Raw genomic sequence first — 72,089 nt, 5'->3', positions numbered from 1 at the left:
GTCCCACGCCAGGGGGAGGGGGGACTGACTGCGTGCCACGCCAGGGGGAGAGGGACTGACTGCGTGCCACGCCAGGGGGAGGGGGGGACTGACTGCGTCCCACGCCAGGGGGACTGACTGCGTCCCACGCCAGGGGGACTGACTGCGTCCCACGCCAGGGGGACTGACTGCGTCCCACGCCAGGGGGACTGACTGCGTCCCACGCCAGGGGGACTGACTGCGTCCCACGCCAGGGGGAGGGGGAACTGATTGACCGCGTCCCACGCCAGGGGGGGGGAACTGACTGAATGCGTCCCACGCCAGGGGGAGGGGGGACTGACTGCGTCCCACACCAAGGGGCGGGGGGACTGACTGACCGCGTCCCACGCCAGGGGGAGGGGGGACTGACTGCGTCCCACACTAAGGGGCGGGGGGACTGACTGCGTCCCACACCAGTGGGGGGGGGGACTGACTGCGTCCCACACCAGTGGGGGGGGGGACTGACTGCGTCCCACACCAGTGGGGGGGGACTGACTGCGTCCCACGCCAGGGGAAGGGGGGGACTGACTGCGTCCCACGCCAGGGGGACTGACTGCGTCCCACGCCAGAGGGAGGGGGGACTGACTGCGTCCCACGCCAGGGGGAGGGGGGACTGACTGCGTCCCACGCCAGGGGGAGGGGGGGACTGACTGTGTCCCATGCCAGGGGGAGGGGGGGACTGACTGCGTCCCACGCCAGGGGGAGGGGGGACTGACTGCGTGCCACGCCAGGGGGAGAGGGACTGACTGCGTGCCACGCCAGGGGGAGGGGGGGACTGACTGCGTCCCACGCCAGGGGGACTGACTGCGTCCCACGCCAGGGGGACTGACTGCGTCCCACGCCAGGGGGACTGACTGCGTCCCACGCCAGGGGGACTGACTGCGTCCCACGCCAGGGGGACTGACTGCGTCCCACGCCAGGGGGAGGGGGAACTGATTGACCGCGTCCCACGCCAGGGGGGGGGAACTGACTGAATGCGTCCCACGCCAGGGGGAGGGGGGACTGACTGCGTCCCACACCAAGGGGCGGGGGGACTGACTGACCGCGTCCCACGCCAGGGGGAGGGGGGACTGACTGCGTCCCACACTAAGGGGCGGGGGGACTGACTGCGTCCCACACCAGTGGGGGGGGGACTGACTGCGTCCCACACCAGTGGGGGGGGGGACTGACTGCGTCCCACACCAGTGGGGGGGGACTGACTGCGTCCCACACCAGTGGGGGGGGGGGACTGACTGCGTCCCACACCAGTGGGGGGGGACTGACTGCGTCCCACACCAGGGGGGGGGGACTGACTGCGTCCCACACCAGGGGGGGGACTGACTGCGTCCCACACCAGGGGGGGGGACTGACTGCGTCTTACACCAGGGGGGGGGGACTGACTGCGTCCCACACCAGGGGGGGGACTGACTGCGTCTTGCACCAGGGGGGGGGGACTGACTGCGTCCCACACCAGGGGGATGGGGGACTGACTGCGTCCGTAGCCAGGGGGGGGGACTGACTGCGTCTCACGCCAGGGGGGGGGACTGACTGCGTCTCACGCCAGGGGGGGGACTGACTGGGTTCCACACAAAGGGGGGGGACTGACTGGGTTCCACACAAAGGGGGGGGGGGACTGACTGCGTCCCACACAAAGGGGGGGGACTGACTGCGTCCCACACCAAGGGGGGGACTGACTGCGTCTCACACCAAGGGGGGGACTGACTGCGTCCCACACCAAGGCGGGGAATGACTGCGTCCCACACCAAGAGGGGGGGGGACTGACTGCGTCCCACACCAAGGGGGGGGGACTGACTGCGTCCCACACCAAGGGGGGGGGGGCTGACTGCGTCCCACACCAAGGGGGGGGGCTGACTGCGTCCCACACCAAGGGGGGGGACTGACTGCGTCCCACACCAAGGGGGGGGACTGACTGCGTCCCACACCAAGGGGGGGGACTGACTGCGTCCCACACCAAGGGGGGGGACTGACTGCGTCCCACACCAAGGGGGGGGACTGACTGCGTCCCACACCAGGGGGGGGACTGACTGCGTCCCACACCAGTGGGGGAGGGACTGACTGCGTCCCATACCAAGGGGGAGGGACTGCATCCCACACCAGGGGGGGGGACTGACTGCGTCCCACACCAAGGGGGGGGGGGGACTGACTGCGTCCCACACCAAGGGGGGGGGACTGACTGCGTCCCACGCCAAGGGGGGGACTGACTGCGTCCCACACCAGTGGGTGGGGGGGGGGGACTGACTGCGTTCCTTGCCAATTACTCTTGCTCCTGAATTAGTCTGAAGATCTAGAAATTTATCTATACTATAAGAACATGTGAAAATAAGAACAAAGGTAACTGCAGAGGGCCTATTGGCCCATTTGAGGCAGCTCCTATTTATAACCACCCAATCCCACTCATATACATGTCCAACCCACGTTTGAAACAATCGAGGGACCCCACCTCCACCACGTTACAAGGTAATTGATAACACAAATCAACAATCCTGTTACCGAAAAAGTATTTACCCAAGTATTTCCTAAATCTAACCCCCCCCTCCCCATCCGGCCCGTTGGCGTCGTGAGGGGGGCTTACTGGACAGCTGCTGGAGTGTGATGCTCCGTGGGACAGTCCTCTGTCCTTTGGTGGCCTTGCACTCCGGCTGCTGTCTTCTCTAATTGTGCCGGATCGCTTTTCCTTTTCCTTTTGTTTCGTTTTTCTCCCCCCCCTCTTCTCCTATCTGCTTGTCTTTTCCTGTCGACCTTTTGCTTGTTTTGGTTATTCCTTTGGACTTCTTCTATTTTGACGCCCGGGTGCTTGAGGAGGCATACTCTTGCACCCGTAGAACTGTAGTACCCTACGTCTCGAGCGAGGGGAACCTTTTATTGTTAATCCCCCTTTCGTTACTGAACCTGATCTTAACGGACTGACGGTTCTTAAGGTGGCGTTTGTGGGGCGTATACTCACGACGCACCCCTAGGGGGCCCCGGCATGGTTGGAAATGGCTTCCTGTTGGGTGTCCTGCCTCTAATTGTGGCTCCATGGTGGGTATGGGGGCACATTCGTTGATGAATTTCTTTTTCTACGTCTATATGTCGTTGAATGTTTCTGTTGTACCCTCTCAGGCTCGTGGGGTGGGCGACCAAGCCCCCGAGTCGGCCTGTATTGGAAGACTGGGCTCTGTAGCCCCCGCTGCAGTGGGCCCCAACCTTGCTCCTCCTTTGACCATCCTGGATTCTTCCCCCAGCTCCCCTCCCTCCTCTGTTGTTGGGTCGAGCCTCACGCCCCCAGTGGTGACCGCTTCGTCCCCTGGTGCGGCTAAGTCTCTCGTTGTGACTACTGCGCCTTTTGACCCCTCTCTCTCTGGGGATTCTCAACGCCATCTGCGCCATGGCCGCACTCGCTCGTTTCCTTCCTGTACTGATGCGTATCAGGCCTCATTGGGTCCTGCTTCGTGGGCCAAATACTTTGATCTCCTCCCTCTTGATTTTGCGCCGCCTGACGATTTCTCCCTCCATCGGCATCTCGTTGATTCCGTGGATGCGTCTGTTACTTTCCACCCCACTCGTCTCGGTACACGTGTCGTTGCTGCTCCTTCTCAGGTTGCAGCTTCCCGCTTGGCTGCCTTATCCTGCCTTGGCGAGATCCCTGTTCGGGTCTCAAAGAACATTCAGTTGAACGCCAGTGTTGGCACTATTCTCCTCCCGCCCCATGTTGCGACGGGTGTTCGAAATCTGCGAGACTGCCACGACGATATTCGACATATCCTTGATGCCCAACGCCATTCTGTCCTCCAGATAGACTCGTTTACTCGTCCCCCTCGTGGTCGTCGCCGTCAACCCCTTCGAGTTGTGAAGGTCACCATTGATGGTAGGACCCTTCCATCCTCTGTCATTCTTGCTGGTGCCAGGTGCTCTGTCCAGGAGTATATTCCTTCTCCTCGACTTTGTAACAAGTGCTGGAGGTTTGGGCATGGTGCCCTCTGCTGCTCTGGGACTGTCTCTCTCTGCCCTTTGTGTGGGGGTGAAGGTTACTCTAAGTCGGAGTGCACTTCTCCCCAAGCTCGCTGCCTCAACTGCGGTGAGGCCCATCCAACCTTCTCCCATGCCTGTATCCATTACAAGCTTGAGGGAGCCGTCCTCAACTTGAAGCACCAGGAGCGTTTATCTTTTCCCGAGGTGAGGCGCCAGGTTCGCCGGCTCCCGCCTTATGCTAACGTCTCTTATGCTCGTGTATTGCGCTCTTCTTCTCCCCATCCTTCCCACCTTCCTCAGACTCTCAACCGTTTCCGGGCCTTGGACCCTGATGCGCCCACTGCCCCCTCCTCTGTTCCTTTGAGTTCTGTCTTGAAGGGTCCCCCTGCTGGTCCTCTGTCTGGGGTTCCCCTTCTTTCTACCCGGTCTGTCATGTCTCCAGTGTCTTCTTCCTCGTCTCCCTCCGATCCTCCTTCCCATCCTTCTCCTCCATCTATCGGCTCTCCCCGCCGCCTGTCGGTGCAGGTGGATGTCCATCGCTCTCCTAACGGCCGTCGTGTGTGCTCTCGTTCAGCTTCTCCTGTTGAGACACTGGAATCCATTGCCCGGTACGTAATTGCTGGGACACCGGTCTCTTTAAGTCAGAAGTGTAAGCCTGGCTCCTCTCCTTCCTCCTCTCCGGCGGGTAAGAAGGCTTCGCTTTTTTCCTCAGCCCTTACTTCTGGCTCTGTTGCTCCTTCCCCTCCCATTTTAGTGATTGCGCCCCCTGTTCCAGCTATGGAGGTTCCTTTGGCCCCCGCTTCCCTTTTGGTTGCTGCCCTTGCTGAGGTGCGCTCCCCTCTTTCTACTCCCCCTCTTCCTGCTGCTGTCCTTGACTGCTCCTCTCCGTTGTCTCCTCCTTCGGACCCCGCCCGCCCACCTCTGATCTGTTCTCCCGCATCCTTCCCTCCGTCTTTGCTCAGTTTACCCATGCCCCCTAACCCTGACTTTGCTGACCCTGATCCCGACCCTGATATTCTTTAACGTGCTCTGTTGCTCTTTCGCCTTTGTTTCTTCCTTGTTCTCTGTTTTTGTCCTTTCTCTTCTCGTCGATGTCTCTTCTTCAGTGGAACGTTCGAGGTTATTACGCCAATTTCCTCGAACTCCAACTTCTGATTTCGCGGTTTTCGCCCCTTTGTGTCTGTCTCCAGGAGCCGATGCTTGGTGCTCGTCCTGGTCATTTTCGTGGCTATTTCTTTCTCCCCCCCCCCCCAGCCGTTGCTGGGGCTTCTAATTCTTCTGCTCTCTTGATTCGCGCTGATGTTCCCTTTGTTCCTTTACTTTTTCCTTTGCCTCTCCATTGTTCTGCTGCTCGTATCTTTGTGGGGAAATGGTACACAGTTTGTTCCATTTATCTCCCCCCCCGAGTGTCCCGCTTTCTCTTCCCGATTTGAAACACCTCTTGGACTCCTTGCTGGAGCCTGTGCTCCTGCTGGGTGACTTCAATTGTCGTCATTCTCTTTGGGGTGATGTTCTGACGAATACCCGGGGTCACCTTCTTTAGCCGTTTCTCCTCTCTTCTTCCCTGCCTCTTCTAAATTCTGGTGAGCCCACTCATTTGGACTCTCGGACTCGCACCCTTTCCTGTCTTGATATTTCTCTCTGCTCTTCTTCTCTTTACTGAGATTTCACGTGGCAGGTTCTTGATGACCTCCATGGCAGTGATCATTTCCCTATCCTTGTTTCCTTTTTCTCGTTTCGCTCTTCCCTCTCTTTCTCTAGGTGGCAATTTGCTAAGGTGGACTGGACCCTATTTACCCTCAGTGCTACTCTCTCTGACCTCTCCCTTCTGCCTCTCTCTCGCGCTCTCCTCCTTTTTCATGACACTGTCTTCAACGCTGCCCTCCGCTCTATCCCTCGCTCTTCCTCTCGGGGTCCACGGAAGAGCGTTCCCTGGTGGAATGCGGACTGTGCTCGGGCTGTCCACTGTAAGCGTGCAGCCTGGAAGAGGCACCGCCGTAGGCAGACGACCGATTCTTTTCTTTTCAATCGGAGAGCGAGTGCGGTGGCCCGTAGGGCCATCCGTGCGGCTAAACGTGAATGTTGGGCATCTTATGTCTCAAGAATTTCGTCCGAAACTCCTCTGGCCCAGATCTGGAAGCGTATCCGCAAGAAAGTGGGTAAATTCGTTCCCGATGTTTCACCGGTCCTTCACCTCCATGATACTCTTGGGGCGGACCCGTTGCAGGTCGCTTCCGTACTGGGTTTCCACTTTTCTTCTGTTAGCTCTGGTCTTCATCTTCCCAATCTTTTCTTCTTCGTAAACCTGTCCTTGAGTCTCGTCGTTTAGATTTCTGCACTCGTCTTCAACTTCCCTATAATGATCCCTTCTCTCTCTCTGAACTTCGTTCTGCCCTGGCCCTCTGCGGTTCTACGGCGGCGGGCTCCGATGGTGTTCATTATGAGATGCTTCGCCATCTCCCTCCGTGCACATCTCAGTATTTACGGAGTCTGTATAATTGGATCTGGGAGTCGTCGTCAGTCTCTGAGGACTGGCTCGATGCAGTTGTCCTCCCTGTTTGCAAACCGGGGTCTCTGGGTACTTTCCCTAAGGACTTTTGCCCTATTGCTCTCACAAGTTGTGTCTGCAAACTTTTTGAACGTATGGTTAACGTTCGTCTGATGTGGTTCCTGGAACACCATCACCTCCTCTTCCCTTCTCAATTTGGTTTCCGCAAGTGCCGCAGCACGACAGATGTCCTGGTGAACTTGGAGGTCTATATTCGTACTGCTTTTGCTGCGAAGACCTCCGTTGTTGTCGTCCTTTTTGACCTGGAAAAGGCTTACGACACCACTTGGCGATATCATATTCTATCTCAACTTCATTCTTTTGGCCTTCGTGGTCATCTCCCTCTCTTTCTCCGCAGCTTCCTCTCCTGTCGTTCCTTTCGGGTGCGCCTTGGTACCGCGCTCTCTGCCTCTTTTCAGCAATACGAAGGTGTGCCCCAGGGTAGTGTTCTGAGCACTACTCTTTTTCTGGTTGCCCTCAATGGTCTTCTTTCCTCTCTTCCTTCTGGTGTCTTCTTCGCTCTCTATGTCGATGATCTTACCCTTTGCTGTCAGGGTGATGATTTGCCTCTCCTTCAGCGCCGGCTTCAACTTGCAATTGATGCCGTGTTGTCTTGGGCCACCGATCATGGCTTCAAGTTCTCTACTTCTAAGACTTGTGCCATGACTTTTACGTGGAAACGGGTTGTTCTTCGTCCCTCTTTGTCACTTTATGGTCATCCCCTTGAATACAAAGATTCCGCGAAACTTTTAGGGTTATTCCTTGACACTCGTTTGTCTTGGCCTCCCCATATCTCTTACCTCCGTGTTGAGTGCTCTAAGGCCATTACCCTCCTTCGGGTCTTATCCTATACTTCTTGGGGGCCAGATAGGCGCGCACTCCTTGCTTTTCATTCCTCTCTTGTCCTGTCTAAGCTCGATTATGGTTGCCCTGCTTACTCGTCTGCTTCTCCTACTCTTCGCCGTCTTGATGCTTTGCACCATACTGGGTTGCGCCTCAGTTCTGGTGCCTTTCGTTCGACTCCCGTCCTTAGCTTGTATGTTGACACTGGCTTCCTGTCTCTCCAGGACCGCCGTGATCGCTACTGTCTTCGCTATCTTGCGCGGTCCTTACAACATCCTTCCTCTCGCCTCTGTCGTGCTTTAACTTTTACCCCTCCTGCGGTTCCTGTTCCTCTTCACCACCTCCCTCTTTCTGTCCGGTTATCTCGCCTCCAGGATTCTCTTTGCGTTCATATTTCTAATGTTTCTCCTCGTGTTATTCCTTCTTTGCCCCCGTGGAGAGTCCCTCTTCCGCGGTTTTGTACTTCCTTGACCCGTATCACTAAAGCTTTTACCCCTCCTACGGTTCTAAAACGCCTTTCCCTTGAGCACTTTTCTTCTCACTCCCGCTCCGTTTCTGTCTTCACCGATGGGTCTAAGTCGGCGGACGGTGTTGGCTACTCTGTTGTTTTTCCTGATCGCACTTATATGTGTCGCTTGCCTCCGGAGACTAGCATCTTTACAGCGGAACTTTATGCTATTCTCTATGCTCTTTGTCTCCTGCTTTCTCGTTGTCAGTCTTCCTTTGTAGTTGTTGTTGACTCTCGTAGTGCCCTCCTGGCTCTCGGGTCCTTTAATCCGGTTCATCCAGTAGTTGTCGAGATCCAGCATTGGCTGTTTCTTGTTCACAGTAAATTTAAGTCAGTTGAGTTTTGTTGGGTTCCCAGCCATATTGGTGTGTCTTTAAATGAGCGTGCGGATGCTGCCGCCAAGGAAGCTGTCCGCTCTTGTCCCATCTCTCGTAAAGGCATTCCGTATTCCGACTTTTACCCGGTTATCCATTCCTCAGTCCTTACCCGTTGGCAGGCTTCTTGGTTGTCTGTTACTGGTAACAAGCTACGTCTTGAGGTTATCTTGAGATGATTTCGGGGCTTTTTAGTGTCCCCGCGGCCCGGTCCTCGACCAGGCCTCCACCCCCAGGAAGCAGCCCGTGACAGCTGGGTAACACCCAGGTACCTATTTACTGCTAGGTAACAGGGGCATTCAGGGTGAAAGAAACTTTGCTCATTTGTTTCTGCCTCGTGCGGGAATCGAACCCGCGCCACAGAATTACGAGTCCTGCACCCTATCCACCAGGCTACGAGGCCCCATTACGTACTCTTAAATGTTGTGTTTCCTCGTGGCCGTCCTCCTTCCACCGTAACCGGCGGTGGGAAACAGCTCTGGCGAGGTTGCGTATTGGCCATACTCGCTTAACCCATGGTCACTTGATGGAGCGCCGCCCTGCTCCTTATTGTCCTAGTTGCATTGTCCCTCTTACAGTTGTGCATGTCCTTCTTGAATGTCCTGACTTCCAGGACGAGAGTGTGTCTTGCTTTCTGACCGCCCCTCGCGGTCACCTGTCCCTCAATAGAATTCTTGGTGACTCGGATACTTTTGATATCGTTCGCCTTATGCGTTTTTGTTCTCGTATTGGCATCCTTGGTGATATTTAGCGCCCTCTGATTATTTTGCGCATTTGATGATGCTACATAGCCTTCCCGGTTTGGTGCCTTCTTTTGATAATTACTTACTTACTCTTGTTATCGCATGCATGTAAACTTACCACACGGCGTCGCCACAAGGGGACGCCAGGCCACCTCACAGTCCGAGGCCCCTAGGGCACGCCTACAGGCATGCAACTATTGGGCATGACCACAGCGCCGCCAAACGGTCCAGCACCTGTGCACGATGCGTGAGCCCGCCTGCCCGCCCACTAGGGCGCAGGCAAACGGGTGCCCCTAGGGCACGCCTGGGAGCAAGCAAAACCGGGGCACGGTCTGTTAGGGGCACGGCGCGAGACATACACCTGCCAAGGGGCATTGCGGCAGCAGGGGGTGGCCCCACACACTTAGGGCGCAGCGGGAACTCAGGGCCTTAAGGCCGGCCATAGGGACAGAGGACTCCAAAACCTGGCCACGTGGCACGCCACCAGGCGACGCTGGGCCTCTCAGAGAGGGGCCCCACCGGGCACGGACCTGAAGGGCGCACCGGCAGACCCCAAGACAGGTGTGACGGGGCTGAGGACCCTAGGGAACTTGCTAGGGCGGGATGCACGGACCGCGAGGGGATGGCGCTAGGCACACGCCGGACACTGGGGACAGTCCTGACTAAATTTGTAATGGAAACAGCACTGTACCTTAAAACAAATTGAGTAGGGCAGGGCGCCCCTGGCGGATCAGTCTGGGAAGTATTTATTCATATTTATTCATTACTAACGTATTGCCAGGAAGTTTTCTGAAGCGTGTGTAGCATGTGGTAGTTTTTGGTAATTAGACGGACCGCGCTGGCTTATCGGAGCTCTACTGCCTCCTATTTACGTCAAATTTTCTTATAAAATTAGTATATTTCGAAGTAAAACAATGTTTTTTCAACTTCTACAGCCAGCACCGACATTGTAGTAAACAAATATGTTACATTTGTTGTTTACCTACGTAATTCTAAGAGATAACTGGACAGATGTAATAGGACCCATTATCACCACACCAGAAATAAATATCTCTTCGATATCCCCAGAGTTAAACTTAATTTGTGTAAACACACTATGCAAATAAAGGGACCCAGTTTATGGAACTCACTCCCTACTGAATTGAAAAGCTGTCCAACTTTTACATCATTCAAAATCAATACTAAAAAGTACCTAATTTCATCTTCATAGTTTTTCTCTTTTTGCCTTAAAATTGCACTGTATCTATTGCTACCCAATCTCCCAACCTTTTTGTTCCCAATTTTAACATCTTTACCATTGAGATCATTGCAGTTTTCTTATATGTGCTACCATTCTATTGTATGGTGTTTATAAATCTTGTTTATCTGTATCTTTTGCTACCCAATCTCCCAATCTTTATGTACCCATTCTGAACATCTTTACCATTGTGATCATTGCTGTCTCATATGTGCTGTCAATCTGCTGTATGGTATCTATTAATCTTGTTTAAATTACTAATCAAGCTGTCAATGTAATCAATCAGAGCTTTAATATAACAATGTGCTTTAATATACTTACTTATCTCTCTCACCCCCTCCCCGCTCAGCTCGTTGTCGCCGTGTGGGGTCTTAGTGGGCGGCTGCCGGAGTGTGATGCTCCTTGGGACAGTCCTCTGTCCTTTTCTAGCCTTGTGCTCCTGCTGCCGTCCTCTCCAATTCTTCTGGGCATCTTTTCCTTTTCCTTCTGTTTCGTTTTTCTCCCCCCTCTTCTCCTATCTGCTTGCCGTTTCCTGCCGACCTTTTGCTCGTTCTGGTTCTTCCCTTGGACTTCTTCTATTTTGACGCCCGGGTGCTTGAGGAGGCATACTCTTGCACCCGTAGAACTGCAGTACCCGACGTCGAGAGCGAGGGGAACCTTTTATTGTCAATCCCCACTTCGTCACTGAACCCGATCTCGACGGACTGTCGGTTTCTTAAGGTGGCGTTTGTGGGGCGTATACTCACAACGCACCCCTAGGAGGCCCCGACAAGATCGGCGATAGCTTCTTGTTGGGTGTCCTGCCTCTAATTGTGGCTCCATGGTGGGTGTGGGGGCACATTCGTGAGTGAATTCTTCTTTTCGTCAAGATGATAACCCCTGTTTCGGCTTCTTCTGGTTTACCTTCTCAGGCTCGTGGGGTGGGCGACCAAGCCCCCGAGTCGGTCCGTATTGGAAGACCGGGCTCTGTAGCCTCCGCTGCATTGGGCCCCGACCTTGCTCCTCCTTTGGCCTCTCTGACTCCTTCCTCTGGCTCCCCTCCCTCCTCTGTGGTTGGGTCGAGCCCCAAGCCCCCAGTGGTGACTACCTCGTCCCCTGGCGCGGCTCCTTCTCTAGTTGTAACTACTGCGCCTTTTAACCCCTCTCTCTCTGGGGGTTCTCACCGCCGTCCTCGTCACGGCCGCCCTCGCTCGATTCCTTCCAGTTCTGCTACCTATCAAGCCTTGTTTGGTCCCGCTTCGTGGGCCAAATATTTTGATCATCTCCCTCTTGATTCTGCGCCTCCTGACGATTTCTCCCTCCATCGACATCTCATTGATTCCGTGGATGCCTCCATTACTTTCAACCCCACTCGTCTCGGTACACGTGTCGTTGCTGCTCCTTCTCAGGATGCTGCTTCCCGCTTGACTGCCTTATCCTGCCTTGGCGAGATCCCCGTTTGGGTCTCGAAGAACGCTCAGTTGAATGCCAGTGTTGGCACTATTTTGCTCCCGCCCCATGTTGCGACCGGTGTTCGGGACCTGCGCGACTGCCACGACGATATTCGACATATCCTCGCTGCCCAGGGCCATTCTATTCTCCAGGTGGACACGTTTACTCGTCCCCCTCGTGGTAGTCGCCGTCAACCCCTCCGGGTTGTGAAGATTACCTTTGATGGTAGGACCCTTCCACCCTCTGTCATTCTTGCTGGTGCCAGGTGCTCTGTCCAGGAGTACATTCCTTCTCCTCGGCTCTGCAACAAGTACTGGAGGTTTGGGCATGGTGCCCTCCGCTGCTCCGGGACTGTCTCTCTCTGTCCTTTGTGTGGTGGCGAAGGTCACTCTAAGTCGGAGTGCGCTTCTCCCCAGGCTCGTTGCCTCAACTGCGGTGAGGCCCATCCTACCTTCTCCCGTGCGTGTGTCCATTACAAGCTTGAGGCAGCCGTCCTCAACTTGAAGCACCGGGAGCGTTTATCTTTTCCTGAGGCGAGGCGCCAGGTTCGCCGGCTCCCGCCTTATGCTAATATCTCTTATGCTCGCGTGTTGCGCTCTTCCTCTCCTCGTCCTTCCCGCCTTCCTCAGACTCACAACCGTTTCCGGGCCTTGGACCCTGATGCGCCCACTGCCCCCTCCTCTGTCCCTTTGGGTTCTCTCCCGAAGGATCCTCCTCCTGGTCCTCTGTCTGGGGTTCCCCTTCCTTCTACCCGGTCTGTCGTGTCTTCTGTGTCTTCTTCCTCGTCCCCCTCCGATCCTCCTTCCCATCCTCTTCCTCCATCTATCGGCTCTCCCCACCGCCTGTCGGTGCGGGCGGATGTCCATCGCTCTCCTAACGGCCGTCGTGTGTGCTCTCGTTCGGCTTCTCCTGTTGAGACACTGGAATCCGTTGCCCGGTACGTAGTTGCTGGGACACCGGTCTCTTTAAGTCAGAAGCGTAAGCCTGGCTCCTCTCCTTCCTCTTCCCCGGCGGGTAAGAAGGCTTCGCTTTCTTCCTCAGCTCCTCCTTCTGGCTCTGTTGCTCCTTCCCCTTCCGTTTCAATGCTTGCGCCCCCTGTTCCTGCTATGGGGGTTTCTTTGGCCCCTGCTTCCCTTTCAGTTGCTGCTCTTGCTGGGGTGCGCTCCCCTCTTTCTACTCCCCCTCTTCCTGCTGCTGTCCTTGACTGCTCCTCTCCGTTGTCTCCTCCTCTTCCTCCTCCTCCTCCGGACCCTGCCCGCCCACCTCTGATCTGTTCTCCCGTTTCCTTCCCTCCGTCTTTGCTCAGTTTACCCTTGCCCCCTAACCCTGACTTTGCTGACCCTGATCCCGACCCTGATATTCTTTAACGTGCTCTGTTGCTCTTTCGCCTTTGTTTCTTCCTTGTTCTCTGTTTTTGTCCTTTCTCTTCTCGTCGTTGTCCATTCTTCAATGGAACGTTCGAGGTTATTCCGCCAATTACCTCGAACTCCAACTTCTGATTTTGCGGTTTTCGCCCCTTTGTGTCTGTTTCCAGGAGCCAATGCTTGGTGCTCGTCCTGGTCGTTTTCGTGGCTATTCCTTTCTCTCCCCCCCCCCCCCCAGCCATTGCTGGGGCTTCTAATTCTTCTGCTCTCTTGATTCGGGCTGATGTTCCCTTTGTTCCTTTACTTTTTCCTTCGCCTCTCCATTGTTCTGCTGCTCGTATCTTTGTGGGGAAATGGTACACAGTTTGTTCCATTTACCTCCCCCTGAGTGTCCCGCTCTCTCTTCCTGATTTGAAACACCTCATAGACTCCTTGCCGGAGCCTGTGCTCCTGCTGGGTGACTTCAATTGTCGTCATTCTCTTTGGGGTGATGTTCTGACGAATACCCGGGGTCGCCTCCTTGAGCCGTTTCTCCTCTCTTCTTCCCTGTCTCTTCTGAATTCTGGTGAGCCCACTCATTTGGACTCTCGGACTCGCACCCTTTCTTGTCTTGATCTTTCTCTCTGCTCTTCTTCTCTTTACTTAGATTTCACGTGGCAGGTTCTTGATGACCTCCATGGAAGTGATCATTTCCCCATCCTTGTTTCCTTTTTCTCTTTTCGCCCTTCCCTCTCTTTCCCTAGGTGGCAGTTTGCTAAGGCGGACTGGACCCTATTTTCCCTCAGTGCTACTCTCTCTGACCTCTCCCTTCTGCCCCTCTCTCGCGCTCTCCTTCTTTTTCATGACACTGTCTTCAACGCTGCCCTCCGCTCTATTCCTCGCTCTTCCTCTCGGGGTCCACGGAAGTGCGTTCCCTGGTGGAATGCGGACTGTGCTCGGGCTGTCCGCTGTAAGCGTGCAGCCTGGAAGAGGCACCGCCGTAGGCAGACGACCGATTCTTTTCTTTTCTTTCGGAAAGCGAGTGCAGTGGCCCGTAGGGCCATCCGTACGGCTAAACGTGAATGTTGGGCATCTTATGTCTCAACAATTACGTCCGAAACCCCTCTGGCCCAGATCTGGAAGCGTATCCGCAAGATAGCGGGTAAGTTCGTTCCCGATGTTTCACCGGTCCTTCACCTCCATGATACTCTTGTGGCGGACCCGTTGCAGGTCGCTTCCGAACTGGGTTCCCACTTTTCTTCTGTTAGCTCTGGTCTTCATCTTCCCCAATCTTTCCTTCTTCGTAAACCTGTCCTTGAGTCTCGTCCTTTAGATTTCTGCACTCATCTTCAGCTTCCCTATAATGATCCCTTCTCTCTCTCTGAACTTCGTTCTGCCCTGGCCCTCTGCGGTTCTACGGCGGCGGGCTCCGATGGTATTCATTATGAGATGCTTCGCCATCTCCCTCCGAGCACGTCTCGGTATTTACTGAGTCTGTATAATCGGATCTGGGAGTCGTCGTCAGTCCCTGAGGACTGGCTCGATGCCGTTGTCCTCCCTGTTCGCAAACCGGGGTCTCTGGGTACTTCCCCTAAGGACTTTCGCCCTATTGCTCTCACAAGTTGTGTCTGCAAACTCTTTGAACGTATGGTTAACGTTCGTCTGATGTGGTTCCTGGAACACCATCACCTCCTCTCCCCTTCTCAATTTGGTTTCCGCAAGTGCCGCAGCACGACAGATGTCCTGGTGAACTTGGAGGTCTATATTCGTTCTGCTTTTGCTGCGAAGACCTCCGTTGTTGCCGTCCTTTTTGACCTAGAAAAGGCTTACGACACCACTTGGCGTTATCATATCCTATCTCAACTTCATTCTTTTGGCCTTCGTGGTCATCTCCCTCTCTTTCTCCGCAGCTTCCTCTCTCGTCGTTCCTTTCGGGTGCGCCTTGGTACCGCTCTCTCTCCCTCTTTTCAGCAATACGAAGGTGTGCCCCAGGGTAGTGTTCTGAGCACTACTCTTTTTCTGGTTGCCCTCAATGGTCTTCTTTCCTCTCTTCCTTCTGGTGTCTTCTCCGCTCTCTATGTCGATGATCTTACCCTTTGTTGTCAGGGTGATGATTCGCCTCTCCTTCAACGCCGGCTTCAACTTGCAATTGATGCCGTGTCGTCTTGGGCCACAGGTCATGGCTTCAAGTTCTCTACTTCTAAGACTTGTGCCATGACTTTTACGCGGAAACGGGTTGTTCTTCGTCCCTCTTTGTCACTTTATGGTCATCCCCTTGAATACAAAGATTCCGCGAAGCTTTTGGGGTTATTCCTTGACACTCGTTTGTCTTGGTCTCCCCATATCTCTTACCTCCGTGTTGAGTGCTCTAAGGCCCTTACCCTCCTTCGGGTCTTGTCCCATACTTCTTGGGGGGCAGATAGGCGCACTCTCCTTGCTTTACGTTCCTCTCTCGTCCTGTCTAAGCTCAATTATGGTTGCCCTGCTTACTCGTCTGCTTCTTCTACTCTTCGCCGTCTTGATGCTTTGCACCATACTGGGTTGCGCCTCAGTTCTGGTGCCTTTCGTTCGACTCCCATCCTTAGCTTGTATGTTGACACTGGCTTCCTGTCTCTCCAGGACCGCCGTGATCGCTACCGTCTTCGCTATCTTGCGCGGTCCTTGCAACATCCTTCCTCTCGCCTCTGTCGTGCTTTAACTTTTACCCCTCCTGCGGTTCCTGTTCCTCTTCACCACCTCCCTCTTTCTGTCCGGTTATCTCGCCTACAGGATTCTCTTTCCGTTCGTATTTCTGATGTTTCTCCTCGTGTTGTTCCTTCTTTGCCCCCGTGGAGGGTCCCTCTTCCGCGGTTTTGTACATCCTTGACCCGTATCACTAAAGCTTTTACCCCTCCTACGGTTCTAAAACGCCTTTTCCTCGAGCACTTTTCTTCTCACTCCCGCTCCGTTTCTGTCTTCACCGATGGGTCTAAGTCAGCGGACGGTGTTGGCTACTCTGTTGTTTTTCCTGATCGCACTTATATGTGTCGCTTGCCTCCGGAGACTAGCATCTTTACAGCGGAACTTTATGCTATTCTCTATGCTCTTCGTCTCCTGCTTTCTCGTTGTCAGTCTTCCTTTGTGGTTGTTGTTGACTCTCGTAGTGCCCTCATGGCTCTAGGGTCCTTTAATCCGGTTCATCCAGTAGTTGTCGAGATCCAGCATTGGCTGTTTCTCGTTCACAGTAAATTTAAGTCGGTTGAGTTTTGTTGGGTTCCCAGCCATATTGGTGTGTCTTTAAATGAGCGTGCGGATGCTGCTGCCAAGGAAGCTGTCCGCTCTTGTCCCATCTCTCGCAAAGACATTCCGTATTCCGACTTTTACCCGGTTATCCATTCCTCAGTCCTTACCCGTTGGCAGGCTTCTTGGTTGTCTGTTACTGGTAACAAGCTACGTACTCTTAAATGTTGTGTTTCCTCGTGGCCATCCTCCTTCCACCGTAACCGGCGGTGGGAAACAGCTCTGGCGAGGTTGCGTATTGGCCATACTCGCTTAACCCATGGTCACTTGATGGAGCACCGCCCTGCTCCTTATTGTCCTAGTTGCATTGTCCCTCTTACGGTCGTGCATGTCCTTCTTGAATGTCCTGACTTCCAGGACGAGCGTGTGTCTTGCTTTCCGACCGCCCCTCGCGGTTACCTGTCCCTCGATAGAATTCTTGGTGACTCGGATACTTTTGATATCGTTCGCCTTATGCGTTTTTGTTCTCGTATTGGCATCCTTGGTGATATTTAGCGCCCTCTGATTATTTTGCGTATTTGATGGTGCTACATAGCCTTCCCGGTTTGGTGCCTTCTTTTGATAATTACTTACTTACTTATCTCTCTCATCTCATTTTTCTCTTGTAATGTATCTTTCATTTATCAATTCTGATTGAAATTACCTACTTAAAATTATCTGCAAGATTAAGGACCTGCCCGAAACGCTGCGCGTACTAGTGGCTTTACAAGAATGTAATTACTGTACTATCCAATGTATTCTCACAAACCCAATGTACCTTCTTGTATATATTTATAAATAATAAATAAAATAAAAATAAAATAAATAGATACTGTGTAGCTGTCCTTGTTGCTCGGAAGATGCGCTGACAATTATTGTATATATTTACTGAATTTACCCAAGGGCCACTAACTATCTAGTGACCTCGAAGAGGACAGAAAGCCGGCGGCTTGTTAAAGGGCCCGCCAATTGTCTTAATGATATTTTTTAGCTGGAATTTGGCATTTACGGCTTCAGCGGGTAGGCGGTTCCATGGGTTTATAGCCCTCTTGGTGGAAAAAAAAACATCTGTTTTCAGTCCTACTTGAGAGAACATACTCTCCAACACTATATCTGTGATTGTCCTGTTATCAGTGACTTCATACCAAATGGTATGAGGTATTCTGAGCTCTGTAATTACTTCATACACTCAGGAATATTGGAAGATATTCTTGTGCTGCACCCAGATTTTGCCAGTGGAGGCTAATAGATCAGCATTAAGTATTTTGTTCTCTCCTAATTCCATGTATGACTGGCCATCCTGTGAGGTGAGGATGTTGGGTGAGCTTGTAGCTGGTTTTTGATCTACACTGTGTGGTCCTTTATACAGAATAGGGAAGCAGCACATTGCTGTGTATACCTAAACATGTTTAAAAATACATTGTTTGAGAGGAGTTTTGTAGAAACTGGTAAGAGTAATTATAATACTGTATAATGTTTCCATGATTCAGTGCTTACCTCTTGTGAAAATTGCTTAGAGTTGTTTAGTCAGAGTTGATTTGTTTTTTGTATTGAGGCTGGTATTTTCTAAATTGATTCCATGTACAGTATGTCCAACCATCCTGTGAGATGGGAGTATTAGATAAACTTATAGCTAGTTTTTTATCTACACTGTGTAATATTCCATATAGAATAGAGTAGCAGCACATTGCTGTGTATACCTAATCTTCTTAATAAAAAAAATCGGTAATAAAGATTTTAAATTATAGTTTGTATTATTACAAATACAGTACTGTATTATCCTTATTAAGTCATGTTGACCATGGATCATTAAGATCTCATGTTAATATGTAATACAATTCATATTTCTTTTGAACTGCTAATCCATGCTAATCATTCATTAAATTGTGCATTATGTCTCAATTTTTCACTTCCTTGGATATACTGTACAGTACAAAAAGATAGGATAAAAATAAACCGATCATCCGATCCTATCTTGGTGACAGACACCAATATGTAACCATCAATGATACAACTTCTTCCACTCTACCAATTACCGTTGGAGTGCCACAGGGCAGCATCTTAGGACCTCTTCTATTTCTTATATATATAAACGATCTGCCTAATGTCTCTAATATTCTCAAACCTATATTGTTTGCTGACGATACTACCCTTATCTATTCAAACCTCAACCCACATACACTAAATAATGTTGTGAATAATGAATTAAAAAAGTCCACTTATGGATGTCAACGAACAAACTAACATTAAACATCGAAAAGACTTACTACATCTTATTTGGAAGCAAATCATCAAATGCAATTCAGCTACAGATAGACAACATTAACATCAGTAATAAAAATGATGGCAAGTTTCTTGGCCTATTCCTAGACAAGAGACTCAACTTCAGCACCCACATTCAACACATAACTAAGAAAGTCTCTAAGACAGTTGGTATACTCTCCAAAATCAGATATTATGTTCCTAACTCTGCTCTCCTCTCACTATATTATGCACTAATCTACCCCTATCTTAATTATGGTATCTGTGCATGGGGGTCTACCACTGCAAACCACCTTAAGCCCATCATCACACAGCAAAAATCTGCTATCAGAATAATAACTAACTCTGCTTTCAGACAACACTCAGCTCCCTTGTTTAAATCCCTAAACTTTCTAAATATTAACTCCCTCCACACATTCTCTTGTGTCAACTACATTTACAAAACCCTGTTCTTAAATGCAAACCATGCTCTGAAACTCTCCCTGGACAGATGTAATAGGACCCATTATCACCACACCAGAAATAAATATCTCTTTGATATCCCCAGGGTCAAACTTAATCTGTGTAAACACTCTATGCAAATTAAGGGACCTAGTCTATGGAACTCACTCCCTAGTGAATTGAAAAACTGTAAAACTTTTGCCTTATTTAAAAGCAAAACCAAAAAGTACCTAACTTCATCTTCTTAGTTTCCTACACTGAGCTTTAAATTTGCTCTGTACCTAGTGTTACCCAATCTCCTAATTTTTATGTAATATCAAACAACCTTATCATTGTGTTCATTGCTGTCTTCTTTTATGTGCTAGCCATATGCTGTATTGTGACTACCAATTTTTGTCAACTACCATTCAAGCTGTCATTGCAATCAATCTTATATTGTTTCTGCTGTATTGTGCCTACCAATTTGTTGTCAACTACCATTCAAGCTGTCATTGCAATCAATCTTAGCTACCTATGTGATTTAATATACTGTACCTACAATTTTCTCTCATCTTTTTTTTTCATTTCATGTAATCTGTTATCATTTTTTTGTCTATAAATTTTGCAAGTATTTACCTCCTTAAAATTTTCTTAGATTAAGGACCTGCCCGAAACGCTGCGCGTACTAGTGGCTTTACAAGACTGTAATTACCATATTTGTATCCTCACATTCCTTATGTACATTCTTGTATATGCATAAATAAATAAATAAATAAATAAAACCAGTAATATTTCTTTCATTATATTTCTCATTTAAATAACTGCATCAATATTTTTACAGCTGACAGGATTTGTTTTCCCATACAGGTGCATTATTTGTTTAAAAAAATTTGGTTTATTGTTACACACAATGGTGCTACATAGCCTTCCCAGCTTGGTGCCTTCTTTTAATACTTACTGATTAAAAAATAAATAATAAATACATTTTATTCAGGAAAAGTACATACAGTTGATTTACAAACATAATGTTGAATTTATAGGCAGAGCTAGTACATACAATACCTAAAGCCACTAATACTCATAGCATTTCGGGCAAGGTGTGGGGAAAAAAACCACAGACTAAAATTAATAGTAATCGGGATTAGGTATAAATTGTGTTGAAAGAAGGAATAAAAAATACAAAATGGGGGTTAACATAGCATAAATCAGCAATTGCACATGTTGGTGAACAGCGTTGTTTAAAAAATAGCAATACATGGGTTGACATTTAGGAGGTAAGTTAGGTTACATGGAGTTAATTAGGCAGTACTTGGTTTAACTCTTAAACTGGTTGAGAGAGGTACAGCCTTTGACATGATTCGGGAGGTCATTCCACATTCTGGATCCCTTGATTTGTAGAGCACTTCTAGTTTGGTTACACACAGCCAAACTGTGTAACAGGAAGAGGTCTTGGACACAAATTTGTTCCATGCTAAATGTAGAGGAATCAGCTGAGTATTCCTCAAATAAAATAAGTTGCCTCAGCTTATAAGCAAATAAGTTGCCTCAGCAAGGTCCCTCCTTGAACTCTGTGGCACGCATGGCGCGCGCCACGGAGGCACACCTGTGTACTGGGGCTTTCTCCCGCCGGCGGGCTGGCGACGCTCTGTCTGGAAGTGCCGCTCACGTGGCGCCCCCTCGGGGCCCTCTTGGCGCTTCTTTGGGCAGGGGCCACTTCAGTTCCTTAGGCCCCAGGACGGGGCCACCTCTGTTTCTTATGCTCCAGGCGGGGGCCACTTCGTTTACTGTGGCCCAGGCTGGGGACACTTCTGCTTCTTATGCCCCTGGCCGGGGCCACTCTAGTTTTTGCCCAGGTTGGGGCCTCTTCAGATTATGCCTCAGGCTGGGGGCACTCCAGTTTCTTATGCCCTGGCGAGACCCTTCTGCTTATGCACACGTCTGGGCCATTTCAGTTTCATGTGCCCAGGACGGGGCCACTTCAGTTTATATTTGCCCCAGGGCGGGGCCACTCCCATTTTATGCCCCCCACGCTTCAGTTCTGCCCAGGCCGAGCCCACTTCAGCTTACTTATGCCCAGGTTGGGGACATTTCAGCTTTAATGCCCCAGGTTAGGGCCACTCCTGTTGTTTATGCCCCAGGACGGGGCCACTGCCATTTATGCCCAGCAGGCTTGGGCCTTTTCAGTTTATTATGCCCTAGGCTAGGGCCCCCCTTTAGTTCGATGACTTGGCTGGGCCACTTCAGTTTCTTATGTCCCAGGACGAGGCCACTTCAGTTTCTTATGCCCCAGGACGGGGCCACTTCAGTTTCTTATGCCCCGGGACGGGGCCACTTCAGTTTCTTATGCCCCAGGACAGGGCCACTTCAGTTTCTTATGCCCAAGGACGAGGCCACTTCAGTTTCTTATGCCCCAGGACGGGGTCACTTCAGTTTCTTATGCCCCAGGACGGGGCCACTTCAGTTTCTTATGCCCCAGGACAGGGCCACTTTAGTTTCTTATGCCCCAGGACGTGGCCACTTCAGTTTCTTATGCCCCAGGACAGGGCCACTTCAGTTTCTTATGCCCCAGGACGGGGCCACTTCAGTTTCTTATGCCCAAGGACGAGGCCACTTCAGTTTCTTATGCCCCAGGACGGGGCCACTTCAGTTTCTTATGCCCCAGGACGAGGCCACTTCAGTTTCTTATGCCCAAGGACGAGGCCACTTCAGTTTCTTATGCCAAAAGACGGGGCCACTTCAGTTTCTTATGCCCCAGGACGAAGCCACTTCAGTTTCTTATGCCCAAGGACAAGGCCACTTCAGTTTCTTATGCCCCAGGACGAGGCCACTTCATTTTCTTATGCCCCAGGACGGGGCCACTTCAGTTTCTTATGCCCAAGGACGAGGCCACTTCAGTTTCTTATGCCCCAGGACGGGGCCACTTCAGTTTCTTATGCCCCAGGACGGGACCACTTCAGTTTCTTATGCCCCAGGACAGGGCCACTTCAGTTTCTTATGCCCCAGGACGTGGCCACTTCAGTTTCTTATGCCCCAGGACAGGGCCACTTCAGTTTCTTATGCCCCAGGACAGGGCCACTTCAGTTTCTTATGCCCCAGATTGGGGCCACTTCAGTTTCTTATGCCTCAGGACAGGGCCACTTCAGTTTCTTATGCCCCAGGACATGGCCACTTCAGTTTCTTATGCCCCAGGACAGGGCCACTTTAGTTTTTTATGCCCCAGGACAGGGCCACTTCAGTTTCTTATGCCCCAGGACAGGGCCACTTTAGTTTCTTATGCCCCAGGACGGGGCCACTTCAGTTTCTTAGGCCCCAGATCGGGGCCACTTCAGTTTCTTATGCCCCAGATCGGGGCCACTTCAGTTTCTTATGCCCCAGATCGGGGCCACTTCAGTTTCTTATGCCCCAGATCGGGGCTGTTGGATATTTCCAACACCGAATACAACACTGTTGTATTCTCATTACTTATTACTAACTATATTAATTATTGTAGTAAGTAAAATTAACAACACGTAGAATTCTCATGTACTAATAATTTCATCTGTGCAGTAGGTTAGAATTCTCACGTCACCTGACGCCAGTATTGCGTCAGATTTCATTACAATAAACACATTATATCCAATGTATGTGAGAATTAAATTCGATTCTCCATAACTGAGGCATTCTGTATGATAACTAATTACCGATGATTTAGCCTCCAACTAAAAGCCGAATAGAGCGTCAGAGTCATAGCGATTATCTAGTAATAAAAGTTAACGTCACCAGTGAATGCCATGGGGAGACATTAATTCCTCTCCCTTATACGTTTACCATCTCCAAATTGGCTAATAATAATATTTCCCTCTTCTAAATAATAAACCCGTCCAGTCTTCAACATTTCAAGCGTAAATGCGAGAAATATTATTGTTCGTGAAAATAATTTATTTTATGAACGCGGGACGCGGCTTGGGTAGGGGAAGTTTAGCAGTACACGTGGAGAGCCGCTCAGAGGCAGACCTGCGCATACCGTACTCACAAGGAGACGCCATTGCCCAGCCATTAGGGTAGACGTTATCCATCCTCAGATGAAAGTCGCCACTGTGAGGTGTGAATAACCTTGCAGATAATATCTTCTACTGGTGCTGGTGTCATATAAGGAACCTACTTAACTTGGTTCTGGACTACACGTGACCGGCCAGTGAAGCGCGCCACGATCCAGGATAGGCCTAGCCAGAGCCTGGGGACGCGATTTCGGCAATCTTAAAACTTATACAGTGCCCTTATCAGCTAAGTATATTCCCTTTATTGGATGCATCTTTTAAAGTGTTTTGTAGTAGCTGGGTGATTGTCCGTTACGACGCACGATAACATCTAATAACAGGTGATTAAATTTTGTCACCTGCAACTCTCAATTTCTTGAATATAGAGATTCAGTAGTTAGTTGCTACTGTAAATATTTGTCTTGCAGCACGTGAGAAGAATTCTCCCTGCCGCCTTCTCCCATGTTAATCCATCCCATTCGTCAGCCAGCCGAGTCCAGAGAATTAGAGGAAACGTCGTGGCTTACATAAAGAAATCGTCTTTAAGCTAAGATTCTTTATATTCTTTCATGAATTTATTGTAATTGCTTATATGCAGAATTTCTTAGGATTGATGTGTTTTTATTGTGACTCTCATTACTATACTTATAATCTATGTTTCCATGTATGGTAATGACATTAGTTTCACTATAATTCATAGGATTAGATTATTATTATTTGAATTAGTGAACGAACCACACTAGTTCCTGGACGTACTTACCTCCAGTAATAACCCCCCAATGTAGGTGTTTGAGGGTTTGATTTATTTAATTATACAGCCCATTAATTATTTCTATGATCATATTCTCTAGTATTTTATCCATAGTTACTGGTTCATCTAGAAATTATCTAATGATCAGAAATTCTCAGTTTCCCTCTTTACTATAAAAGCGGGTGGTCCTTCGTAATTTAATTTACTACATTAATATTTAAATAATCAGATTCAAGCCCCAAATATCCCACAGGGGCCACTTCAGTTTCTTATGCCCCAGGAAGGGGCCACTTCAGTTTCTTATGCCCCAGATCGGGGCCACTTCAGTTTCTTATGCCCCAGATCGGGGCCACTTCAGTTTCTTATGCCCCAGATCGGGGCCACTTCAGTTTCTTATGCCCCAGATCGGGGCCACTTCAGTTTCTTATGCCCCAGATCGGGGCCACTTCAGTTTCTTATGCCCCAGATCGGGGCCACTTCAGTTTCTTATGCCCCAGATCGGGGCCACTTTAGTTTCTTATGCCCCAGATCGGGGCCACTTCAGTTTCTTATGCCCCAGATCGGGGCCACTTCAGTTTCTTATGCCCCAGGAAGGGGCCACTTCAGTTTCTTATGCCCCAGGAAGGGGCCACTTCAGTTTCTTATGCCCCAGGACGGGGCCACTTCAGTTTCTTATGCCCCAGGACAGGGCCACTTCAGTTTCTTATGCCCCAGGATGGGGCCACTTCAGTTTCTTATGCCCCAGGAAGGGGCCACTTCAGTTTCTTATGCCCCAGGATGGGGCCACTTCAGTTTCTTATGCCCCAGGAAGGGGCCACTTCAGTTTCTTATGCCCCAGGATGGGGCCACTTCAGTTTCTTATGCCCCAGGAAGGGGCCACTTCAGTTTCTTATGCCCCAGATCGGGGCCACTTCAGTTTCTTATGCCTCAGGACGGGACCACTTCAGTTTCTTATGCCTCAGGACGGGGCCACTTCAGTTTCTTATGCCCCAGGACGGGGCCACTTCAGTTTCTTATGCCCCAGGACGGGGCTACTTCAGTTTCTTATGCCTCAGGACGGGACCACTTCAGTTTCTTATGCCCCAGGATGGGGCCACTTCAGTTTCTTATGCCCCAGGACGGGGCCACTTCAGTTTCTTATGCCCAGGACGGGGCCACTTCTGTTTATTATGCCCTAGAATAGGGCCACTTTAGTTGTTTATGCCCCATGACGGGGCCACTGCCGTTTTGGCCAGCAGGCTGGGCCCATTTCGGTTTATTATGCCCCAGGCTGGGGCCCCCTTCAGTTCTATGCCCTTGCTTAGGCCAACTTCAGTTTCTACGCCCTTGGCTGGGCCACCAGTTCCCGGTGTGTGCGGAAGAAACTGCGGCTTCCCAGGCCGCTGGTTTATCCAGACGTGTTGTCTGCCCGGTGTAGCCCGGAAGGTACTGCGGCTTCCCAGGCCGCTGGTTTATCCAGACGTGTTGTCTGCCCGGTGTAGCCCGGAAGGTTCTCATAGCCGCTGCCGTCTTAGCTGCCTTCGTTCAGGGGTTGATGTCCAGCCGACGTTCTTCCTGTGATGAATTAAGCCGACGTTCTTCCTGTGACGAGTTAAGCCGACGTTCTTCCTGTGATGAGTTAAGCCGACGATGTTATTCAGATGTCCCTGTCTCCTGTGTTCTAGCGGCTGATGCTCGGTTGGGGCTGTTGCAGCCAGTCCAGCTGTCTGCCCTAGTGTCCGAGCCGCCGCTCTCTTACTACGTTGTTGCTCAGTTTTGGTGTCCAGCCGCTGCGGCTGTTGGTGTTCCAGCTGCTGACGTTCCCGGAAGTCGGTGTTCTAGCTGCTGTGGGTACAGCTGTTGCTGTTCCAGCGTGCTGCTGTTCAGGTGGAACACGGTCCAGCCGCCGACGTTTCAGCGGTTGTTGGACCAGCTCCCATGCTCCGGCTGAAGTTGTTCCTGATGTTCCAGTTGATGCTGTCCCATCTGTTCATGTCCATGCTACGGCGTTTCAGCTCTCGAGGTTCCAGATGCTCACGTTCCAGCCCCCGAAGTTCCAGGGGACGGGGTTCCAGCTGAAGCGTCACAGCTGACGTTGTGCATATTATCCATTCCTTTTCAGTTTATTGTATTTGATTGTATATTATTTTCAGCTTCATGTATTAATCCCGTTTTCTCTAGCGAGTTATATTCTAGCATTATTATGAGCATAATTTGTTTTGCAGTCGCACTTTCCTTACTACTGCAGTTTCCCCTTGGCCCACTGCTGCTAATTTCGTATCTTCGGCAGCTGCTGAGGTGCCAGCTGCTGTTGTTATAGCTGTCACTGTCCCAGCCGTCGGCGTTACAGCTGTTGCTGTTTTGTTGTTTCCAGCTGCTGACATCCTAGCCCTTTTGGCAGGGAAAAGCTTCAGCTTTAGCTTTAGTTCGTTCCCGGCGTTCCCCTTAACGTTAGTTCCCAGGTTCTAATGGTCCCTAATTGACTTGAAGTGAGACTTCTACTTATCACTGAAGGTTTCCCTGGTGCCCAGTTGCCACTATTTATTTATCTTCAGCAGATATTGATGCTCCAGTTGTGACGTCCAACTGCAGGTGTTCCAGCTGCAGGTGATCCAGCTGCGGTGTTCCGGCTGCTGATGTTCTGGGGCAGGATTTTGCAGTGTACATTTGGCAACGGTTGTTCATGTTAAGTTCCTTATTTTGCCCCCTTTTTGACCACTGGTGATTGTTATACATGCCACGTTAATGTTGGTTTAATGTTAATGTTAGGGTTTACCTGCTTACTTCCTCCTCCCAGTGTGGGACGTTTACTTATTCATGTATTTATTCATTGATTTCTATGTTGTGCTTGACCTTACTCTTGTCATTTCCAGTTCGCCCCTGTTCGGTGATGGTTTTAAATTTATTATTTAACAATTTAACGTTTCACGTCTTGGATTTATCAATTAATGTCAGTCCCTGGATTTTGTTTTTATCTGGTATTATTAATACTGCTCATATTATTACGGTTAACGCCAGTCATATTATTACGGTTAACGCCAGTCATATTATTACGGTTAACGCCAGTCATATTATTACGGTTAACGCCAGTCATATTATTACGGTTAACGCCAGTCATATTATTACGGTTAACGCCAGTCATATTATTACGGTTAACGCCAGTCATATTATTACGGTTAACGCCAGTCATATTATTACGGTTAACGCCAGTCATATTATTACGGTTAACGCCAGTCATATTATTACGGTTAACGCCAGTCATATTATTACGGTTAACGCCAGTCATATTATTACGGTTAACGCCAGTCATATTATTACGGTTAACGCCAGTCATATTATTACGGTTAACGCCAGTCATATTATTACGGTTAACGCTAGTCATATTATTACGGTTAACGCCAGTCATATTATTACGGTTAACGCCAGTCATATTATTACGGTTAACGCCAGTCATATTATTACGGTTAACGCCAGTCATATTATTACGGTTAACGCCAGTCATATTATTACGGTTAACGCCAGTCATATTATTACGGTTAACGCCAGTCATATTATTACGGTTAACGCCAGTCATATTATTACGGTTAACGCCAGTCATATTATTACCGTTAACGCCAGTCATATTATTACGGTTAACGCCAGTCATATTATTACGGTTAACGCCAGTCATATTATTACGGTTAACGCCAGTCATATTAATACCGGTAACGCCAGTCATATTATTACGGTTAACGCCAGTCATATTATTACGGTTAACGCCAGTCATATTATTACGGTTAACGCCAGTCATATTAATACCGGTAACGCCAGTCATATTATTACGGTTAACGCCAGTCATATTATTTCGGTTAACGCCAGTCATATTAATACCGTTAACGCCAGTCATATTAATACCGTTAACGCCAGTCATATTATTACCGTTAACGCCAGTCATATTATTACGGTTAACGCCAGTCATATTATTACGGTTAACGCCAGTCATATTATTACGGTTAACGCCAGTCATATTATTACCGTTAACGCCAGTCATATTATTACCGTTAACGCCAGTCATATTATTACCGTTAACGCCAGTCATATTATTACCGTTAACGCCAGTCATATTATTACGGTTAACGCCAGTCATATTATTACCGTTAACGCCAGTCATATTATTACGGTTAACGCCAGTCATATTATTACGGTTAACGCCAGTCATATTATTACGGTTAACGCCAGTCATATTATTACCGTTAACGCCAGTCATATTATTACCGTTAACGCCAGTCATATTATTACCGTTAACGCCAGTCATATTATTACCGTTAACGCCAGTCATATTATTACCGTTAACGCCAGTTTTCTTTATTACGAGCACAATTATCTTGCGGCTTTGGCCTTCCCAGCCTAAGCTTTGTGCTGTATTAACTTTGCAATATAATAGTATTGGTTTATTACACTTTTTCTTGTTTAATTTCGGCTATTCTTAATAGACAGTTTAATCCAGTCTTACTTTGAGCACAGTTGCTTACAGTTGGACACACTACTTCTGCTGCGGTTCTCCTTGTGCGCCGTTGATGTTATTTACTATATTCATATAGTTAATTCTAACTCATATTTCTTGTCTTGCCTTGTGAATTGCAGCCTTCGCCTATTTTCTTTACCCTACACTTTCCTGAGTTGAACTTTAGCAGCCTTTTCTAGACCTTTCCTCCAGTTTGTCCAGGTCTTCCTGTAGTAGTGAATGTCTGCGATCACCTGCAAGGTGACTTAGTGTTGTCTACAAGACGACTTCTGGATGTCTGCACGATGCCTCCTTGTTGGTGCCTTCCTGTTCCAGGATGATTACAAGATGATCTCCAGTTGGCGTCAGGACGAACCCCAGACGACTCCTAGCTGCTTTTCATGTTGACTGGTGGCAATATATTATTTATTACATTATCTATATTTATTTAAGTTTTGTTCTATACAGTTCAGGTTTATGGTTACCTCTCTCCCCCCCCCCTCTGCTATTATTTGTAATTATTGAGTTTATTCTGGGTTTTTCTGCTACTATATTATTGTTCCTAAGCCTACTTGGCGTATGGTCTTCGGTTTCATCGGTGGAGTTGGCCGGGTTATTCTCCACTTGTTACTATTTGCTATTGATGTTAGTTATAGTCACTTTTAGTGTTAATGATCTCATGTCAATTCCCCTTTTGGCTTCTGGCCTCGCCTAACGCCATGAATGTTGTTTCTACTGTATCATACTATTACTAATTTAAGTTCTTTATTAGTAGGTTCGGGTTTTAGTTGCCTTACTTCTACCCTTCCTCTGCTTTACTTGTTATCGTTTTCTTTGGATTACGGCTCTGTTATTGTTTATGCTTATTTAGCATAACGGTCTTTGGCCTTTAGGGTAATGAGCGCTATGCTGGCGGCGTTACTTCTCATATTATATTATTACTTTCATTTTCTTTACTGCCTTACCCCCCTTTTGTGGGGCACTTTTTGCAGTCCTGCCTTTTCCTTAGTCAAGGCATCTGTAGTCCCGGGCCTTACCTGGGCACGTCAGTCATGCCCTCGGACGGCCCTGACCTAGGCCCCTTAGCTGGGCCAGTCCGTTACGCCCTTAGCCGGGACCCCTGTGGAGCCCTTAGCTGGGCGGGCCCACCCTACCCTGTTAGCGGGCTAATGGTCGTGCGACCTAGTATTTTGGAAGGAGTATTTGCGCTTATCCTTCTAGTGCTTATGTCTCTCTTTTACACTCTTCTTAGTGGAACCTTCACGTTATATTTGTAATGTACTATTTATTGCTTATAAATAGTAATCCTGCTCTCCAGTTATTATCCAGTCCTATCTTTGCACTTAGACTGTTTCAGTTCAACTTTCTACTTAGTATCCGCACTTTTTCCCTGTGGCTTATTGTCGTTATTTATTATGTACTAAATTGTTGTAAATTTATATCACGGTTACAGTCCAGTATTTTATTTTATTTTTATATAGAGTTGAACTATTATACGGCATTGGCTTCCCAGCTCCCAAGTTTTGCATTATTTGGTAATAACTTTGTGAGTTCATAGTACTGGATTATTGCGTATTTCATGTATTAAATTTGTCTATTTTAAAAACCCTAATCTGTGGCCCATTGTCGTTATCTTTGTTACGTTTTCTCTTAATGTATTCTAAAACCGTTTTGGCCTGCTCACCGCCGCTCATCGTGCCTGCCTCTACGAAGGGCTCGTCCAGTAACGGGTTCTCAGCCCCAGCTCCTAGTATGGGGGGGGGGAGTATTCAAGGAAGACTGAGGACTCTGGCGGCGGCGTCACGGGGTCAACAACGCAGCCGCGCCTGGATGCAGCAGCCCGGGGCCCAAGTTATTTGTGCTATATATATCTATATTAATTATTTCCTATACTAATTTAGAGTATTGCTATTTATTTTATTATTCCCTTCTCGTTCAGCATTAATTTATTATGGGTCTGGGAGTTAGTTTACTATTTTCGACCACTTCTACGTGGCACTTTCGACATTATCTGTTAATTTTACTATATTATTATATTAATTACATAATTATTTTACATATACGGATCCCTATCCTTACTGGTGACCATTTCACCTTGCCTCATATCACCAGATCTTGTTGAAGTTCTTGGGGTACTGCTGCTCTCAGAATGGTCATTGACACTCCAAGACTGAACTCATCGGCGCCTCTTAAGGCAGTTTCTTAGGCTAACTATTCAGCTCTAGCATGCATCCGGAGGCCAACATACGATGGAGATCACTGTAACGGACTCGGTTACCATCCTTATAACTTGTTGTGTTCGTGTCGCTCTGGACGCAAGCATGTTGCAGTAACGCCTTAAGACCTGTTTCTTATATTTGGTTTATTGTTTTATTTATATATGAATTTGATATTATATATATATTGGTCATATAAATATTGATTATGTTGGGCTGTTCTATTGTTTTATATTATTATATTTGATTATATTTGAAATGAGTTATTACTTGCTAGATTACCCCCCCCCCCCCTGGATCATCTTCTGCCTTTGCCTCAGATACGGTAACTGGTTACCCGTCACCCCCCCCCCCCCCCTTTTCTTCACATGTCTGGGTTTTTCCCGCTAAAGTTCTGTCGGTTTGATAGTTACCTTCGCTACAGTCTAGTTTCCTGGAAGATGTTATTCTCTTCCTTTCCCCTGTGAGTTTGCTCTAGAGACTCCTATCCTCTGTGTCAGTGTTCCTTTTCAGAGTTTTCCTCGGGGTATCTTCCTGACTTTATCCATTAATGACACTTGCCCAGTTCGCTTCCGAAAATGTCCCCCCCCCCCCCCTCTTACAAACTAATTCCAGCAGTACCCTTAAGGGGTAGGTTCCTTGCCCGTCACGTTCCTACTGCATGCCCGCTTCAGCACACCCTTACTGCTTTAATACTTCCAGAACCGACTATGGAAGGCGCACAAGGTACACCATAGATGAACGAGGAAAAGGGATGGAGCCTGAGGGCAGACTACTGCACCCATGAAGTCGACACCCTCACCGCTGTGGGGCGGGCCGCAGCGACAATGACGGACACGGGGTCGACCCTGGGGAGTCGGCCTCGGTGTAGGCGGCTTCCCACTTCCCACACCCGCCCTGAGGCCAGCCTTACAGGATTGGTCCCTGTGAGGGCGGGCTCCAGCGATGACCAGTCTTACGACATCGTGCACAGCGCCCCTACTTGGGTGTACAATCCCTGTTCAACTCCCTGCTTACTCAACACAAAGCTGCTATTAGGACAATATCCAATTCTGACCCCAGACATCACTCGGTACCCCTACTCAAATCTCTGAATATGTTAGACATTAAGTCACTGCACATTCTCTCATGTGTATTATACATATATAAAACGCTAAACTATAATGCCAATCCTGATCTCTAAAGCTTCATAGAAGGTTGTAACAGAACCCATGAGCACCACACCAGAAATAAATACAGTTTTGATATTCCTAGAGTACGACTTAATCAAACTAGAAATGCTCTACAAATCAAGGGGCCCAGAATGTGGAATGACCTTCCCAACCATGTTAAAGACTGTACCTCTCTCAACCAGTTTAAGTTAAAAACGAAGCTATACCTAATAAATTCCCTGTAACCTACCTTACCCCTCTGTTGTCAACCCATGTATGTTTTTCTTTAAAGAGCGCTGTTTGTCGACATAATTGTATTTGTGCTGCTTTTTCATCTATGTTTTCATTTCTTGTTTTCATTCTACTCATTATGCTCAATTAGTATTAAGCTTGTCATTTAAGTTTATCATGCCCGAAACGCTTTGCGTAATAGTGGCTTTAGGCATTGTATGTACTAGCTCTACCTATAAGTCAACCAATCCTTTTAAATATTTATTGTATGTATGTACCTTACCTAAATAAAATTGTATTGTATTGTTGCTGTACGACCACCTCACAAGGACATTGCATGGGGGGTACACCTTGCCCTCTACGCTCTGGATCGTCGCGATGATGCTCCGTTGGCCTCACCAAGGACGCTGTTTAACTTGCAGCATGTTAGCTGCCTAGTAGAACGGCTAGTTTAACTTCTAACTGTAAACAGTTTAACTGTTTAACTGCCTAGTAGAATGGGTCTGGTACCTTTGTCAGTCAGGAGTAACCCGGCTGTTTTTAATGCCCTCTCCTGGGATGCGGGCACGGTTGCTGTTACAGAAACGAGTGGCCATATTCCTAGTTAAAGGTTGGCGAAGAACACTCGCCTCGCAAGGTCAAGTTGGTGGGCTCTTGCCTCTCTGTGCTCATGGTACGTCGCGATGGCGCTCCGTTGGCCTCTGCAAGGACGCTGTTTCACTTGTAGCATCTGTCTAGTAGACCCGGTTTGGTAACTTTTTCAGTCGGGGAAACCTGTCACAGCTAGCACGGTTACAGCCACAGTGCGAGTAGTCACATTCCTAGTTGCAGCGGCCAGCCGCCGCTCGCCCTTCGGGGTTGGGGGTTCCGTGCTGCTGGCCCTCACGGGATGGGGGGTGCTCCGCCGGAACCCCCAAAGTGCTAAGCCTGCAGATAGCTAAGAAATATTACCATGAATTGTAATTAGTATAAATTCAAATAATGCAACTTTCAATTACTAACTATAGATGTAACTATTAATTGTAATTGATTTAATACTTTATCATTATAATGATTATTCATTATAATTATTCTCTAATACTTTATTGTTATGCATTAGTCACTATTTATCATTCACCCTAATTAGCTATTTGATTCATTAAAAATAATTACTTATCATTATACTATTTGTTATTATTATTATATTATATAATAATAATAATTTATTTATTATTTATTTTAATTTATTATTTATTATTAATTTATTATTAATTTATTATTTATTATTAATTTATTATTAATTTATTATTTATTATTAATTTATTATTTATTATTAATGTATTATTAATTTATTTATTATTAATTTATTATTTAATATTTATTATTAATTTATTATTAATTTATTATTTATTATTAATTTATTATTTATTATTAATTTATTATTTATTATTAATTTATTATTTATTATTAATTTATTATTTATTATTAATTTATTATTTATTATTAATTTATTATTTATTATTAATTTATTATAAAATAAACAAGTCCCCAATCTGAGTGCGTTTTCTTCCAACCTCAGAAAAAAAAACACGGCTTTCCCAAAAAAAGCGGTGGGTTTTCTGAGGAAAAGAAAACGTATGTCTGGAAGCTCAGTTTAACCGCCCAAGCTGCGCGAGCAACGAGCTGAGGTTATATAAGCTCTGCCTGCAGACTGGGTGGTCCCTGTCCCGACAAGCAAGCAGCTGCTCACTTACAAAACGTAAACACAGAAGTTTAGCCTGCTCAACTGTGCCCCCAGCATGGATCCTACACCAGTTCCTATCGACAACGACTCAGAGCGACCCGTCAGGGGCGTCCTGAGCCGATGTTATATATTTCCTTAACAGCATGAACCAGCACATCTATCTATACCAACCGAAACGCTGCGCGTACTAGTGGCTTTACAAGACTGTAATTACCATATTATGTATCCTCACATTCCCAATGTACCTTCTTGTATATGCATAAATAAATAAATAAATAAATAAATTGATTTCCTAATACCAACATAGCTTCATTCTCAGATAACGTAAAGAATCTTATCATAAATAACAATCTCAATAAAAATCACATCATTCTGGGAGGTGATTTCAATATTGACCTGGGTCTTCAAAACAACCCTCAAGTTGACTATTTCCTTAACGGCATGAACTCCTGTATGCTAATCCCCACAATCACCAAACCTACCCGAGTCACTCAAACATCTGCCACTACGTTGGATCACATATGGACAAACATAACAGCTCCCCTTGTATCTGGTATAATCTACGACAGAACAACTGACCACTATCCTACCTTTCTCATAGCGAACATGGACATAACACCACCAAAAAGCAAGAAACTTTCATTTAGGCTACACAGTGAATCAGCTTTAGGCAATCTTACAGATGCACTTCACAATATTAACTGGGATTCTGAATTCAATAATACCCAGGATATAAATTCATTAGCTAACCTCTTCCTCTCCAAAACTCTAAACCTCCACAACCTTCATTGTCCCCTTCTTACCAAGCAAGTAACTGACAAAAGATTAAACAATCCATGGCTCACAAGTGGCATTCTCAACTCAATCAACAAGAAACATGAATATGAAAAGAAACTTAGGATTGGCCTAGTTTCAAAGGAAGTAGCTAAAAGGTACTCATCAATGCTTACCAGTATCATAAGAAAGGCAAAACTTACATATTATGTGAATAGGTTCAATGAAGCAAAATGCAACATGAAAAGTACTTGGAAAACAATCTCTAGTATCCTACGAACTAAACAACACTCACATAACCAAATAAAACTACAAGGATGGGGATATACCGTCAACTGATTTAGAAATGGCAAATGAATTTAATAGTTTCTTTTCATCGGTTGGTGCTAATCTTGCCAGTAAAATCCCACAGACTCAGACACATATTAACACATATCTCTCAGGCAGCTATCCAAACTCTTCTCCTTTCACCAATCAGCCTGGCAGATGTTGTGTCCATCATACACTCTCTAAAAACCAAGGCAGGGAACACCAGTGAAATTCCGTCCATTGTATACAAGAGAGCCTCCCATGCCCTTGCCCACCCATAGCACTACTGTTCAACAAATCTATAGAGTGTCACGCCTTCCCTGATATCCTCAAAAAAGCAAGAGTAATGCCACTCCATAAAGGAGGCAATCCGGCGGACATAAACAATTATTGACCAATATCAAACATACCCATTCTATCAAAAAATTAGAAAAAATTATTTACAAACAGCTCTATTCCAACCTCGTAAAATTCGACATACTCAGCCCCTGCCAGTTTGGCTTCCGGTCCCAAAAGAGCACCAATGATGCAATCATTAGTCTCCTTGACGTAATCTACTCAGCCCTTAACAAAAATGAGTTTCCGATTGGACTCTTCATTGACCTAAGAAAAGCCTTTGATACTGTTATTCACAACTACCTCTTACTTAAACTCCAGCATTATGGAATCCGAGGCCTTGCCCTTGACTACATCCGATCCTATCTTAGTGACAGACACCAATATGTAACCATCAATGATACAACTTCTTCCACTCTAACAATTACCGTTGGAGTGCCACAGGGCAGTATCTTAGGACCTCTTCTATTTCTTATATATATAAACGATCTGCCTAATGTCTCTAATATTCTTAAACCTATATTGTTTGCTGACGATACTACCCTTATCTATTCAGACCCCAACCCACATACACTAAATAATGTTGTGAATAATGAATGAAAAAAGTCCACTTATGGATGTCAACTAACAAACTAACATTAAACATAAAAAAGACTTACTACATCCTATTTGGAAGCAAATCAGCAAATGCAATTCAGCTACAGATAGACAACATTACCATTAGTAATACAAATGATGGCAAGTTTTTTGTCCTATTCCTAGACAAGAGACTCAACTTCAGCACCCACATTCAACACATAACTAAGAAAGTCTCTAAGACAGTTGGTATACTCTCCAAAATAAGATATTATGTTCCTAACTCTGCTCTCCTCTCACTATATTATGCACTAATCTATCCCTATCTTAATTATGGTATCTGTGCATGGGGGTCTACCACTGCAAGCCATCTTAAGCCCATCATCACACAGCAAAAATCTGCTATCAGAATAATAACTAACTCTGCTTTCAGACAACACTCAGCTCCCTTGTTTAAATCCCTAAACTTGCTAAATATTAACTCCCTACACACATTCTCTTGTGTCAACTACATTTACAAAACCCTGTTCTTAAATGCAAACCATGCTCTGAAACTCTCCCTGGACAGATGTAATAGGACCCATTATCACCACACCAGAAATAAATATCTCTTTGATATCCCCAGGGTCAAACTTAATCTGTGTAAACACTCTATGCAAATTAAGAGACCTAGTCTATGGAACTCACTCCCTAGTGAATTGAAAAACTGTCAAACTTTTGCCTTATTTAAAAGCAAAACCAAAAAATACAAAATTTCATCTTCTTAGTTTCCTACACTGAGCTTTAAATTTACTCTGTATATAGTGTTACCCAATCTCCCAATTTTTATGTACTTAACCCAAACAACCTTATCATTGTGTTCATTGCTGTCTTATTTTATGTGCTAGCCATATGCTGTATTGTGACTACCAATTTTTGTCAACTACCATTCAAGCTGTCATTGCAATCAATCTGAGCTATCTATGTGCTTTAATATACCTACAATTTTCTCTCATCTTTTTTTCTTGCCTTGTAACTTATCATTTTTTATAAATTTTGCAAGTATTTACCTACTTAAAATTTTCTTAGATTAAGGACCTGCCCGAAACGCTGCGCGTACTAGTGGCTTTACAAGACTGTAATTACCATATTATGTATCCTCACAATCCCAATGTACCTTCTTGTATATACATAAATAAATAAATAAATAAATAAATATAAGCTCTGCCTGCAGACTGGGTGGCTCCTGTCTCGACAAGCAAGCAGCTGCTCACTTACAAAACGCCCACCCTCCTCCCTGGATCCTCTGTATCCTCTGTTTTCTTTTCAAAGGAACGACGCACAGACAGGCTCAGGGGGCACTTGTTCTAGCTTGCTAAGCATTTGCGGTATCTTTGGGGGTGCTCCGCTGGAACCCCCAAAGTGCTAAGCCTGCAGATAGCTAAGAAATATTACCATGATATAAATATTACCGATATCTGGCGGGTGGCACCGGCACCGGCACTGCTGCAGAAAATTCGTGGTAATTTCGTCTCCACTCAACATTGCATGGCCTAACTGCTGCCCAGCACGAGTTAAGTGCATGGAGACTTAATATGCCATAACTCACAGCGAACCTCAAAAGTAATCAACCAAAATTAATCAATTTTCGCCTGCCTATCGACGCCCCGTCTGCCAAGCATTCACTATACACCTATCCCCACTTTAATTTTCCAAGCATCTACCTGTAGAAACACTACCAAGAATCTATCGCCGAAAACATGCCCAAACATAGCAACAAGCAAGGTAGGGGTGCCTCTCGCTCTTCATCCATAACTCCTAGAGATCTGAATGGAACACTGGCAACGCTGCAATCCTCACCGATGTTGGTAAATGGCCACTGCTTCGCAAGCGGGGATGTTTCTGATGGGGTAGAAAGAAACATTTGCGCAGCGCGTCCCGCGGCGTTGCGCGGGCAGTCTGGGGCCGTATAAATACGGGGGCACAGAGGGGCTCTGCCCTCACTCCGCCTGCCCTCGCCGCTGCCCTCGCAAAGCCGCTACGTCAAGACCATGAAGGTGACCCTTAAAAATGACTGGATGTGGTACGACAAGGCCTTCAGATGGGACAAGGAGAGGTCGGACTGTTCTTGGCTTGATTACAGGCTGGACCTGGAATTCCGCTCGGTACAGCGCGTCGCACACGTCGCTGTTCAGACAGGCAGACAGGAGGCAGGTCGGCCGGCAGCCCTTACCCTCTCTAGCGCCCGGGTTGCAGGGCTCCCCCCGGGCTACTGCTTTGCCTACCACTCGAGAGGACCCGGCTGCAGTTTTACTTCATGTTCCTTCCTGCACTACTGCCCGCGCTGCCGAAGGAGGCACCCGGCCTACACCACGTGCCCCCCAGCTCACATACGCGACGGACCCACCCATGACCAGCGCCCACGAAGACAACCACAGGACAAGGCTAAGAAGAACGCCGGCAGTAACAACGCCGGTGGACGCCGACGCCCTTGATGCTTTGCTGGTGGGATACCCCCTGCGAGACTACGTCGTGGGGGGCTTCAGAGGGGGGTTCCTACTTGGCTTTGAAGGAGTGCGAACCCCCCTCACTTCACGCAACCCTCAGGCTACGACGGACCTCCCGCACATCGTCGGGCCCATGCTCGACAAGGAGTTGAGTCTAGGACGCATCGCGGGCCCCTTCGAAGCCCCCCCCTTTCAAGAATTTCAAGTGTTTGCCCATAGCACTGAGGGAGAAGTCTACGCCGGGCAAGTACCGCCTCCTGCACAACCTTAGCTACCCTTACTCCCCTGACAGTGTGAACGCCAACATCCCCCGGGAATCGACGTCCGTCACCTACCAGTCTATCCATGATGCGGTGACAATGGTTGTCAGCCGGTCCCCGGGGGCTCACCTGGCAAAGTGCGACATCGCAGAAGCTTTCAGGATCGTCCCAGTACACCCGAGCGACTACCATCTCCTGGGGTTTTCTTATGGGGGCAAGTACTACTACGAGAAGATGCTCAGCATGGGAGCCGCCCCCTCCTGCCGGATCTTCGAGACCTTCTCCAGTGCCCTGCAATGGATCCTCGCGTAGAAGTTTGGGGTGCGCGACGTTGTGAAGGTATTGGACGACTTCCTCTTCGTCAGTTTCACTTTCGACGAGTGCCAGCGAAGCCTGAGGGTGTTCACTGCCCTCTGCGAGCGATTGGGGGTCCCCTTGGCACCTCACAAAACAGAGGGCCCGTGCTCCTGCCTCACGTTCCTGGGGCTGGAGATTGACGCTCACAGGATGGAAACAAGACTACCAGAGGACAAGAGAACGAAGTACACGGCAGCAGTGGAAGTCGCGCTGAGTCTGGAGCGCATCCCCCTCCGGGACCTGCAGGCGATCATTGGGAAGTTGCAATTCGCCACCGCGGTAATCCCGGGCGGCCGGGCCTTCTTGCGTCGTCTGCACCTGCTTACGCGAGGCCCACAGCGCCCCTCGCGCCTATGCCACTTGGACGCTGAGGCTAAGCTCGATCTCGCCGCCTGGCGCTCCTTCCTCACTGACTTCAATGGAGTAACAGTCTTTCCCCCAGATGGCGGATGGGGAAACGCTCCATCACTTTCAATGTGTGCAGATGCTTCTTCCAAGAGGTATGGCCTAACGCTAGGGGCAGCCTGGTTCAGGGGAACGTGGCCGCAGGTCTGGGGTCGGCTCAACATTGCTTTGCTCGAGCTCTACCCTTTCTTCATGGGTATAGCACTTTTCGCCCCGGTATTGGCCAATAAGAGGCTGGTGTGCAAATCGGACAACAGTGCAGTGGTAAACGTGCTCAACACACTCTCTGCTAGGTGCCCCCTACTAATGCAAATTGTCAGGCCCTTGGCAGTGCTCTTACTCATCCATAACATTACACTCCTACCCTCCCACCTCCCAGGAAAATTAAACGGGGTTTGTGATGCTCTTTCCCGCTTACAGACGCTGCCGCCCTTGTTCCTGCGAGAAGCAGGCCTCGCCGAGACGCCGACAACAGTTCCCGCGCACCTCCTGCCCTGCAACTGTGAGGACCCTATTCAACTCCCTGCAGCCAGCGACGAGGCGTACTTACAGGGCTAAGTGGGTGGAGTACGCCGCCTACGTCTCGGCAGGGCGGCGAGGAGAATGCCCCTTTGATGCTGCACCTTCGACTCTGGTGAACTTCCTGCAATCTCTGCTCTCGCGGGGCCTGGCTTACCGCTCTCTGCACGCCTATCTAGCGGCCATCGCCTTCGTCTGCAAGCTACACGGTAGGAGGGACCCAACTCGGCAGTTCCTGGTCACCCAACTCCTCAAAGGGGCACGTAACTCCGCACAGCGGGCCCCTGCACGGCGTCTCCCTGTGACGAGGAGCCTCCTGCATCGCCTGCTGCGGGCACTGGGAGGCGTATGTAACTCTGCCTATGAGAAGTCTTGCTACAGGGCGCTCTTCTCCCTGGCTTTCCACGCCTGCCTACGCCCGGGTGAGGCGGTCTACGTGGAGCATGGACGACACACGCTCAACCTTGAGCAGGTATCACTTACGACGGCAGGAATATATTCTGTTTGGCAATAAATCCTCTAGTCATATAAATCTCAAAATAAACAATACCCAAATTTGTAACAAATTAGATGGCAAATTCCTTGGCATTCTCATTGACCACAAGCTGAATTTCCAGGGACACATTCTAAATATATCAAAAAAAGTTTCAAAAACTGTGGGCATTCTTTCTAAGATCAGATATTATGTACCACGCCCTGCCCTGGTGACTCTCTATTACTCCCTTATCTATCCTTATCTCAACTATGGTATTTGTGCTTGGGGTTCTACTACCCAAAATCACTTGCGTCCTCTAATTACCCAACACAAAGCTGCTATTAGAACAATATCCAACTCTGGCCCCAGACATCACTCGGTACCCCTACTCAAATCTCTGAATATGTTAGATATTAAGTCACTGCACATTCTCTCATGTGTATTATACATATATAAAACGCTAAACTATAATGCCAATCCTGATCTTAAAAGCTTCATAGAAGGTTGTAACAGAACCCATGAGCACCACACCAGAAATAAATACAGTTTTGATATTCCTAGAGTACGTCTTAATCAAACTAGAAATGCTCTGCAAATCAAGGGGCCCAGAATGTGGAATGACCTTCCCAACCATGTTAAAGACTGTACCTCTCTCAACCAGTTTAAGAAAAAAACTAAACACTACCTAATAAATTCCCTGTAACCTACCTCACTCCTCTATTGTCAACCCATGTCTGTTATTTTCTTTTCTTTTTTTTTTTAATCAACACTGTTTGTCAACCTATTGTATTTGTGCTGCTTTTTCAGTCATGTTCCCCCTTTTTTTTATCTTTATTTGTATTTGTTCTCAACACTTTTTATTCTTTATGCTCAATTAGTATTAAGTTCTAGATATTAATGTTTTTCTTGCCCGAAACGCATTGCGTAATAGTGGCTTTAGGCATTGTATGTACTAGCTCTATCTATATATCAATCCATTAATGTAACATCACTTGTATGTATATACCTTACCTGAATAAACATCTGAATCTGAATCTGAATAGATATCGTCTTCAACACCTACAAGCACAGTGCAGGTCGCACGCCCACCCTCCCCCTGAGAGCGAACCCTTCCAGCAAGTACTGCCCGGTCCGTGCTCTGTCTAAATACTTTAATTACAGGGGCGTGGGCCCGGGGCCCATATTCAAACACGCCGCAGGCGCTCTTGTCACCAGGCGAGATTTCTCCAGGATCCTACGCACTGCCCTCTCGGCGCTAGGCTTGCCTCCAGATGACTACGCGCCGCATTCCTTCCGTATCGGCAGGGCCTGCACCCAGCTGTCTCGGGACGGGCTCGCCACATCAGAAATAATGGCAGTCGGCAGGTGGAAGAGTAGTGCTTTCACATCCTACGTCAGACGGGACGTTGTTGCTCTGCCACTTTGAGTGCCTCACGCGGCCAGCTGGCACTCGCCCTTCGGGGGGGGGGGGGCCGGCCGCTGGCCTGCGGTGGGGGTGCAGCGCCGGTCCCCAAGTGTCCCGCTGTCCGCAGCTAATACTTTGCCCAGTCTAGGTGCTAGTAAGCCCTACTTGTAGTCACCCCCCCTTCTCCTTATTCATTAGGTCTTTACGGCCTCTTGGTCGGGTCCATTATGTGTTATGTGGTCTCTCACTTATTAGTTACTCTTTGTGTCCTGCCTGTTATATCCTAGTGTTATATAATTACTACACATTTGCACTCGGCCTTAATTCTAGTACCAGTTAAGCTTTAGGTTTCTGCAGATTTAGTTTCCATGTCACTATAGGCTAAGGTCTCATACTTACTACGGGTGTACCTGTTAAGTTAAATCTAGTCCTCGGACTTGGAATTGTTACTGTTAATTCTTACTTTATATATTTACATGTTCTGCAGAATTTAATCTTCAATAAACTTTAAAGCCCCATACTGCCAGTATCTTTCTCCCCCTGATCAGAAAACACAGCATCCGCTCCCCCTCCTCACTCCCCTCCTTCAACTCAGCTTGAATCTCAAGCTTTAGAATTCATTCAATCTATGGCTCCCTGTCTAAACTTCAAACCTCTGAGGAGTAACCCATGACTGCAGAAACTGCACTACCTTGTGCTCCTGCAATCTGAAGCTATTTCGGCCCTCCAAGCCAGTCACCCAACAACAACAAACCATAGACCGCCTCCTTGAATCGTCGACGAACAACAACCAAGAAATTCTCAACTCACAAGCTGTTGCAAATGACGCAATGGATCAAATACAAAAGATTCAGGCCGAGGAAACCCACTCAGCTCAAAGTGACTTTCTTCAAAAGCTGGAAAAACAAATCAATCTCCTTCAGATTCACCAGGCGGCTTCCGAAGATGACCTAGAGCAGCAACAACTTCATGACTCTCTGATAATTAGCTCTACTGATCTACCTGAAGAACAACAAGGTGAGAATTGTTGTAACATAGCCCACAGCCTAATTAATTCAAAGATCAAAGTCAATGTTGATATCAAATCAGATATCAGGATAGATAAAAACAGTTCCCGTAGCAGTAGGAGAATGCTCATCAAACTTGCAAATCCCTCTGTTAAGTTCGACCTCATACAATCAGCTGCTAAGCATAAAACCAACCTCTATATAAATGAGTGCCTTACAAAGCAGCGTGGATCCCTCCTCTACAGGCTGCGTACAATTCGCAAACAAAACCCTGGTCTTATCAAGCAGTGCTACACTAGGAATGGAACGATCATTGCAATGAAGGAAAGTGCAGGAAAAAGATATGAAATAAAGTGTGACCAACAACTACTGTCCTTCTTTAGTGATTGTGGTATATCTGAAAACCTGAACCCGACCAAAACCAATACTTAAAATATCTCTTTGAGTGCCTGAGTCTAACCTAACTTAATCTAACTTTGTCCAAGGTGTTATCTCTGCCTTACCATTTACCTAATGTTCTCTCATTCATATAATTTCCTCAATAATCAGTCAAGTCTCCATGCACTTACGCAAGCATCTACCTCAGTATAATTGTAAAATTTTACTCTTAAATCTAATCGTACCCTATTTTTTTTAAATTTTAAATTTAATTTGTTCTGATTTATGTCATTTATTGAAATTAATTATTGATCTCATTTTGTTCTCTTAATTAAGTTCATACTAATTATAAGTTAAAAAACTAAGCTAAATAAAATTAATTATCTAAGATTATTTTACTTTACAATTATCATTTGTCAAATTTTTTATATATTCATCTTGACAGTCTCTACTGTTTTTTTGTTCTCTCCACCAAACTTGTGTATCCTCCATGGCTATCTGGTGACCTTTATTCTACTTCTAATTGTTTCAATTCTTTTGTTTACTTGCATTTATTGTTGTGTTTTGCTATAATTATTCTCTAATTATAGCAGACTTCGTATTTATGTAAGCATTTACCTCAGTGTCTTAGTAAAATCTGGCTCATAAATATAATCTTACCCTGTTACTTTTGTTTTTGTTTTTAATTTTGTTAATTTAATTGTAATTTGATTTATACACCATTTATTGTAATTAATTACTGAGCTCATTTTTTTTTTCTTAAGTTCATACTAATTATAGGTTTACAACTAAGCTATATTAAATAATTGATTTTTTAAGATTATCTTTACGATTATTATTTGTCTCTATTTTTTGCTATATATTATTCTTGTCAGTCTACTGTCTTTTTCTTCTCTCTTAACCTAACTTCTGTATCCTTCCTGGCTATCTACGGGGATCTTTACTCTACTTCTAATTGTTTCTATTTTTTGTGTACCTACATTTATTGTTGTGTTTTGCTACAATTACTTTCTATTTACAGCAGTTTTAGTATTTATCTGTTCCTGTAATTGCTTATCTTATTGTATTGTGACATTATTGTATCTATATGCTTACTGATATTGATCCTGATCGAAATCTTCTGTCTCATACCCACACAAATCAGCACATTGATCATCATTATTGCAGGTATTACACAGCAAATCTTGCAAACAACAAACTCCTAAATATCACTTGCTTATCAGTTTACAACCAAAATGTTAGGTCACTTGGTAAACATTTTGATGATATAAATGCACTACTCACAGCTCTAGGTACTAATTTATCATTCATCATTTTAACAGAAACTTGGCTAAGTAATGACTATACCCAACTCTACAATTTAGCTGGTTATAAAGCCATTCATAACTGCAGGCCTAATAAAAAAGGAGGTGGTACAGCAATATATTACAAAGATACCTTCATCTGCAATAGTGTCATCAGTGATAGAGACGACTATTGTGAATATACCTTTGCCAAGTTCTCCAGTAAATCCCTTAAATCCTCCCTGACTATCGGTGCCATCTATAGATTTCCCAATACTAACATAGCTTCTTTCTCAGACAACGTAAGGAATCTTATCATAAACAACAATCTCAACAAAAATCACATCATTCTGGGAGGTGATTTCAATATTGACCTGGGTCTTCAAAACAACCCTCAAGTTGACTATTTCCGTAACAGCATGCACTCCTGTATGCTAATCCCCACAATCACCAAGCCCACCCGAGTCACTCAAACATCTGCCACTACCCTGGATCACTTATGGACTAATATAACAGCTCCCCTTACATCTGGGGTAATCTATGACAGAACAACTGACCACTATCCTACCTTCCTCATAGCAAACATGGACACAACACCACCAGAAAGCAAGAAACTCTCATTCAGGCTACACAGTGAATCAGCTTTAGGCAATCTCTCTAATGCACTTCACAGTGTTAACTGGGAATCCGAATTTAATAATACACAGGATATAAACTCATTAACTAACCTCTTTCTCTCCAAAACTCTAAGAACATAAGAACAAAGGTAACTGCAGAAGGCCTATTGGCCCATACGAGGCAGCTCCTATTCTATAACCACCCAATCCCACTCATATACTTGTCCAACCCGTGCTTGAAACAATCGAGGGACCCCACCTCCACAATGTTACGCGGCAATTGGTTCCACAAATCAACAACCCTGTTACTGAACCAGTATTTACCCAAGTCTTTCCTAAATCTAAACTTATCCAATTTATACCCATTGTTTCGTGTTCTGTCCTGTGTTGATACTTTTAATACCCTATTAATATCCCCCCGGAAACATAACACTCACTGAGTGTTATGTCACTGTGTTATTATATCTCACTAAGCCTCTACAACACTCACTGTCCCCTCCTTACCAAACAAGTAACTGACAAAAGAAAAAATAACCTGTGGCCCACAAGTGGCATAATCAAATCAATCAACAAAAAACATGAATATGAAAAGAAATTTAGGATTGGCCTAGTTACAAAGGAAGTAGTTAAGAGGTACTCATCAGTGCTTACCAGTATCATAAGAAAAGCTAAACTTTCATATTATGAGACTAGATTCAAAGAAGCAAAAGGCAACATGAAAAGCACATGGAAAATCATCTCTCTAAGGATGGCCTTACGCCGTCATCTGATTTAGAAATGGTGAATGAATTTAATAGTTTCTTTTCATCGGTTGGTGCTAACCTTGCCAGTAAAATCCCAGAGACTCAGACACATATCAACACATATCTCTCAGGCAGCTATCCAAACTCTCTTCTCCTTTCACCAGTCAGCCCGGCAGATGCTGTGTCCATCATACACTCACTAAAAACCAAAGCTGGGAACATCAGTGAAATACCATCCATTGTATACAAGAGCGCCTCCCACGCCCTTGCGCCACCTATAGCTCTGCTGTCCAACGAATCCCTTGAGTGTCATACCTTCCCTGATATCCTTAAAAAAGCAAGAGTAACGCCAGTTCATAAAGGAGGTAATCCGGCAGACATAGACAATTATAGACCAATATCAAACCTACCCATACTATCAAAAATATTTGAAAAAATTATCTACAAACACCTTTACTCCTACCTCGTAAAATTCGACATTCTTAGCCCCTGTCAGTTTGGCTTCCGCTCCCAAAAGAGTACCAACAATGCAATTATTAGTCTCCTTGATATAATTTACTCAGCCTTTGACAAAAATGAGTTTCCGATTGGACTCTTCATTGACCTGAGAAAGGCCTTTGATACTGTTAATCACAATTACCTCTTACGTAAACTCCATCATTATGGAATCCGAGGCCATACACTGGACTATATTCAATCCTATCTTAGTGATAGACACCAATGTGTAGCCATCAATAATATAACCTCTCCCACTCTACCAATAACCGTTGGAGTGCCACAGGGCAGCATTTTGGGACTTCTCCTATTTCTTATTTACATCAATGATCTGCCTAATGTTTCTAACGTTCTGAAACCTATTTTGTTTGCTGATGATACTGATGATGATTTGTTCTTATGTTAAATATTTTAAACCCAAAAATCAATGCATAAATGTTCGTAATAAGGCTAATAGGACATTGGGATTTATTAAACGAAGCATTATTAATATGACACCTGATTTTGTTCTTCAGCTATATCTTGCTGAAGATATAGCTGAATGAAGCCTAAATGGTTAGGCCCCATTTAGATTATCAGTTCAGTTTCGGTCGCCGTACTATAGAATGGATATAAATTTACTAGAACGCGTCCAGCGTAGGATGACAAAGTTAATTCCGCTAATTAGCAACTTGTCATATGAGAAAGATTGATAAAGCTTAAATTACTTCAATACTCTTAAATTACATCCTCTAGAAAGGCGAAGAATTATTGGTGACATGATGGAGGTGTACAAGTGGATGAATCTACATAACAAGGGGGATATTAATAGAGTATTAAAAGTATCAACACAAGACAGAACACGAAACAATGGGTATAAATTGGATAAGTTTAGATTTAGGAAAGACATGGTTAAATACTGGTTCGGTAACAGAGTTGTGGATTTGTGGAACCAATTACCGCGTAACGTGGTGGAGGTGGGGTCCCTCGATTGTTTCAAACGTGGGTTGGACATGTGTATGAGTGGGATTGGATGGTTATAAATAGGAGGTGCCCTATATGGGCCAATAAACTTTTTGCACTTACCTTTATTCTTATGTTCTTTTGTAACATAATAGAAGTAGGATCCCTTGATTGTTTCAAGCATAGGTTAGACATACATATGATTGAGATTGGGTGGATATAAATAGGAGCTGCCTCGTATGGGCCAATAGGCCTTCTGCAGTTACCTTTATTCTTATGTTCTTATGTTCTTATGATACTACCCTCATCTACTCATAAGAACATAAGAACAAAGGCAACTGCAGAAGGCCTGTTGGCCCATACGAGGCAGCTCCTATTTATAACCACCCAATCCCACTCATACATGTCCAACCCATGCTTGAAACAATCGAGGGACCCCACCTCCACAATGTTACGCGGCAATTGGTTCCACAAATAAGAACATAAGAACATAAGAACAAAGGTAACTGCAGAAGGCCTATTGGCCCATACGAGGCAGCTCCTATTCTATAACCACCCAATCCCACTCATATACTTGTCCAACCCGCGCTTGAAACAATCGAGGGACCCCACCTCCACCACGTTACGCGGCAATTGGTTCCACAAATCTACAACCCTGTTACTGAACCAGTATTTACCCAAGTCTTTCCTAAATCTAAACTTATCCAATTTATACCCATTGTTTCGTGTTCTGTCCTGTGTTGATACTTTTAATACCCTATTAATATCCCCCTTGTTATGTCCATTCACCCACTTGTAAACCTCTATCATGTCGCCCCTAACTCTTCGCCTTTCCAGTGAATGCAACTTAAGCTTTGTTAATCTTTCTTCATATGAAAGATTTCTAATTTGGGGAATTAACTTAGTCATCCTACGCTGGACACGTTCAAGTGAATTTATATCCATTCTATAATATGGCGACCAAAACTGAACTGCATAATCTAAATGGGGCCTAACTAGAGCAAGATATAGCTTGAGAACCACACCAGGTGTCTTGTTACTAACGCTGCGATTAATAAATCCAAGTGTCCGATTTGCCTTATTACGAACATTTATGCATTGATCCTTTTGTTTTAAAGTCTTACTAATCATAACTCCCAGATCCCTTTCGCAATCCGACTTCGCAATCACAACACCATCTAGCTCGTATCTTGTAACTCTATCATCATTACCTAACCTCAGAACTTTACATTTATCAGCATTAAACTGCATCTGCCAATCATTGGACCATTTCAAAACCCTATCTAGATCAACTTGAAGTGATAGTGAGTCCTCCTCCGAATTAATTTCCCTACCGATTTTCGTATCATCGGCAAATTTGCAAATGTTGCTACTCAAACCTGAATCTAAATCATTTATATATATTATAAACAACAGAGGTCCCAGGACAGAGCCTTGAGGCACTCCACTAACAACATTTTCCCACTCTGACTTGATTCCATTTATACTAACTCTCTGTTTCCTTTGGTATAGCCATGCCCTAATCCAGCTTAATATAGCACCCCAATACCATGAGACTCTATTTTTTTAATCAGTCTTTCATGTGGCACTGTATCAAAAGCTTTGCTAAAGTCAAGGTATACAACATCGCAATCCTTACCACTATCAACTGCCTCAACAATGCTAGAATAAAAAGATAACAAATTTGTTAAACATGAACGGCTTGAAAAACATAAATTAATAATTGAGTCGCAACATGGTTTTATAAATGGCCGTTCATGTTTAACAAATTTATTATCTTTTTATTCTAGCATTGTTGAGGCAGTTGATAGTGGTAAGGATTGCGATGTTGTATACCTTGACTTTAGCAAAGCTTTTGATACAGTGCCACATGAAAGACTGATTAAAAAGATAGAGTCTCATGGTATTGGGGGTGCTATATTAAGCTGGATTAGGGCATGGCTATACCAAAGGAAACAGAGAGTTAGTATAAATGGAATCAAGTCAGAGTGGGAAAATGTTGTAAGTGGAGTGCCTCAAGGCTCTGTCCTGGGCCCTCTGTTGTTTATAATATATATAAATGATTTAGATTCAGGTTTGACTAGCAACATTTGCAAATTTGCCGATGATACGAAAATCGGTAGGGAAATTAATTCGGAGGAGGACTCACTATCACTTCAAGTTGATCTAGATAGGGTTTTGAAATGGTCAAAGGATTGGCAGATGCAGTTTAATGCTGATAAATGTAAAGTTCTGAGGTTAGGTAATGATGATACCTAGATGATACTTCAAACGCCATAGCAACTTCAAATTCATTTGACGTTTTGGAGGACGAGTGCTGTGGAGAGACTGTGGATCGCGCAAAAGGGAAAGCAACGAAGAGAAAGGAAGCGCAGGCCCCTCAGAAAGTAAAGGAAGTACCTAAGCAAACATTAGTTGTGGGAGATTCCCAGATAAGGTATTTGGATAGAACGTTTTGTGCTAGAGATAGGGGGAACAGGTTAAGGGTTTGCTATCCCGGAGATATCATTGGTGATATTATAAACAACATGAATGATATTATGGCTGGTAATGGGAACAATCCCATTATTTGCATTAGCGTGGGAGGAAATGATGTTGGTCGAGTCAGGAGTGAGGAACTGATTCAGAGGTATAAAACAGCCATAGAGTTAGTTAGGAGCAAGGGAGGAATCCCGATCATATGTGGCATTCTTCCAAGAAAGGGAGTGGGAAATGAATGGATATCGAGGGCACTTGGTGTCAATTGCCGGCTGGAAAGATATTGCAAATCAAATGCAATATCTTTCATAGACAACTGGGAACACTTCTATGGAAGAAATGAAATGTATGCTCGTGATGGGGTGCATCTATCGAGAGCTGGGGTTGTTGCTGTTGCGAACTCGCTAGAAGAAGTGGTTAGAGGTGTTTGTTTGGGTTTAAACTGTTAGTAGATAGAGGTATGGGAATTGATTTGGAGGAAGGAGGTAATAAAAGTATGTGTTTGTGGGAGAAAGGAATTGGCAAAACGATCAGGGAAAGAGAACATAAGAACATAAGAACAAAGGTAACTGCAGAAGGCCTATTGGCCCATACGAGGCAGCTCCTATTCTATAACCACCCAATCCCACTCATATACTTGTCCAACCCGTGCTTGAAACAATCGAGGGACCCCACCTCCACAATGTTACGCGGCAATTGGTTCCACAAATCAACAACCCTGTTACTGAACCAGTATTTACCCAAGTCTTTCCTAAATCTAAACTTATCCAATTTATATCCATTGTTTCGTGTTCTGTCCTGTGTTGATACTTTTAATACCCTATTAATATCCCCCCGGTTATGTCCATTCATCCACTTGTAAACCTCTATCATGTCACCCCTAACTCTTCGCCTTTCCAGTGAATGCAACTTAAGCTTTGTTAATCTTTCTTCATATGAAAGATTTCTAATTTGGGGAATTAACTTAGTCATCCTACGCTGGACACGTTCAAGTGAATTTATATCCATTCTATAATATGGCGACCAAAACTGAACTGCATAATCTAAATGGGGCCTAACTAGAGCAAGATATAGCTTGAGAACCACACCAGGTGTCTTGTTACTAACGCTGCGATTAATAAATCCAAGTGTCCGATTTGCCTTATTACGAACATTTATGCATTGATCCTTTTGTTTTAAATTCTTACTAATCATAACTCCCAGATCCCTTTCGCAATCCGACTTCGCAATCACAACACCATCTAGCTCGTATCTTGTAACTCTATCATCATTACCTAACCTCAGAACTTTACATTTATCAGCATTAAACTGCATCTGCCAATCCTTTGACCATTTCAAAACCCTATCTAGATCAACTTGAAGTGATAGTGAGTCCTCCTCCGAATTAATTTCCCTACCGATTTTCGTATCATCGGCAAATTTGCAAATGTTGCTACTCAAACCTGAATCTAAATCATTTATATATATTATAAACAACAGAGGTCCCAGGACAGAGCCTTGAGGCACTCCACTTACAACATTTTCCCACTCTGACTTGATTCCATTTATACTAACTCTCTGTTTCCTTTGGTATAGCCATGCCCTAATCCAGCTTAATATAGCACCCCCAATACCATGAGACTCTATTTTTTTAATCAGTCTTTCATGTGGCACTGTATCAAAAGCTTTGCTAAAGTCAAGGTATACAACATCGCAATCCTTACCACTATCAACTGCCTCAACAATGCTAGAATAAAAAGATAACAAATTTGTTAAACATGAACGGCCATTTATAAAACCATGTTGCGACTCAATTATTAATTTATGTTTTTCAAGATGAAGACGAATTTTATTTGCTATTATAGATTCGAGTAACTTTCCCACAATAGACGTTAGGCTAATTGGTCGATAGTTAGACGCAAGTGATCTATCTCCTTTCTTAAAAACTGGTATCACATTAGCAACTTTCCAAAACTCTGGCACTCTGCCTGACTCTATTGATTTATTAAATATGGTTGACAGTGGGTCACAAAGCTCCTCTTTGCATTCTTTAAGCACCCTGGCAAACACTTCATCCGGCCCTGGGGATTTGTTTGGTTTGAGTTTTACTATTTGTTTAAGAACATCCTCCCTGGTAACTGCTAAACTCGTCAACCTGTCCTCGTCCCCACCCACATAGACTTGTTCGGCTGAAGGCATATTGTTAAGTTCCTCTTTAGTAAATACAGATACAAAATATTTATTAAAAATACTACTCATCTCTTCATCACTATCTGTTATTTGACCTGTCTCAGTTTTTAATGGACCTATCCTTTCCCTAGTCTTAGTACGATATAACTGAAAAAACCCTTTAGGATTTGTCTTTGCTTGCCCTGCTATGCGAACTTCATAGTTTCTTTTTGCTTTCCTTATCTCTTTTTTAACATTTCTAACCAGTTGTACGAATTCCTGTTCTAAAGTGACCTCCCCATTTTTAATCCTTTTGTACCAAGCTCTCTTTTTACCTATAAGGTTCTTCAAATTCTTTGTTATCCACTTTGGGTCATTAGTATTCGATCTATTCAATTTGTATGGTATACTACGTTCCTGTGCTTTGTTTAGAATATTCTTAAATAAGTTATATATTGAATCCACATCGAAATCCCCATTTAAGTCACCTATCGCTGGGTTCATGTCTCGCTCCAAGACCGGCCCACACCCCATACCCAAGACTTTCTAATCAATTTGACCCAAAAAATTTCTTAGGCTATTAAAATCAGCTTTTCGAAAATCTGGCACTTTAACAGAATTTTCTCCTACTGGTCTATTCCATTCTATGCTAAATCTGATTTCTTTGTGATCACTGCTCCCTAGCTCACTCCCTATTTCGATGTCATTAATTTGCGTTTCCCTGTTTGTTAACACTAAATCTAAAATATTATTTTCCCGTGTTGGTTCCTTAATGTGTTGCGTAAGAAAGCAATCGTCAATTAATTCTAGAAAATCTTCTGCTTCACTATTCCCTGTTTTGTTCAACCAGTTTATTCCGCTAAAATTAAAGTCACCCATGACATAAATATATGTGAATTTATATCCATTCTATAAAATGGCGACCAAAACTGAACTGCATAATCTAAATGGGGCCTAACTAGAGCAAGATATAGCTTGAGAACCACACCAGGTGTCTTGTTACTAACGCTGCGATTAATAAATCCAAGTGTCCGATTTGCCTTATTACGAACATTTATGCATTGATCCTTTTGTTTTAAATTCTTACTAATCATAACTCCCAGATCCCTTTCGCAATCCGACTTCGCAATCACAACACCATCTAGCTCGTATCTTGTAACTCTATCATCATTACCTAACCTCAGAACTTTACATTTATCAGCATTAAACTGCATCTGCCAATCCTTTGACCATTTCAAAACCCTATCTAGATCAACTTGAAGTGATAGTGAGTCCTCCTCCGAATTAATTTCCCTACCGATTTTCGTATCATCGGCAAATTTGCAAATGTTGCTACTCAAACCTGAATCTAAATCATTTATATATATTATAAACAACAGAGGTCCCAGGACAGAGCCTTGAGGCACTCCACTTACAACATTTTCCCACTCTGACTTGATTCCATTTATACTAACTCTCTGTTTCCTTTGGTATAGCCATGCCCTAATCCAGCTTAATATAGCACCCCCAATACCATGAGACTCTATTTTTTTTAATCAGTCTTTCATGTGGCACTGTATCAAAAGCTTTGCTAAAGTCAAGGTATACAACATCGCAATCCTTACCACTATCAACTGCCTCAACAATGCTAGAATAAAAAGATAACAAATTTGTTAAACATGAACGGCCATTTATAAAACCATGTTGCGACTCAATTATTAATTTATGTTTTTCAAGATGAAGACGAATTTTATTTGCTATTATAGATTCGAGTAACTTTCCCACAATAGACGTTAGGCTAATTGGTCGATAGTTAGACGCAAGTGATCTATCTCCTTTCTTAAAAAGGTCCGCAGGTCCGCAAAATAACAATTCACTTAGGGTATATTACACTAACAGTAGAAGTCTAAGAAATAAAATTAACGAATTAAATGCTCTTGTCTGCACAGAAAAAATAGATATTATTGCACTTACCGAAACGTGGATGAATGTAGAAAATAGAGAACTATTAGCTGAATATCAAATATATGGATTTAAACTATTTCACACAGATAGATATATTAGACGAGGAGGTGGAGTAGCCATATATGTTAGGGACAATTTGAAATGTAGTCTCAAAGAGGGAATCAAAACAGAGCCACACACAGAAACTATTTGGATTGAATTAAACGAAAAAGCTAATAATATTATAATAGGAGTAATATATAGGCCACCAAATTTAGACAGAATGGAAGCAAAGCATCTATGGGATGAAATATCTAGAGCATCTAGATCTAACAGTATTTATGTCATGGGTGACTTTAATTTTAGCGGAATAAACTGGTTGAACAAAACAGGGAATAGTGAAGCAGAAGATTTTCTAGAATTAATTGACGATTGCTTTCTTACGCAACACATTAAGGAACCAACACGGGAAAATAATATTTTAGATTTAGTGTTAACTAACAGGGAAACGCAAATTAATGACATCGAAATAGGGAGTGAGCTAGGGAGCAGTGATCACAAAGAAATCAGATTTAGCATAGAATGGAATAGACCAGTAGGAGAAAATTCTGTTAAAGTGCCAGATTTTCGAAAAGCTGATTTTAATAGCCTAAGAAATTTTTTGGGTCAAATTGATTGGAAAGTCTTGGGTATGGGGTGTGGGCCGGTCTTGGAGCGAGACATGAACCCAGCGATAGGTGACTTAAATGGGGATTTCGATGTGGATTCAATATATAACTTATTTAAGAATATTCTAAACAAAGCACAGGAACGTAGTATACCATACAAATTGAATAGATCGTATACTAATGACCCAAAGTGGATAACAAAGAATTTGAAGAACCTTATAGGTAAAAAGAGAGCTTGGTACAAAAGGATTAAAAATGGGGAGGTCACTTTAGAACAGGAATTCGTACAACTGGTTAGAAATGTTAAAAAAGAGATAAGGAAAGCAAAAAGAAACTATGAAGTTCGCATAGCAGGGCAAGCAAAGACAAATCCTAAAGGGTTTTTTTCAGTTATATCGTACTAAGACTAGGGAAAGGATAGAACATAAGAACATAAGAACATAAGAACAAAGGTAACTGCAGAAGGCCTATTGGCCCATACGAGGCAGCTCCTATTCTATAACCACCCAATCCCACTCATATACTTGTCCAACCCGCGCTTGAAACAATCGAGGGACCCCACCTCCACCACGTTACGCGGCAATTGGTTCCACAAATCTACAACCCTGTTACTGAACCAGTATTTACCCAAGTCTTTCCTAAATCTAAACTTATCCAATTTATACCCATTGTTTCGTGTTCTGTCCTGTGTTGATACTTTTAATACCCTATTAATATCCCCCTTGTTATGTCCATTCACCCATTTGTAAACCTCTATCATGTCGCCTCTAACTCTTCGCCTTTCCAGTGAATGCAACTTAAGCTTTGTTAATCTTTCTTCATATGAAAGATTTCTAATTTGGGGAATTAACTTAGTCATCCTACGCTGGACACGTTCAAGTGAATTTATATCCATTCTATAATATGGCGACCAAAACTGAACTGCATAATCTAAATGGGGCCTAACTAGAGCAAGATATAGCTTGAGAACCACACCAGGTGTCTTGTTACTAACGCTGCGATTAATAAATCCAAGTGTCCGATTTGCCTTATTACGAACATTTATGCATTGATCCTTTTGTTTTAAATTCTTACTAATCATAACTCCCAGATCCCTTTCGCAATACGACTTCGCAATCTCAACACCATCTAGCTCGTATCTTGTAACTCTATCATCATTACCTAACCTCAGAACTTTACATTTATCAGCATTAAACTGCATCTGCCAATCCTTTGACCATTTCAAAACCCTATCTAGATCAACTTGAAGTGATAGTGAGTCCTCCTCCGAATTAATTTCCCTACCGATTTTCGTATCATCGGCAAATTTGCAAATGTTGCTACTCAAACCTGAATCTAAATCATTTATATATATTATAAACAACAGAGGTCCCAGGACAGAGCCTTGAGGCACTCCACTTACAACATTTTCCCACTCTGACTTGATTCCATTTATACTAACTCTCTGTTTCCTTTGGTATAGCCATGCCCTAATCCAGCTTAATACAGCACCCCCAATACCATGAGACTCCATCTTTTTAATCAGTCTTTCATGTGGCACTGTATCATGTTATAGCAAAACCAAAGTAACCGACCAAAATCAACTCATTCCATCTCAAATAAGTTTCAAAACAATCCTCTATGGTGTGAGTACCAGTGCATGCTGCCGCCACCGCGCTGCCTGACGCAAGTTTCTTCTCAACATATACCCCTCAGTCCATTCTAACCAATCATGTCTCCTAAAAATGTGACTGTGCAGGGAAATAAGGGCAACAAACTCCTTAACAAGACATCCATCCCGGCCAACTCTAACAATATCCGTGTTTCTCCGTCTGGAAGCTCTGGGGTCCGGGGTGGCGGGGCTGCCCTCCCCTCCACCCCATTGAGCAAAGGAGCAGAGTCCTCTCAACCCTCTCCTATGAACATGCTAGCATCCCAGTATAATCAACTCAAGCGAGCTTCCGGTCCCTCACCGGAATTCACTAACTGGACCGAGAATCTGTGGTTCAAAAAGTTGTGCCTAGTCCTCGAGTCACAAAATTCTATCATCTTGAGTCTTCTCAACGAGAATCTAGCGAACCGCGCTAATCTCCAACAACAACAACAAGAAATAACCCTCCTCCGCGAGGATATTAGAAACTACAAGGCTAGCCAAGACCAACTACAGCATGATTTGAAGGATCTCCATGAGGAAAACAACCTTCGGAAAACTGATGAAGCCTTAAAAAAGCAGGAGGAAGCTCTCAGCAAAATGACTGCATGTATCAGTACATTTTCAGCTCAACGTTCCGTCTCCCAGGAGGAACAAGACCAGCAAAAGCTGCTAGACTCTGTTATCGTGTCGTCCCAAGATATACCTGTGGAACATGAAGGTGAAAATTGTTTCGAAATAGCTCAGGATCTCTTAAAAAACAAACTGCAGCTCAATCTAAACAAAACTGACGTTATTGCTGCCTACAGAGTAGGCAAAAAGAATCCATCAGGTCTAAATCAACGGAAAATTCGCCTGAAGCTGTCTTCCCAGTTCACGAAATCCAATCTTGTCCGGACAGCTGCATCCCTACGGAAGGGATTATACATCAACGAGTGCTTGACTAGGAACAGACAGCAAATCCTCTACCGCCTGCGTCAAATCCGGCAACAAAACCCAGATGCTATTCATCAGTGCTTCGTTAGAGATGGTCTGATAAAGGTGAGAAAAACCGCAGAGGGCAAAATGTTTACTATTACTAGAGAAGAAAACCTCAACACTTTCCTCTCCCAATGTGGTTTGTCTCACCATATTATCACTCTCAATGAATTAACTTAATTAACCCCCTGTCAACTAGTGGGGCTAGGTATCCTAAGTCTCCTTGGTTCATTTTCTGACTTAATTTTTAACTTACTCTTACCTAGTCATTTACCGAAATTATTTAATTGAGTTATTAAGTAGTTCTTCAGGTCTTTTTAATTATACAGTCATTACTGAACTATCTATAGTTATTAATCATTAGCTTAAATTTGCCTATGTTTATTATTCAACATTTCTTTGATTTCATTTATTACCTAGGTTGCCTAGCCTTGCCATGCTCCCTTACCCCATTGTACCCCTGGCTTTGCCTGCATCTCAAATTGCAAATTGTTACTTACAGTGTACCTGTGAGTACTCGTATGCAATCTACCTCATTTTTGCTCAATTTGTTTTTTGTTTTTTTGTATTGCTTAGTCTTGCTTATATTTTTTGTTTTGTATTTCCATATCTTGTGTTTTGTATAGTCCATGTTTACATGTTTTTTCTTTAATCTCATTAATTGCCTAGGTTGCCTAGCCTAGCCATACTCCCTTACTCCTTTGTACCCCTGTAAGCCCCTTTTGTGTTTGTTTTGTACAGTATTGTGTATATATTTTTCCCTATTTTATAGCTTTTTTCTACTTATTTCTGATTCTACAATCAGCTTTTTTTATGCAGTCAAGTATAGACCCTGAACTTAACCTCTTATCCACTATCTATGACAATAATCACTTTAATGATCTAAATTGCAGATATTTTGCAGCACATGATGTAAACAATGTATTAACTCATAATCACAATATCTCTGTAATCAATTTGAACGTTAGATCCCTAGGTAAACACTTCGATGATGTTAGTGCCTTGATTGAAACTATTGGCAACAAATTCTCTTTTATTATACTTACTGAAACATGGTTGAAAGAGGATACTACTCAACTCTTTAACATGCCTAACTACTCAGCAATTCACAACTGTCGTCAACTTCAGAGAGGTGGTGGCACTGCTCTTTACTACCACCAAGAACTAACATGCTTAAAAGAAATTAGAACTAGAGACTGCTATGGGGAGTATATCTTCGCCAGCTTCAGAGTCAAGGGTGCCGAGTCTGTCCTGTCTGTGGGTGCAGTCTATAGAATTCCCAACACTGATGTGTCTGGATTCAACTCAAACCTTAGAAATCTAATACTTGATAACAGACTGAACAAAAACCACCTAATTATCGCAGGGGACTTTAATATTGACCTCTGCGAGCCAGAACACCCTACTGCTGTTAGCTTCCTCAACTGTATGAATTCCTGCCTCCTCATACCCTTAATCACTAGACCTACTAGAATCACTGATAGCACTGCCACGACTCTAGATCACATCTGGACCAACATAACCTCTCCGCTTACTTCAGGTATAATCACCGATAGCACTACAGACCACTACCCCACATTTCTCTTAACTAACATTAGCAAACCACCTCTAGAAACAAGGGAGTTAAGCTTTAGGCTGCACAATGAAACTGCTATAAACAATTTTATAACTGCTGCTGATAATGTCAACTGGGAGTCCGAGTTAGGTAACATAGGGGACATCAACCTAGCAGTGCAATCTTTTCTACAAACAACTCTTAGCCTTTATAACACCCACTGTCCTAGGCTTACAAAACAAGTCACAAGCAAAAGGCTTAACAATCCTTGGCTTACAAAGGGAATACTGAAATCCATTAACAAAAAACACGACCTTGAGAAGAAGTATAGGTTAGGAATTGTCTCCAAAGAATTCTCAAAGAATTACTCATTATTGCTATCTAAGATAATTAGACGAGCCAAAACTAATTACTACGAAGTTAAATTTACTCAAATAAAGAGCAACATTAAACAAACTTGGAGCACAATTTCACAAATATTGGGATCAAAGAAATCTTTAAATAACAAACCGACTCTCCTGTCTAATAACGATGGTCAGCTTTCAGCCTCTGATTCTGCTATTGAGTTTAATAGGTTCTTCTCTTCCATTGGTTCATCCCTTGCAAATGATATTCCATCTTCCAGTACTGACATTAAGGACTATCTTACAGGTAACTATCCACAGTCTCTGTACCTAAAGCCTATTAACTCCACTGACGTCAATGAGATAATCCTTTCCCTTAAAACCAAGTCTGGTGCCCTTGAGGAGATACCAACTTTAATTTACAAAAAAGCCTCCAGATCTTTAGCCCCTGCTATTGCTTTGCTCTTCAATAAGTCACTTGAACTCCAAACCTTTCCAGATATTCTAAAAAAAGCGAGAGTAACGCCTGTCCACAAATGTGGTGACCCCACAGATGTTAACAACTACAGACCTATATCAATCCTGCCAAACTTGTCAAAAAATTTTGAAAAACTTATATACAAGCAGCTTTACTCATATCTAGCCAAACTCAATATACTTAGCCCTTGCCAATATGGCTTCAGACCCAAAAAAAGCACTAACGATGCACTTATTAGTATGCTTAACTCGATTCATACAGCTCTTGATAAAAAGGAGTTCCCTGTTGGGTTATTTGTGGACCTGCGTAAAGCTTTTGATACTGTCAACCACCATAACCTTCTTCTTAAATTACATCATTATGGAGTCAGAGGACACTCCCTACAATACCTCGAGTCCTACCTTACTGACAGGCTCCAATATGTTTCTGTGAATAATACAATTTCTCCCACCCTACCCATCAACATTGGTGTTCCTCAGGGCAGCATACTTGGCCCTCTCCTCTTTCTCATCTACATTAATGACCTTCCAAATGCCTCCCAACACCTCAAACCAATTCTATTTGCTGACGACTCAACCTTCATTTACTCCAGTCCTGACCCTCTTGCTCTAAATGCCACAGTAAATACTGAGCTAAATAAAGTCCATCTTTGGCTAACTGCCAACAAACTCACCCTTAACATTGACAAAACCTTCTATATTCTGTTTGGCAATAAATCCTCTAGTCTTATAAATCTCAAAATAAACAATACCCAAATTTGTAACAAATTAGATGGCAAATTCCTTGGCATTCTCATTGACCACAAGCTGAATTTCCAGGGACACATTCTAAATATATCTAAAAAAGTTTCAAAAACTGTGGGCATTCTTTCTAAGATCAGATATTATGTACCACGCCCTGCCCTGGTGACTCTCTATTACTCCCTTATCTATCCTTATCTCAACTATGGTATTTGTGCTTGGGGTTCTACTACCCAAAATCACTTACGTCCTCTAATTACCCAACACAAAGCCGCTATTAGAACAATATCCAACTCTGGCCCCAGACATCACTCGGTACCCCTACTCAAATCTCTTAATATGTTAGATATTAAGTCTCTGCACATTCTCTCATGTGTATTATACATATATAAAACGCTAAACTATAATGCCAATCCTGATCTTAAAAGCTTCATAGTAGGTTGTAACAGAACCCATGAGCACCACACCAGAAATAAATACAGTTTTGATATTCCTAGAGTACGTCTTAATCAAACTAGAAATGCTCTGCAAATCAAGGGGCCCAGAATGTGGAATGACCTTCCCAACCATGTTAAAGACTGTACCTCTCTCAACCAGTTTAAGATAAAAACTAAACACTACCTAATAAATTCCCTGTAATCTACCTCACTCCTCTATTGTCAACCCATGTCTGTTATTTTCTTTTTTTTTTTTTTTTCTTTTTTAATCAACACTGTTTGTCAACCTATTGTATTTGTGCTGCTTGTTCAGTCATGTTTCCCCTTTTTTTTTTTTATCTTTATTTGTATTTGTTCTCAACATCTTTTATTCTTTATGCTCAATTAGTATTAAGTTCTAGATATTAATGTTTTCTTGCCCGAAACGCATTGCGTAATAGTGGCTTTAGGCATTGTATGTACTAGATCTATCTATATATCAATCCATTAATGTAACATCACTTGTATGTATATACCTTACCTGAATAAACATCTGAATCTGAATCTGAATCTGTATCAAAAGCTTTGCTAAAGTCAAGGTACACAACATCGCAATCCTTACCACTATCAACTGCCTCAACAATGCTAGAATAAAAAGATAACAAATTTGTCAAACATGAACGGCCATTTATAAAACCATGTTGCGACTCAATTATTAATTTATGTTTTTCAAGATGAAGACGAATTTTATTTGCTATTATGGATTCGAGTAACTTTCCCACAATAGACGTTAGGCTAATTGGTCGATAGTTAGACGCAAGTGATCTATCTCCTTTCTTAAAAACTGGTATCACATTAGCAACTTTCCAAAACTCTGGCACTCTGCCTGACTCTATTGATTTATTAAATATGGTTGACAGTGGCTCGGAAAGCTCCTCTTTGCATTCTTTAAGCACCCTGGCAAACACTTCATCCGGCCCTGGGGATTTGTTTGGTTTGAGTTTTACTATTTGTTTAATTACATCCTCCCTGGTAACTGTTAAACTAGTCAACCTGTCCTCGTCCCCACCCACATAGACTTGTTCGGCTGAAGGCATATTGTTAAGTTCCTCTTTAGTAAATACAGATACAAAATATTTATTAAAAATACTACTCATCTCTTCATCACTATCTGTTATTTGACCTGTCTCAGTTTTTAATGGACCTATCCTTTCCCTAGTCTTAGTACGATATAACTGAAAAAACCCTTTAGGATTTGTCTTTGCTTGCCCTGCTATGCGAACTTCATAGTTTCTTTTTGCTTTCCTTATCTCTTTTTTAACATTTCTAACCAGTTGTACGAATTCCTGTTCTAAAGTGACCTCCCCATTTTTAATCCTTTTGTACCAAGCTCTCTTTTTACCTATAAGGTTCTTCAAATTCTTTGTTATCCACTTTGGGTCATTAGTATTCGATCTATTCAATTTGTATGGTATACTACGTTCCTGTGCTTTGTTTAGAATATTCTTAAATAAGTTATATATTGAATCCACATCGAAATCCCCATTTAAGTCACCTATCGCTGGGTTCATGTCTCGCTCCAAGACCGGCCCCCACCCCATACCCAAGACTTTCCAATCAATTTGACCCAAAAAATTTCTTAGGCTATTAAAATCAGCTTTTCGAAAATCTGGCACTTTAACATAATTTTCTCCTACTGGTCTATTCCATTCTATGCTAAATCTGATTTCTTTGTGATCACTGCTCCCTAGCTCACTCCCTATTTCGATGTCATTAATTTGCATTTCCCTGTTAGTTAACACTAAATCTAAAATATTATTTTCCCGTGTTGGTTCCTTAATGTGTTGCGTAAGAAAGCAATCGTCAATTAATTCTAGAAAATCTTCTGCTTCACTATTCCCTGTTTTGTTCAACCAGTTTATTCCGCTAAAATTAAAGTCACCCATGACATAAGAACATAAGAACATAAGAACAAAGGTAACTGCAGAAGGCCTATTGGCCCATACGAGGCAGCTCCTATTCTAAAACCACCCAATCCCACTCATATACTTGTCCTACCCGCGCTTGAAACAATCGAGGGACCCCACCTCCACCACGTTACGCGGCAATTGGTTCCACAAATCTACAACCCTGTTACTGAACCAGTATTTACCCAAGTCTTTCCTAAATCTAAACTTATCCAATTTATACCCATTGTTTCGTGTTCTGTCCTGTGTTGATACTTTTAATACCCTATTAATATCCCCCTTGTTATGTCCATTCACCCACTTGTAAACCTCTATCATGTCGCCCCTAACTCTTCGCCTTTCCAGTGAATGCAACTTAAGCTTTGTTAATCTTTCTTCATATGAAAGATTTCTAATTTGGGGAATTAACTTAGTCATCCTACGCTGGACACGTTCAAGTGAATTTATATCCATTCTATAATATGGCGACCAAAACTGAACTGCATAATCTAAATGGGGCCTAACTAGAGCAAGATATAGCTTGAGAACCACACCAGGTGTCTTGTTACTAACGCTGCGATTAATAAATCCAAGTGTCCGATTTGCCTTATTACGAACATTTATGCATTGATCCTTTTGTTTTAAATTCTTACTAATCATAACTCCCAGATCCCTTTCGCAATCCGACTTCGCAATCACAACACCATCTAGCTCGTATCTTGTAACTCTATCATCATTACCTAACCTCAGAACTTTACATTTATCAGCATTAAACTGCATCTGCCAATCCTTTGACCATTTCAAAACCCTATCTAGATCAACTTGAAGTGATAGTGAGTCCTCCTCCGAATTAATTTCCCTACCGATTTTCGTATCATCGGCAAATTTGCAAATGTTGCTACTCAAACCTGAATCTAAATCATTTATATATATTATAAACAACAGAGGTCCCAGGACAGAGCCTTGAGGCACTCCACTTACAACATTTTCCCACTCTGACTTGATTCCATTTATACTAACTCTCTGTTTCCTTTGGTATAGCCATGCCCTAATCCAGCTTAATATAGCACCCCCAATACCATGAGACTCCATCTTTTTAATCAGTCTTTCATGTGGCACTGTATCAAAAGCTTTGCTAAAGTCAAGGTATACAACATCGCAATCCTTACCACTATCAACTGCCTCAACAATGCTAGAATAAAAAGATAACAAATTTGTTAAACATGAACGGCCATTTATAAAACCATGTTGCGACTCAATTATTAATTTATGTTTTTCAAGATGAAGACGAATTTTATTTGCTATTATGGATTCGAGTAACTTTCCCACAATAGACGTTAGGCTAATTGGTCGATAGTTAGACGCAAGTGATCTATCTCCTTTCTTAAAAACTGGTATCACATTAGCAACTTTCCAAAACTCTGGCACTCTGCCTGACTCCATTGATTTATTAAATATGGTTGACAGTGGGTCACAAAGCTCCTCTTTGCATTCTTTAAGCACCCTGGCAAACACTTCATCCGGCCCTGGGGATTTGTTTGGTTTGAGTTTTACTATTTGTTTAAGAACATCCTCCCTGGTAACTGCTAAACTAGTCAACCTGTCCTCGTCCCCACCCACATAGACTTGTTCGGCTGAAGGCATATTGTTAAGTTCCTCTTTAGTAAATACAGATACAAAATATTTATTAAAAATACTACTCATCTCTTCATCACTATCTGTTATTTGACCTGTCTCAGTTTTTAATGGACCTATCCTTTCCCTAGTCTTAGTACGATATAACTGAAAAAACCCTTTAGGATTTGTCTTTGCTTGCCCTGCTATGCGAACTTCATAGTTTCTTTTTGCTTTCCTTATCTCTTTTTTAACATTTCTAACCAGTTGTACGAATTCCTGTTCTAAAGTGACCTCCCCATTTTTAATCCTTTTGTACCAAGCTCTCTTTTTACCTATAAGGTTCTTCAAATTCTTTGTTATCCACTTTGGGTCATTAGTATTCGATCTATTCAATTTGTATGGTATACTACGTTCCTGTGCTTTGTTTAGAATATTCTTAAATAAGTTATATATTGAATCCACATCGAAATCCCCATTTAAGTCACCTATCGCTGGGTTCATGTCTCGCTCCAAGACCGGCCCACACCCCATACCCAAGACTTTCCAATCAATTTGACCCAAAAAATTTCTTAGGCTATTAAAATCAGCTTTTCGAAAATCTGGCACTTTAACATAATTTTCTCCTACTGGTCTATTCCATTCTATGCTAAATCTGATTTCTTTGTGATCACTGCTCCCTAGCTCACTCCCTATTTCGATGTCATTAATTTGCATTTCCCTGTTAGTTAACACTAAATCTAAAATATTATTTTCCCGTGTTGGTTCCTTAATGTGTTGCGTAAGAAAGCAATCGTCAATTAATTCTAGAAAATCTTCTGCTTCACTATTCCCTGTTTTGTTCAACCAGTTTATTCCGCTAAAATTAAAGTCACCCATGACATAAATACTGTTAGATCTAGATGCTCTAGATATTTCATCCCATAGGTACTTTGCTTCCATTCTGTCTAAATTTGGTGGCCTATATATTACTCCTATTATAATATTATTTGCTTTTTCGTTTAATTCTATCCAAATAGTTTCTGTGTGTGGCTCTGTTTTGATTCCCTCTTTGAGACTACATTTCAAATTGTCCCTAACATATATGGCTACTCCACCTCCTCGTCTAATATATCTATCTGAGTGAAATAGTTTAAATCCATATATTTGATATTCAGCTAATAGTTCTCTATTTTCTACATTCATCCACGTTTCGGTAAGTGCAATAATATCTATTTTTTCTGTGCAGACAAGAGCATTTAATTCGTTAATTTTATTTCTTAGACTTTTGCTGTTAGTGTAATATACCCTAAGTGAATTGTTATTTTGCGGACCTTCTCTTTCCCTGATCGTTTTGCCAATTCCTTTCTCCCACAAACACATACTTTTATTACCTCCTTCCTCCAAATCAATTCCCATACCTCTATCTACTAACAGTTTAAACCCAAACAAACACCTCTAACCACTTCTTCCAACGAGTTCGCAACAGCAACAACCCCAGCTCTCGATAGATGCACCCCATCACGAGCATACATTTCATTTTTTCCATAGAAGTGTTCCCAGTTGTCTATGAAAGATATTGCATTTGATTTGCAATATCTTTCCAGCCGGCAATTGACACCAAGTGCCCTCGATATCCATTCATTTCCCACTCCCTTTCTTGGAAGAATGCCACATATGATCGGGATTCCTCCCTTGCTCCTAACTAATTCTATGGCTGTTCTATACCTCTGAATCAGTTCCTCACTCCTAACTCGACCAACATCATTTCCTCCCACGCTAATGCAAATAATGGGATTGTTCCCATTACCAGCCATAATATCATTCATGTTGTTTATAATATCACCAATGCCAGCTCCGGGATAGCAAACCCTTAACCTGTTCCCCCTATCTCTAGCACAAAACTCTCTATCCAAATACCTTATCTGGGAATCTCCTACAACTAATGTTTGCTTAGGTACTTCCTTTACTTTCTGAGGGGCCTGCACTTCCTTTCTCTTCGTTGCTTTCCCTTTTGCGCGATCCGCAGTCTCACCACAGCACTCGTCCTCCAAAACGTCAAACGAATTAGAAGTTGCTATGGCGTTTGAAGGCGGCTTTATCAAAGTCTTCTTAAGGCCCCTGTCTTTCATAACTCTCCAAGACGAGGTCCCTTTACTACTGGTCTCCTCCTTCGTTACTTCTCGTTGTTCTTTCAGCTGACGCACCTCCTCCCGCAGAGATTCTAACTCTGTCCTCAGGGCTCCCACTAGAGTCACCAGGTCCTTAACTACAACTTCCATATTGCTATGGTAATTTAACAACACTCAGGAGCTCCGGTTAACACAACCTCTCACTGTGACTTCACCTGACTGAATTTTTAATAGGTCCATTAAAAACTGAGACAGGTCAAATAACAGATAGTGATGAAGAGATGAGTAGTATTTTTAATAAATATTTTGTATCTGTATTTACTAAAGAGGAACTTAACAATATGCCTTCAGCCGAACAAGTCTATGTGGGTGGGGACGAGGACAGGTTGACGAGTTTAGCAGTTACCAAGGAGGATGTTCTTAAACAAATAGTAAAACTCAAACCAAACAAATCCCCAGGGCCGGATGAAGTGTTTGCTAGGGTGCTTAAAGAATGCAAAGAGGAGCTTTGTGACCCACTGTCAACCATATTTAATAAATCAATAGAGTCAGGCAGAGTGCCAGAGTTTTGGAAAGTTGCTAATGTGATACCAGTTTTTAAGAAAGGAGATAGATCACTTGCGTCTAACTATCGACCAATTAGCCTAACGTCTATTGTGGGAAAGTTACTCGAATCTATAATAGCAAATAAAATTCGTCTTCATCTTGAAAAACATAAATTAATAATTGAGTCGCAACATGGTTTTATAAATGGCCGTTCATGTTTAACAAATTTGTTATCTTTTTATTCTAGCATTGAGGACGAGTGCTGTGGAGAGACTGTGGATCGCGCAAAAGGGAAAGCAACGAAGAGAAAGGAAGCGCGGCCCCCTCAGAAAGTAAAGGAAGTACCTAAGCAAACATTAGTTGTGGGAGATTCCCAGATAAGGTATTTGGATAGAACGTTTTGTGCTAGAGATAGGGGGAACAGGTTAAGGGTTTGCTATCCCGGAGCTGGCATTGGTGATATTATAAACAACATGAATGATATTATGGCTGGTAATGGGAACAATCCCATTATTTGCATTAGCGTGGGAGGAAATGATGTTGGTCGAGTTAGGAGTGAGGAACTGATTCAGAGGTATAAAACAGCCATAGAGTTAGTTAGGAGCAAGGGAGGAATCCCGATCATATGTGGCATTCTTCCAAGAAAGGGAGTGGGAAATGAATGGATATCGAGGGCACTTGGTGTCAATTGCCGGCTGGAAAGATATTGCAAATCAAATGCAATATCTTTCATAGACAACTGGGAACACTTCTATGGAAGAAATGAAATGTATGCTCGTGATGGGGTGCATCTATCGAGAGCTGGGGTTGTTGCTGTTGCGAACTCGTTAGAAGAAGTGGTTAGAGGTGTTTGTTTGGGTTTAAACTGTTAGTAGATAGAGGTATGGGAATTGATTTGGAGGAAGGAGGTAATAAAAGTATGTGTTTGTGGGAGAAAGGAATTGGCAAAACGATCAGGGAAAGAGAAGGTCCGCAAAATAACAATTCACTTAGGGTATATTACACTAACAGTAGAAGTCTAAGAAATAAAATTAACGAATTAAATGCTCTTGTCTGCACAGAAAAAATAGATATTATTGCACTTACCGAAACGTGGATGAATGTAGAAAATAGAGAACTATTAGCTGAATATCAAATATATGGATTTAAACTATTTCACACAGATAGATATATTAGACGAGGAGGTGGAGTAGCCATATATGTTAGGGACAATTTGAAATGTAGTCTCAAAGAGGGAATCAAAACAGAGCCACACACAGAAACTATTTGGATTGAATTAAACGAAAAAGCTAATAATATTATAATAGGAGTAATATATAGGCCACCAAATTTAGACAGAATGGAAGCAAAGCATCTATGGGATGAAATATCTAGAGCATCTAGATCTAACAGTATTTATGTCATGGGTGACTTTAATTTTAGCGGAATAAACTGGTTGAACAAAACAGGGAATAGTGAAGCAGAAGATTTTCTAGAATTAATTGACGATTGCTTTCTTACGCAACACATTAAGGAACCAACACGGGAAAATAATATTTTAGATTTAGTGTTAACTAACAGGGAAACGCAAATTAATGACATCGAAATAGGGAGTGAGCTAGGGAGCAGTGATCACAAAGAAATCAGATTTAGCATAGAATGGAATAGACCAGTAGGAGAAAATTCTGTTAAAGTGCCAGATTTTCGAAAAGCTGATTTTAATAGCCTAAGAAATTTTTTGGGTCAAATTGATTGGAAAGTCTTGGGTATGGGGTGTGGGCCGGTCTTGGAGCGAGACATGAACCCAGCGATAGGTGACTTAAATGGGGATTTCGATGTGGATTCAATATATAACTTATTTAAGAATATTCTAAACAAAGCACAGGAACGTAGTATACCATACAAATTGAATAGATCGAATACTAATGACCCAAAGTGGATAACAAAGAATTTGAAGAACCTTATAGGTAAAAAGAGAGCTTGGTACAAAAGGATTAAAAATGGGGAGGTCACTTTAGAACAGGAATTCGTACAACTGGTTAGAAATGTTAAAAAAGAGATAAGGAAAGCAAAAAGAAACTATGAAGTTCGCATAGCAGGGCAAGCAAAGACAAATCCTAAAGGGTTTTTTCAGTTATATCGTACTAAGACTAGGGAAAGGATAGGTCCATTAAAAACTGAGACAGGTCAAATAACAGATAGTGATGAAGAGATGAGTAGTATTTTTAATAAATATTTTGTATCTGTATTTACTAAAGAGGAACTTAACAATATGCCTTCAGCCGAACAAGTCTATGTGGGTGGGGACGAGGACAGGTTGACGAGTTTAGCAGTTACGAGGGAGGATGTTCTTAAACAAATAGTAAAACTCAAACCAAACAAATCCCCAGGGCCGGATGAAGTGTTTGCCAGGGTGCTTAAAGAATGCAAAGAGGAGCTTTGTGACCCACTGTCAACCATATTTAATAAATCAATAGAGTCAGGCAGGTTGCCAGAGTTTTGGAAAGTTGCTAATGTGATACCAGTTTTTAAGAAAGGAGATAGATCACTTGCGTCTAACTATCGACCAATTAGCCTAACGTCTATTGTGGGAAAGTTACTCGAATCTATAATAGCAAATAAAATTCGTCTTCATCTTGAAAAACATAAATTAATAATTGAGTCGCAACATGGTTTTATAAATGGCCGTTCATGTTTAACAAATTTGTTATCTTTTTATTCTAGCATTGTTGAGGCAGTTGATAGTGGTAAGGATTGCGATGTTGTATACCTTGACTTTAGCAAAGCTTTTGATACAGTGCCACATGAAAGACTGATTAAAAAGATAGAGTCTCATGGTATTGGGGGTGCTATATTAAGCTGGATTAGGGCATGGCTATACCAAAGGAAACAGAGAGTTAGTATAAATGGAATCAAGTCAGAGTGGGAAAATGTTGTAAGTGGAGTGCCTCAAGGCTCTGTCCTGGGACCTCTGTTGTTTATAATATATATAAATGATTTAGATTCAGGTTTGAGTAGCAACATTTGCAAATTTGCCGATGATACGAAAATCGGTAGGGAAATTAATTCGGAGGAGGACTCACTATCACTTCAAGTTGATCTAGATAGGGTTTTGAAATGGTCAAAGGATTGGCAGATGCAGTTTAATGCTGATAAATGTAAAGTTCTGAGGTTAGGTAATGATGATAGAGTTACAAGATACGAGCTAGATGGTGTTGTGATTGCGAAGTCGGATTGCGAAAGGGATCTGGGAGTTATGATTAGTAAGAATTTAAAACAAAAGGATCAATGCATAAATGTTCGTAATAAGGCAAATCGGACACTTGGATTTATTAATCGCAGCGTTAGTAACAAGACACCTGGTGTGGTTCTCAAGCTATATCTTGCTCTAGTTAGGCCCCATTTAGATTATGCAGTTCAGTTTTGGTCGCCATATTATAGAATGGATATAAATTCACTTGAACGTGTCCAGCGTAGGATGACTAAGTTAATTCCCCAAATTAGAAATCTTTCATATGAAGAAAGATTAACAAAGCTTAAGTTGCATTCACTGGAAAGGCGAAGAGTTAGGGGTGACATGATAGAGGTTTACAAGTGGATGAATGGACATAACCGGGGGGATATTAATAGGGTATTAAAAGTATCAACACAGGACAGAACACGAAACAATGGATATAAATTGGATAAGTTTAGATTTAGGAAAGACTTGGGTAAATACTGGTTCAGTAACAGGGTTGTTGATTTGTGGAACCAATTGCCGCGTAACATTGTGGAGGTGGGGTCCCTCGATTGTTTCAAGCACGGGTTGGACAAGTATATGAGTGGGATTGGGTGGTTATAGAATAGGAGCTGCCTCGTATGGGCCAATAGGCCTTCTGCAGTTACCTTTGTTCTTATGTTCTTATGTTGTTGAGGCAGTTGATAGTGGTAAGGATTGCGATGTTGTATACCTTGACTTTAGCAAAGCTTTTGATACAGTGCCACATGAAAGACTGATTAAAAAAATAGAGTCTCATGGTATTGGGGGTGCTATATTAAGCTGGATTAGGGCATGGCTATACCAAAGGAAACAGAGAGTTAGTATAAATGGAATCAAGTCAGAGTGGGAAAATGTTGTAAGTGGAGTGCCTCAAGGCTCTGTCCTGGGACCTCTGTTGTTTATAATATATATAAATGATTTAGATTCAGGTTTGAGTAGCAACATTTGCAAATTTGCCGATGATACGAAAATCGGTAGGGAAATTAATTCGGAGGAGGACTCACTATCACTTCAAGTTGATCTAGATAGGGTTTTGAAATGGTCAAAGGATTGGCAGATGCAGTTTAATGCTGATAAATGTAAAGTTCTGAGGTTAGGTAATGATGATAGAGTTACAAGATACGAGCTAGATGGTGTTGTGATTGCGAAGTCGGATTGCGAAAGGGATCTGGGAGTTATGATTAGTAAGAATTTAAAACAAAAGGATCAATGCATAAATGTTCGTAATAAGGCAAATCGGACACTTGGATTTATTAATCGCAGCGTGAGTAACAAGACACCTGGTGTGGTTCTCAAGCTATATCTTGCTCTAGTTAGGCCCCATTTAGATTATGCAGTTCAGTTTTGGTCGCCATATTATAGAATGGATATAAATTCACTTGAACGTGTCCAGCGTAGGATGACTAAGTTAATTCCCCAAATTAGAAATCTTTCATATGAAGAAAGATTAACAAAGCTTAAGTTGCATTCACTGGAAAGGCGAAGAGTTAGGGGCGACATGATAGAGGTTTACAAGTGGGTGAATGGACATAACAAGGGGGATATTAATAGGGTATTAAAAGTATCAACACAGGACAGAACACGAAACAATGGGTATAAATTGGATAAGTTTAGATTTAGGAAAGACTTGGGTAAATACTGGTTCAGTAACAGGGTTGTAGATTTGTGGAACCAATTGCCGCGTAACGTGGTGGAGCTGGGGTCCCTCGATTGTTTCAAGCGCGGGTTGGACAAGTATATGAGTGGGATTGGGTGGTTATAGAATAGGAGCTGCCTCGTATGGGCCAATAGGCCTTCTGCAGTTGCCTTTGTTCTTATGTTCTTATGTTCTTCTTATTTATAAAACCATGTTGCGACTCAATTATTAATTTATGTTTTTCAAGATGAAGACGAATTTTATTTGCTATTATAGATTCGAGTAACTTTCCCACAATAGACGTTAGGCTAATTGGTCGATAGTTAGACGCAAGTGATCTATCTCCTTTCTTAAAAACTGGTATCACATTAGCAACTTTCCAAAACTCTGGCACTGTGCCTGACTCTATTGATTTATTAAATATGGTTGACAGTGGGTCACAAAGCTCCTCTTTGCATTCTTTAAGCACCCTGGCAAACACTTCATCCGGCCCTGGGGATTTGTTTGGTTTGAGTTTTACTATTTGTTTAAGAACATCCTCCCTGGTAACTGCTAAACTCGTCAACCTGTCCTCGTCCCAACCCACATAGACTTGTTCGGCTGAAGGCATATTGTTAAGTTCCTCTTTAGTAAATTCAGATACAAAATATTTATTAAAAATACTACTCATCTCTTCATCACTATCTGTTATTTGACCTGTCTCAGTTTTTAATGGACCTATCCTTTCCCGTAGGGTTTTGAAATGGTCAAAGGATTGGCAGATGCAGTTTAATGCTGATAAATGTAA

General features: G+C 43.8%; 1 protein-coding gene and 1 non-coding gene across 4 annotated transcripts; one reads left to right on the top strand and one right to left on the bottom strand.

Moving 5' to 3' along the window:
* Positions 1–8,573: 8,573 nt before the first annotated feature.
* Positions 8,574–8,644, bottom strand: TRNAT-CGU (transfer RNA threonine (anticodon CGU)). Its single transcript has one exon. It is a non-coding gene; the product is annotated as a tRNA-Thr (tRNA).
* Positions 8,645–24,586: 15,942 nt separating this feature from the next.
* On the top strand, positions 24,587–41,906 carry LOC123754466 (uncharacterized). 3 transcript variants are annotated; one of them, XM_069326245.1, is made up of 3 exons: positions 28,914–31,453; positions 39,410–39,980; positions 41,145–41,906. In XM_069326245.1, the coding sequence occupies exons 1-3, from the start codon at positions 31,119–31,121 to the stop codon at positions 41,256–41,258; spliced, it is 1,020 nt and encodes a 339-aa protein (XP_069182346.1). In that variant the 5' UTR covers positions 28,914–31,118; the 3' UTR covers positions 41,259–41,906. The 3 variants fall into 3 exon arrangements, 1 of the variants encoding a protein (XP_069182346.1); XR_011229004.1 differs by having other exon boundaries at positions 24,587–31,453; positions 39,410–41,906; XR_011229003.1 differs by having other exon boundaries at positions 24,587–39,980.
* Positions 41,907–72,089: the final 30,183 nt, after the last annotated feature.

Source organism: Procambarus clarkii, chromosome 18, assembly GCF_040958095.1.
Source record: "Procambarus clarkii isolate CNS0578487 chromosome 18, FALCON_Pclarkii_2.0, whole genome shotgun sequence".
Lineage (NCBI taxonomy): Eukaryota > Metazoa > Arthropoda > Malacostraca > Decapoda > Cambaridae > Procambarus > Procambarus clarkii.
The sequence above is the reverse complement of the archived record's forward strand: the minus strand, read 5'-3'. Positions and strand labels throughout refer to the sequence as shown.

Bases quoted from the DNA above. Each gene is read 5' to 3' on its own strand.
- LOC123754466 (XM_069326245.1), top strand. From the start codon at position 31,119: ATGAACGAGGAAAAGGGATGGAGCCTGAGGGCAGACTACTGCACCCAT. The intron at 31,454-39,409 runs GTACCCCTACTC...TCCCGCTTACAG, and splicing joins CTGACCCCAGACATCACTCG to ACGCTGCCGCCCTTGTTCCT. The intron at 39,981-41,144 runs GTATCACTTACG...CTTTAATTACAG, and splicing joins ACACGCTCAACCTTGAGCAG to GGGCGTGGGCCCGGGGCCCA.